Source organism: Microchirus variegatus, assembly GCF_963457635.1.
Source record: "Microchirus variegatus genome assembly, chromosome: 22".
NCBI classification, from domain to species: Eukaryota; Metazoa; Chordata; class Actinopteri; order Pleuronectiformes; family Soleidae; genus Microchirus; species Microchirus variegatus.
This window is the reverse complement of record NC_139823.1, coordinates 6,685,438-6,735,938: the sequence shown is the minus strand read 5'-3', so window position 1 is coordinate 6,735,938 and position 50,501 is coordinate 6,685,438. Positions and strand designations below refer to the sequence as shown.

Genomic DNA, 50,501 nt, shown 5'->3' with positions numbered 1-50,501 from the left:
CCCTCTATCTCTCCTCTATACATGTTTTTTACATTTAACCCTGTCTTTTTTTTCTCTCTCTCTTTCTCCCATTCTTCACAAGAGCGATGACAAATTAAGACACGCAGTTAAGATGTGAACACTTCTCTGCGCGACTGATGCTGGCTTTCAACACGCTTGCACACTTGCATGTACACATTCAGTGTGGGGGCACCTTTCTCACACACACACACATACACACACACAGAGTGTGTGAGCAATGCAGTATAATAAGCAGCGTGGCAGAGATGTGGTCAGCTTTGCCCCATGTGCAATCGTTGAGAAGCCACATCAAGGCTCCTGGGTATTAAAGGACAAGCCTTGGTTGGCTGGGAGGGAATCTGTCATGCAACAAGAAAACTGTGTTTTTCACCCTATTTTCCCTCTTTCATTTCTTCTCCATCTTTTTTTTTTTTTTTACTCCTCTTCCCAACTTCTGTCTTTCACCAGATTCTCTCTCTCTCTCTCACTCTGCCCATTTTTCCTCCTACTTCATTTCTTTCATTCTGTGGCATATTAGTTTCAGTTGTAATACTCTCCAGCTTAAAATGCTCTGACCACAGGAATGTTCCGTCAAAGAGGTGGGCGGACTGCAGGGGGGGGGCGGGACAGACCAACATAACCAATTAAGGAGGAGATTGAGGTAAGACAGACAGCTTCTAAATGGTGTAATAACAACCTACTAAAATGTAATTACAATGCAATAGCAATAGACACTTCTAATGACAGGATGTATATGCCAATGTGATTTTCTAATTATGACCTTAGCATAATGGGCAACTGTTAACATGGCGTGGAGATTATAGAGAGGTGTCTGAATGCAGAATGCCAACCACAGGGACATAATGGTCACTTGGGAGTCCTGCCAGGTATTGATCACTAATCCAGAAGTTTGTGTGCTTGCGTTCGTGTTACAGTTGAACTGTGCAATTAGATATAGGGTTATTTGTTAATCTTTCTCTCCATACAGTCTTCTTTTATCTAACAAGACTGCTTCTGGCTGTTGGCAGGTTTTTCTTTTTGTTTGACCAACTCTCTTACTGGTCAGATTTCATTTTTACATTGACATTTGTCCAGCCACTGTCCATCTGTCCTTCAGCATGACCAGTCCATAGTACTGCCATCCATCCATCCATCCATCCATCTATCCATCCATCCATGCATCCATCCATCCATCCATCCATCCATCCATCCATCCATCCATTCATGCATCCATCCATCCATCCATCCATCCATCCATCCATCTCTAACAAGAGGAGTGGATGGTGGCGTCCATTATTACAGAGCATCCCAGAATAGAGTCGCGTTTTATTACAAGTCCCTCTGGTCGCCGTGGCTACCCAAATTACAGGCCAGGCTTCTCACACATAAAAAAGGTTGCGCTGCCGAAAACCAGCCACCTCAATAAAGGATGGATTAGAAAATCCTTTGCTTTTTTCCCTTCCTTTCCTTTTTGAAAGGTTTTCTGTACATTTTTTTTTTCCCTCTGGTGTTTTGTTTTATGTTGGGGTGCAGCGGTCTTCTTCAGTGGTTTTGCTCCCCGACCCTGCGGCGGGAAAATACGCTCACTTGTGGGTTTCTGGGAAGGCAGCGGTGGACGAAACATCTGCTGAGAGCAAGATGTCTGTAAGTGTGTGTGTGTGTGTGTGTGTGTGTGTGTGTGTGTGTGTGTGTGTGTGTGTGTGTGTGTGTGTGTGTGTGTGTGTGCTGCCCTGGCATCCTGTTCAAGTTACATATTTGTTTTAGTGATAGGAAAATACTGGGACACAGTGAGAAAAATATCAAAAGTATTTGTTTTGTAGTTCTGAAAGACAAAAATAATACACAAAAGCTATTCAAGTGACAAATATCCCAGAGGCTGCGTATAGTCAACATTTGAAAAAAATAAAAAATAAATAAAGATTGAGCAAGTTGCACACAACTTCGTGAACTAACTCTGGATTCAGATGAGGTTGTTAGCACACCAGTCATTTACAACTTTTAAAACTTTCATCAGTTTATTAAAAGAGGTTAAAATGGGATCTGTTTGTTTGTTCCAACAAATATGATCTATTTTTGTGATTTAAGTGGCAAGATAATGTGGTGATTCGCACAAGTTTCACCTTATTAACAGCACAATAAAAGTCTCTTATTTAATTTTCACATTAGGCCTCAATTGGGATGTTTATGTCTTCTACAGAAAACTGAAAACAATACTCAAGAATATATACTAATACAATGAAATTAGTGTTAGAGATCTGAAGCAGTTTTGAATTATAAAAATCCATAAATAAAATTGTACAGGGTTTAATGAAGTCTTTATTTGGAAAAAAAACATTTTTAAAATATGTATTTTTAATTGCTCATTTGTACTTATCATTTATCAGGATTTTTTGATACAGAATCCATATCAACCTTTGTTGAAAGGGTTAAAAAATATTAATTAGTCTAGTACTATAATATAAACATGCTGGTGAATTTGTCTGTGTTAAAATTCAAACACAGACAATGAGTGCTGCATATCACCATTTTGTGAGTAGGGAAAACAAGCTTGGTTGGTTTCAGGGAAAACGATATGTGAATAAATATTACGAAACCTAAGTAGCTCATAATGTAAAAGTTGCTCACAGAGGAAAGTGCCACATATAATATTGCCTAAGACGTTGCCTGTACAGTATGTTAAAGTTTAGTCTTGTTCTGTGTGACTGTACCTTACTTAGATGCTGTTCACGAAACGACAAATTAAATTCTTTCGCATTTTTGCCCGTCCTGAAGCAGCAATTTAAAATGCATTTTCAACCATCAATGAATGGTGGAGCACAGCAATGGCACTTTGTAGTGCTATAATGACCAATCATGCAGTCATCTCTGTGGCAACTGGTTGTGGTCATAGTGAAAGATTACAGAGGTTTGCGAGAAGAAATTAAAGCTGGAGACTTGAACTGTTTGATACATCAAGGAACGATGGGGGTTGGAGAGATCACCTATAAAAATGGGATGTTTAAAGCCGTTTCTTTCACATCCTCTTCCTTTAAAACCAAAGGGAGAAATATAGCCTGGGACGCAGCCTCATTAAACAATATGAGGACTCTTAATCATGTGGCAACCCACCGGAAGTAGGGCTGTGACCCATCTTGGGTTCCGACCCATCGTTTTAGAAGTCAGGGTTTATGGGAAGTGTGAATGTGGTGTGTGATGAAAGGATGGGATGAGGTGTATGTGTGTGTGGATGTCTGTGTGTGTGTGTGTGTGTGTGTGTGTGTGTGTGTGTGTGTGTGTGTGTGTGTGCGTCTACAGTGCATGCTATTATTATGTTGCTGTGGTTGTAATGATGTAAGACACTCGCAAGGGAGTAAACAAGAGCAGCACGCTATCTGCAAACAACATATGAAAACATGATGTTTCTGTGGGTCTCAGATGATTAAGAACTTTTTTTTTTTAAAGATAGATTTGCAGTAAAATTATTTTGTTTTTGTCTGACACCTCTGTGTCTCATTAGCCTTGTTTAGGGTCAAGGAAATATGGAGCCTCCTGGAAAGAAAAGTCAATCACAGACCCAAAGTCATCCACACCCTCATTTACAGCCACTTTTGAACTTCAGATAAAATGTGTCCTTTAAAGTTTTTTTTCTTTTTTTGGTTTCCAGTTCATTTCCTGGAAATGTTATGTTCCAAGTGATAGTTGGTTAAATTTTCAGATAAAACATATTATGTATCGGTAATTTTGCAGTCTGTGGCAGTTAGGTGAACAAATATACATTTGCTGAATCTGTGAAATTTCATGGCATGGATTATTGGGTTTTAAACATCAAATCAGGACACTTCTAGTGCGGCTGAAAACTATATTAAACATGCAGTTTTGTTTGCTTCGTTGTCTATTGCTGGGGCTCTGTTGCTGACCAATGGCCCTGCATGGGCAAGGTACTGGACTCAAAACTCATGGATGTTTATTTGAGCTACTATGGGCTCGAATAAGCCAGGAAATTCTCCTCTGACCTCTGGTAGCAACAAAGCAGTGTCGCCCCAAGTACTGCTGCTTACAGTCACAAAAAGTGAAAAGTCACTAAAAATCACCTTTTCCCACAGTTCTAATGCTCACTTTTCACTTCAGCAGGTTGTCTTGACCACGTCTGCATGACTAAATACACTGAGTTGCCGTCGTGTCATGAGCTGAAATATTTGTGTTGAACAGATGTAATAATTAAGTGGCCGGTGAGTGTATTTCAACACAGCCTATACGTTCATAAGGCCCTCATGGTTCGAGATGAAGTACAGCACTAACATTTACAGTAATGTATGCAGGAATTGCAGTGAACTGGTAGAATGTCATAGTTTGATCACAGAACACAGTATCGTCTCAACAAGTTCTGTCTCGTCCCAGCAGATTGTCCTGGATTTTAACTATTTTGAGCCGTAACGTGGTGAGGTTGGATGATTACAACTAACTGAATATAGAGCATCGCGTGATTACACGTGCGTATTTTGCACACATTGTGACACATTTCGTGTTGTTCAGGCTGTGCTAGACAACAGCCCGCTGGATTTAAAATTAAACAATAGCAGTGGTTTTAGACTCTGATGTATGACACACATTCACACATCAGAGAAATCAGAAGCTACCATTTTCAAAGCGAATCAAGTGATTCATAACCACCAAAGTAAGTCACACAAGAGTGTTTTCACACAAACAGGAAGGCAGGTAGACAGAAAAACTTGTATATATGTACCGTGTGATATATATGGATTAATTCTACAAGTAATAGGATTGGAAATTAGCATATCGAGGGACAGCTTAGGTCGAACGGTTTGGAGTAAAGTAAAAGAGGCAAGGTTGAGGTGATTTGGTCATGTACAGAAGAAAGACAGTGATTATAATGGACAAAGGATGCTGAAGATGGATCTGCCAGGCAGGAGGAGAGAGGAAGACCATAGTGAAGGATCATGGATGTTGTGATGGAGGACATGAGGACATTTTGGTGGAACAGAAGAGTACACAAGGGATAGGGCAAGATGGTGACCCCTAAAGGGAGAAGCCGAACGAAAAAGAAGATGATTACAAGTACCACAAATGTTCGACGGCTTTAGAAGAAAGTTGAAATTGAAATGAAACTGTGAGACTGCGCTTTATTTCTTCATCCACCCCCCATCAACCACCCCTCTTTCTGCCTTGTCAATCAGTAGAAGGAGGAAAAAGTCATTAAATCTCTCTGTTAGCCATATATGTAATTACAGTCTGCCGGTATGTTGCTAAATACGCCTCGGCGCTAGTCTGGTCTCCCTGGTCATGTTTTTTCCTCCCACCGGCCGTGTTTGAAGGCCTTATAATTGCCAGAGGCAGTGTGTCAGGATTAGAGGCTGCTGGTTTGAAACCCCAACACCCCCCCCTCATGTAGACAACCTTAAGCCTCTACCCCTCTCCTTTCTTCATACAAATTACCATGCTGTTTTTTTTTTTATCACGGAAATACGTTATTTCCCCCACGTTTTTCTACTTTACCTATTTTAGCTTTTTTTTTTAAAGAGTTTTTTTTTTTTTCTATCAATTGCTCTGTTGCACAACATAGTTGAAAAACATCCTCACTTCACACCATGCGTTGCTAGGAAAACCTATCGTGGATCACAGTGTTGGGCAGCCCTTGCTATGGGGTTTTTACAAGTGTTAATTAGAACGGTGTATATTTGACTGGTGCCTGCAGGACGCCTGTGGTAAGTTGTCCACCTCACTCACCTCACACTAGTCTTCTTATTCAAGAAAACTGCTCTCCAAGAAGCCAGCCACTGTAAAAAAAAAAAAAAAAAAAAAAAAAAGGACACATTAGTCTTTCTAACTCTGTTAGAAATATCAAACTCATCGTTTAAGTTTGTGTTTACACCCCAAAACTAAAATGTTTCAGAGCTTTTAAAAGCTTTTAAATCTAGCATAAACCTGGCTTTTTTTTATTTTATTTATTTTTTTGAGTGAGACAGTGCTTTCCCTGTCTCACTGGCAGTAGTAAAATCCTTGTGGGTTAAGACAAATGAAGGTTGTTTGGTCCATCAAAGCGTTCAGAGTTGGAGAAATGATGGAGCTGATGGTCAGTGATGTCAGCGAAGATGTTGACTTTGTCTGAGTCAGAGCAGTCTCTGGTCTGCAGAGAACCCTAATTTCTCGGTCTGTCCGTCGCTGTCTCCCTGTTTGTGTCTCTCTTTCAACCTCCCTCATACTCTCACATCATCTCACTCAGCTCGCTCTCTCTCACACACACACGTGTAAAAAAAAAAGTGTTGCCCTGTCATCTACGGCAGTGTGCTGTTATGAGCTCGGACGCGATGCATTTACAAGTCTAAGATGTGCATTATATAAAAAAATGCATCCATTTAATTGCATGCTCAATTTCCCGTCTAGTCCTATACCTCAGTTATGCTCTTTTTCTTTCATTTTCTTATAGTTGTCATGATTAACTCTTATATCAAACTGAAATTATACATTTTGAGAAGATGTTTCTCAATAATAATTCTTCTTCTTCTCGTTATTATTATTTGTAGTAGTACACAGGGGAGTATATTGATGACTGATTACGAGGCACTACAAGGTGTTACCTTTGTCTTTGACTGCACACAACACAGTCAGTGTTGTTAATGTGTTTAGTCTGATCAGACTGTATGACACATATATGTTCCAAAGTTTTCTTAGAAGTATGCTATATTTCTACATCAGTAAAAAAAATCCCTCACCTTATATATTTGATATTAAACAAGAAAGATGCATCAAATCCAAGACTGATATCTTATTCATGGCGTAATCTTAATGCTAATGTTGAGATGCTGATGGAAATGGAGTGCAGATGTTGTTGCTGGGGGAATGGAGGCTGAACGAGGTATAATTATGGTAAGGTAAAACGAGGCTGTTGATGGTGAATTAAGTCAAATGAAGACGTCGACTGGGGTGTTATTTTCGGTGAGGCCTCTGTATGTTGGGACCACAGACATGTTTTTGAACAGAGGGAGAAGCGGCGGGTACACGTATGAGCGCGGCACCAGCACGAACGCGCGCGTTTCACTCGTCCACACTGAGAAGGAAGACAATTATGTTTGGGCTTGTTTTGATTTTTCATAAAAAGGTCAGGACAAAAAACAAATCTGCGGGACAGGGAATTTGTATTTTTAAGGGGACGGGTGAATATAATATGACTATAACACATGCGACATTTGCTAATACACACATACGCGGGATATGTATGTTCTACTCTACTTTGGTGGTTCACTGTGTAAACATGCAGCACAGTACACAAGTCACCACATCCAGCAACAACTTCCACCATCAGTAATTCATTCATAAGTCAGTTTGCAGTTTTTCTCTGTGACACTAATGAAGACTTTGGTTAAAAAAATGCACCCTTAGCAGAGACATCCTAGTGCCCTTGGTTACTATAGTAACGGGTGAGGTCATGATGAAAAGTAATTTGTCACAGCTTTCAGACTGTATGTTGTGTCTGCATGAGTTCCGATTTGTACTTTCAGTACCGTGCAAATACACAAAGTAATATTAAATATACAGGCCTCATTTTCAGCTCCATGTTAGCCTCGCTAGTGTTTCTCTGTGTCCTTTTCACCCTCTTTTCCATGTTCTAGATGGCACGTAGTCTCCCACTGCTTTGACTGGACTTTATGAAAACCATTGTAACTGTACAAACAATAGTGTGAGTCTGTCAAACGGGCTTCTGAATGGGATTGTCTTCATGCAGTAAACAACCGAACAATAAGACACCGTGTAATTTCAAAGAATGAATATTTCTGTCTTTGTCTTTTTCAGTGGGTGGATAACAATAAAAGCATTTGGCATTTTGTGTTTCTTCATTTTTGCGCGTTTGCAGTCGCAGCAGATATTTTCGCAATATATGTTTGTTTTTTTTATTATCCAATTTGTATTACTAATTCTTCACTTCCATCCTCCTTATTTTCTTTTCCCGACCATGTCTGTTTCCCTCTTGATATTCGCTTTCTTCATCGGATATACATCTCTGTTAAATGCTCGTCTCTCAGACTTTCCACTTGTTCTCTGTCACACTGACTATAACTCCCCTCCACAACCACCACCATCCCCAAAAGCCAACGCCCCCCCCTGCCCCCCCTACCCCCACCCCAGACAGCTGTCTCACCGCAGCACAGGGCTACGATGTGACACCGTGTTATAAATACAAACACACATAGACACACAAACAGATATGCATGCACACTATAAATACCATCCCTGTGTGCAAAACACACTGCTGCAGTATAAATATTTAAGTATAAATGCGTAATGAATTTATTGATATGTTGCCCATGCCAGCAGGCACTGTTTTGAGCCACAGAGTGGTGAACCAGTGTGGTGGGATTGAAGTGGTGCTGAGGGATTGTGGGAACGCATGTTCCGAGTTAGGCTGCTGACCAATCGGTGGGCTGGAAGCTGGAAGCCGCATCACAGAAAGAGCTACTGATCAGTACCAGTCTTCATAGCCATCCATCTTGCTCTTTTGCTCTTTCTCAACCTCTTTCTTTTTTTACTCTCTTGCTTTCTTTATCTCTATTTTCTTTCTTTTTCACATTTGCATGAACTCTTTTCACGACTATCTCCTTCCTACGTCTTACATTTCATAGCCTTTTTTTATTTCCATATTTGTGTTTATGAGTCTTCACCTCATACTTCCAGCTGATAGTGGGACATTACTAACTCTGAGGACGTTTTTTGGAAAACACATTTTTTCGCAGTTTCACATAAACTTCTGCAAATAACCTGGTTCTCCACAAACAGCGAGAACTAACCTAACTGGGTCTATTTTGTGTGTTTCCATGAGCGACAGTTTATGACTCTGCCTCATTGGTACTGGCTGTTGACTACGTTCATGTGGATCTGTCAACTGGATGAACACACATGACAAAGGAGCTGTCTCACGGTTGAACAGCTGGTTTTAATCCACAGACTGGAAATGTTCAGCTCTACTCGACAGACAATATTTGAGCCTGTACATCTATCTCCAAGTAAATCACATACATTTCATTTTTGTTTTATACAGAGCTGAATGTATTGGAAAAAAAAGATACAAAGAAATATTAAAACCTACTTGCGCACTGAGCCCTGCAGCTATTGTGGCCTTGGTTTTATTGGGAGTAGCCTGTATTTCTTCCTTTTGATAACAATCTCAATTAACCCTGCTGTTTGTTTGACAAAATATTGTTCCAGTGTCTCGATCTCCTTCCTCAGCGGCAACTGTTCCACTGTGGTAACTTCATTAGCCTCATGGGAAAGTGAATATGACGAGGATTTCTATAAATACCATTCTGCATGAAGCCTGTGCACCCCTAAACAGATTTCAATGAACTTGGTTTGTATCAAGCCCTGGAAAAAAGTGTTTTCCCCTCCAGAATTACTAGATGTTCACAATATTTTCCCTAAACTTTGCAGGATTAATATCTTGTTTGCACGACCTCCACCTGCTACAAAGGATGTAAGGACACAGACTATGAGGTAAAGGAGCTTCTGCAGTCCATGAGTCGCTGACAAGTGATTGGTTCCTCTGAGGGAAGACATGAGGAGTGGTAATTAAAAGCCTCGCGGTGACAGAGGTACCACCCTTTTCTCTGTCCTTGTATGTCTGCATTTGGTATAATTACTAGATCATCCTCGACACACTGTTGAGCGCATGAATGTCCAGGATAATCTGTTCTTTAGCTCATGGATCACAACCTATACTAAGTGACATCACTCACTGTTAAGGGTTGTATCTGTCTATGAGGACGCTAGGTTGTGTAGGTCAAGGTTAGGTCAAATGTTTTTTCGAAAGCTAGTTCCTCTGGCTTTGTGCTGCCTCCTATCATCCTTCATGTGTTTTGTTCTGGCACAATCCTACATCTTGTCGTCCAAGTCAACAATCATAGTGTATACTGTAGGCTGTTTGTCCCAATACCTATGACCCATAAGAGTGTACCAGTCACAGGCATAGTGGACTTTTGTCATTGAATGTACAATTAGAAGCTAAAGGGACATTCCAGGATTGGGATTGGGATCCATGGACGATATCCTGAATCGTCACATTTAAGAATTGCCTCTCAAGTCTCGTGAGAATCCACAGCGAGTGTGAGGTGAGTGACACTTGTGCCACAGTAAAGTTGTCAGACTCTTAAAATAACTTGAAATAATATAAGCCATTTATTCCTCCATAGGATTGTGGAGTAACGATTGCCAGCATGACCAATTCTATGAGGTTTTTTGTAAGTACAATTCACATAGACAGCAACAGTTTTCCTTTAAGGATGTACAATTGTCCTGGATAAAAGAAACAATTGGTTTCATTTTCACACAGTAAACTACCATAGTCAACAATCCATCCACCAAAGCCTCCTCTAAATGTGGACAACAACATCCCTTCCTTTGTTCCTATCATAATGGCTTTGAAGGACACTTTTGGGTCTTCAGATGCAGGGATGCTCTCACTGAGACACACGTCCATGACCAATGTCATTACAATACCGATGTAAACTATAACACCAACGTGTCTGGGACAATAACACAGCAGAATTCAACAGCAGCATCAGTAGTCTGATCTTCATTAACCTCTGCAAATCCCTGCTCATCCTGAGCCACATCCTCAGTCTCACCTCAGAAAAAACATCATCACAGGTGAAAGCTGTTCTGTTTATCCCAGCTGCATATTAATGTTATTTTTTTCTCCCTATAAATAAGCAAATAAATATTGACATTTACCAGAAATTGAATCATTACGGACTTATTTGTCACTCAGTGACCCTGAGCTGCTCCTGTTGTTGCTGTTGACAGAATGGAGACAATCACCCAACGTTCACCCTGTGCCCTTAACTTCATACACTCGTGTGTGTGTGCTCTTTACATCCTCCCACTGTGTGTTCACTCCTCTTGCTCTGCTCGTCCGAATCCTCTCGTCATCTCACTCGCAACCTCCTCTCACATCCTCTGTGAACTCTCCAGCCACCTCATCTCTCGTCTCGCATTTCCTTCCCATCATTAGAGGTCACTAAAAAAACTTAAATTCAGTTAGACATCTGTGTAAATGCAGCATATGTGTGTGTGTGTGTGTGTGTGTGTGCACGTGAGTGCAACATTAACTTGACTCAACACAGTTTTCATTTCCCTCTATTTCTATACTCCATTACTGTGTTTACCTTTGAGCACCCTTGGTAATCATATTGTCATGGGCTATTACCACTCAATCCTCTCTCTATCCACCTCACTAGCGCTTTTCCACTCCTCTCTGCAAGACATTCTTCTTCCCTTCCTGTCTTCACCTGCCTTTCTTTACCCTCTTCTATGTTTTCGCTTGTTGTTTGGTTCTGTGTTTTTCCCCCAGCTGTGATTTTCCTCCCCCTTCTCGCTCTCTTTCTCTCTCTCTTTTCCTTCCTTTACTTGCCCTCCTCCCCTTTGGGTCTCTCTCCCTCTTTCTACCCAAAGTTCTGCAGTGCAGCTGGCATGGTTTTCTAGTGGTGTAGTAAAATATAAATATAATAAGGACGTTTTTGAGCTGGTGAATCCATTCTGAGCAGAGAAACATCACCACAGAGGCCGCAGATGTGGCACGCACTCAAGGAGAGAGAGGGGGGATGGCAAGAGGGAGGAGAAAAAAAAAACCTCATTTGACATGGAGAGGGTACAGCAGAAGCACTGACAGCATTATTGTTGGCATTACCCAACTTCTGGACTTGTTATTAGGACACTTCATACAAATTTGCCTCATCTTTGTCAACAGTCTTTAAGCAAGCCTCCAATCTTTTGAACATGAGTCTCGCTCAGAACCTCAAGTCTTAATTTAAGAGTAGTCTTTTTAAGGAACTTGAAAAAAAAAAAACACAACATATGTAATTAATAAATATGAAGTTCAACTGCAAGTATCATTACACACACAGAGGCGGAAATATGATTTGCAGATCAGCTTTAGACTTTTACATCAATCATATCATGGTTAGAAAACTGAGTTTCTCTTCTCTAGTAGGAATTTTCATTTTCACATGCTGCATGTGTACGGTGTTTCCCTGTGTGTATGTTTTACGATCTATGGGATAGGGGCAAGACTGTATTTGTGTGCATATGTGAATTGTGTATGAGCATGTACATAAGCTCCCATGCATGCTGCTATGCCTGTATGTGTTCAGTGTCAGAGCGCAGCGCACTTCAGTTGCCTGGCCAGGTCTTTGTTTGCTTAAGCCATGCAGTGGCTAGCCTAGCCCACTAACTCCAAGACACATTTAGCCTGTGCTCCACTTTTATATCATCCTGCTTTTATTTTCCTTCTGTCTGCTCTCTGACCAAATACGCTGCACTAAACTGGCCTTCGGCACAACTAGTATTGGTGCGGCTCTGAACCATTGATAGACAGATTTGGTCAGTGTGGTTTTCACTGGCTGCCATGTTAGTTCCGGCTCAGCCCTAAACTATTTGTCACTGGCAAGTGGCACTCACTTCCAAAAATGTATGGGCGAAACGTGTGAAGGCTACTGCAAAGCGGAGGAAGTTTTATCCTCTCGTCTTGGACGAAGGCTTACAAGGTTTAGAACCACTATGACACTTAGAAGCCTTATGTATAGGGACGTAGTGTTAGGTGTTTATTGTGGTCTGGGGTTGGATGCTAGAGTGTGTGTGTGGAGGGAGAGACGGAGGAGAAGGAGGAGGAGGAAGAAGAGGGATGGTGGTTTTAGCCACTAGCTGTTGTTACCTTGAGCATAACGTACTTTAACCCCCATTACAGCAATCCACCACAAGCCACAAACACGCTAGCTTCCACTGAGTGCAAAACAACCCAAAAACTCACTTGTTTACCAGCTAATGTGCCATGCCATCCAGTCCAGTCTCAAACACATTGACTTCTTCTCCCCTTCTCCTCTTTCTTTCATCGACTTCTCAATTCACATGTTGCTCCCTTATTTCCCCCGATATCCTCAATCACTGTGCGATGTTTTTCCTCCTCTCTCATTATCTCTCTGTGTCATTCTTTTTGACATTCTCCCCATCTCTTTCTACATCTTGGGCTTGGCATTTCCTTTCATCTGTGTCTCCTTTTTGCCCCACTCGGAGCCTTTGTTGGTTAGGGCCCCGGGTATGCGTGGGTAACCCCGGTGCCCATGTGAAGGCCCTGTGCTGTGGACTCATTGAGCCCCAGTGTAAGCAGATGAAAGCATGAGGCAGATTCTGGAGCTGGCACCCATCTCCCCATGTCCTGCCACCATGGCCTCTTATTTCACAGAGAAAATTAATAACTTTAACAAACATCAATGAGCGAGGGCCTGATTCTTGGTCGGCCTGGTGTATGTGTGTGTGTGTGTGTGTGTGTGTGTGTGTGTGTGTGTGTGTGTGTATCTGTGAACATATGAGCTTCTACTTTGCACACATGCATGGATGTGTGTGTCTCTGTTTGTGAGCCTCCAATGAGCTCATTCCTTGCAGTGTGTGAAACATGTCAATCGGTGCCAAAAGCTGCTGACAGCATCAGTGTCAGACAGAGAGATTTACAGGTTAACGGAGAGTAGTAAGGGAAAGACCGTTTCGCACACGGCGAGAGGCTCCATTTTGGTTTGATCCGATCAAATCGTTGCCATGTTGAGAGGCCAGAGTGTCCTCTCTCGAGTCAAAGAGGAACAGAGAGATGGATGGATGAAGGGAGGGATGGATGGATGGGAGAATGTGACCACTTCTGAGGCATTGTCGACGGCCACGCTGAATAGGCAGCGGGCCTGCCAGGAGCCACGCCTGTATTTATGATCTTCAAAGGAAGGATGATACGCGCGCACACACGCTCTCTCACATACGCTCGGCCACAAAATGTTGATAGTTACAGGAAAACATATGCCTGTGCAAATGCGGGCACACACAAATTTGCATAAAGTTTTCTGCACATGATAAATACAGAACGCAAAAGAGGCACACACACACACACACGTAAATGGAAAACCACTTGTAACGCTGATTAATGGTAAAAGACCATGAACCAGAAAATTGATGCCACTGATTTCTCTCCAGTAAAGCCATGCAGCTGCTGCTCGGCTTAGCTTTTGCCTTAATGGTCAACGTTTTCACTTGTTATGTTGCATCCTGGTGAAGTTACAAGCTTTGCAAGGGAGTTCTTTAGCTGATGGATTTTACACAAGTTGCCAATTGACCATACCCTCAACCTACTGTATATTTACCCAATTTCCTCCTGGGTATTAATAAAATATTCAGATTTAGTTATCAAGCAGCTGAAAGGAGACTTCTGTAAAAATCATAAGAAAAGTTTCCCTGCTACAGTATGATGATGTGACATATCGGAGGCTTTACAAAGCCGGAGTGAAACTCAGCACAACACTGACACCATTATGATGAATACTGATTTCTTTTAATGGGCTTGTACTGTATGTTCCACACCGGGTAAGTTCTAATGAATTTGCACAAGTGTCGGTTGATGTTCTATTTCAGCTAAAAGGTAAACATCGCTATAGATGGCTGTTTACCGTGTGTGAATCTCGCTCTTTGCCTTCCTGTGTTCCAGCGAGGGACATGAAAAGCAGCGGTGCAGCAGAAAATACTTTATGATGTTTGCGCGCACAAATAATAAAACATAAATTGTGGAAACCCTCAGTCTTATACAGTTCAGTTCATTCAAAGGAGCCTGCACTGGGGAACAGGGGGTGAGACCACTGATTTTCTGCGGGCAAATATTTGAAGAGCTAATTTGGAGGGGCTGCATTTGCTGCTGTTTAACTCTCTCTCTCGCCGTGCGTGTGTGTGTGTGCGTGTGTGTGCACGTGCATTAGCCACCACACACACAGCTTGCAGAGAAGGACCCAGACAGCTTGTGTTCATAAATTAAAGATGTAATTTGTCCGTAGGAGGAAATTTAAGAAATTTGAATATGTAGTTAATCTTGTCAATTAATTAGGCAACTTTATAGACCAACTGGAGAGAGTTGTAATTCAGCCAGTCATTTAGCCAGTCAGTAAGTTGGCCACTCTGCAGGGCAAACATGCTATTTGAAAGACAGTCACTCCATCAGTCGGTCAGTCAGTCAGTCAGTTCTCCAGTACAACATCCAGGCTATCCGTCTGTCTTACAGGTAGTAAATGACCCCATTACCCAGTGAGCCAACAAAAGACTGTAGCTAGCCAGTCAATCACTGACCTTTGATCTTATTTGATAATGGAATGCAGCCGGAGGGGAGGATACCACTTTATCCTCCACATGAGGGTCACAGGGGGCGCTGCATGGTGCCAATCCCAGCTGACATAGCTGGGGCGAAAGGTGGGCGGGGTACACTCTGGACATCCAGTCCATCACTGGGCCACAAACAACCACCCGCTCTCACACTCACACCTATGGTAAATTTAGGGTGTTCAATTTACCTAATCCCCATGTTTTTGGACTGTGGGAGGAAATTGAGGCATTGATTGTGAGTGTCTCTTTTTTTCTTCTACACTTTAGAACATTGGTTCTCAAAGTGCAGCCCGGGGGCCAATGGCGGCCCGCAGAAACATTTCTGGCGGACCGCAATGAATTACAGTTGATAGTTTTAATCCAGGAGGTACTTAGCTTGTTAAAGCTCACATAGAGTGGTCCTGTTGCATATATATGTTAGTTATGGAGGTCTACTTACATACATTAACTTGTTTTTATGGTCAAAAACCTCCTAGTTGCTGTAAACGAGCTGATAGAAATCCTTCTTTTCTGATGCTTTGCTGAGCTGCGATATTTCAGACATAAATCTCACCCCAAGAAGACAGTATTGTGATTGGCCAATACCCGGAAGTGACATATTCAGCACACCCGCTCTCAGAAGCGCAGCTCCCCCGTCTGGAACGTTGGATGTACTGCTCCTCATTATCAAAACATTGTTTTAACTCGTGAAACACCTCCACAACGGACGTTATTCTTCTTCTGCGGTTCAATGTACGCAACCGGATGTACCCGGACTAGTGCTCGGAGCAGGAGGAACTGCTGTTCAGGAGAACCGTTTTTTACGTAACCGGACCGGGTTTTTTCAGAGATCTCGCTGAGCCCGAGATTACAATAAAACACAGCGTTCTCAGCAATGGCTGAACTGTTGGTTTCGTAACTTAATAAACAAGGTAATGATGCAGATACACACTAAAAAACAGCGTTAATTGGAACTTCCGGTCTAGGACCGCTTTAAATGTTTATTGGACATTACTGGATACAGACCAATAAGTGTAAACTCATGTAGAACTGCAATCTGGTCATTAACTATTACAAATGGGATTTCTTTCTGCATTTTTTCCTCCAACGTTGGGTTCATAAATTGACCCTCAGGTATCCAAACTTTGAGAACCCCTGCTTTAGAATAAAAAAGAGGGTCATCAGGAGTTGTCAGGGGCACAGGCAAATATACAGACAATGGCTGGAATGGCAACCCCCGCACACACTGCTTGTGCGTGTGCCTGTGTCTGCCAGAGGAGTGTGGACAGGACACTCCAGTCAGTGCGCCCTGCATGTGCCCAGGAGGGGCGGGGTGGGTGGCAGAGTAAAGGGACAGAGGAGAGAGGAGAGAGAGAGGAGGGCAGGACTGGCAGGGTGCGGTCTGAAGTGGCAACAGATCGTTTTGAATCACTCGTATCCCTTCCATTCAACTGGAAAGCTGCAGCTTGTTGCGTGCCCGGCCGCTCGCTTATGTGGAAGGAGCAGCTTTGGATCCAAGCAGAGAGCGAGAGCGCGCGCGCGAGAGAGAGAGAGAGAGAGAGAGAGAAGGATCAGCAAGCAGAGAGAGAGAGCAGGAGAAAGTGGCTGATGTGACAGTTTCACAGAGAGGAAGAAAAGAGAGGGAGAGAAACCACAACATTGCAAGTTGGATATTAGTGACCGCTCTCTCTCTCTCTCCCTCTCACTCTCCAGCTCTCTCACCCACTAAATCGACTTTGAACCTGTTTGTTTAAATACACCTACTTTACAGCCTGCACACTTACTGTTGATTCTGCAAGGCGGAGGGAGCGAAGTTTATTCTGCATTTGGGTCAATTTTTTTTTTCTCCTTCCTCCTGAGCTAATAAAAACTATTTTTGGGTGTCCTTATGGTGCCCTTCGTCGCCGAGGTGATGCGCTTCTTCTTCGGATTTTCGGACGGGATGTGGCGACAGTCACGGACGATGGAGTCGGGGACGGAACCGGGGAGACGCTGAAGACATCTCTCCCCAGGAGAGCTCTCTCTCCCTCCCTCCCTCCCTCCCCCCCTGAGGCGATGCGGATCCCCTTCCTTCCTCTCACCGCCGCCTCTCTGTGTGCCTCGGTCCTCCTCCTCCTCCTCCTCGCACCTGCCTCGGAGGGCTGCGGGCCGGGGAGGGGGTACGGCAAGAGGCGGCTCCCGAAGAAGCTCACGCCGCTCGCCTACAAGCAGTTCAGCCCCAACGTGGCCGAGAAGACGCTGGGAGCCAGCGGGAGACCCGAGGGCAAGATAACGCGCAACTCCGAGCGCTTTAAAGAGCTGACGCCGAACTACAACACAGATATTATCTTCAAGGATGAGGAGGACACGGGCGCAGACAGACTCATGACCCAGGTGAGGAGCACAGATCGATGGCTGCAGGAATGGGAATGGGACAAAACATTGATGTGAACCTTTGACCCTGAGAGCTGCTGCTGCTTTACGTCACAAGGCTGCTTAGTTTTCAACATCACATTCATGTCTGTGAAGATTCTCAGTGGTTCAGGTCATTGTGTCTTCACCCAAGAGTTGTGAAGTTCTTCAGAAGAATGGAAGAAGTGACTAAAAGCCAAGTTGTCTACATCTGCATTCTTGAATCGGTCATTTCTTAATTCATTCATTGGTTTTGCATCCATAAAATGCAGATATTTAAACCACAGAGGAAATAAATCAGTCAGAAATGCCTTGATTGTTAAGGAGCCAAATCTCAATAACATTGCAAATGTGTAAAATCACCTTTATGGGGTGAAAACATGTACGACAAGGTTTATCTTCATCCTCTCAATGTTGGTACAGCCCAAAATAACATACCTACCTATCTACTAGGCTTTTTTAGGGGTCTACACTTGTAGAGGACACAAAGTCTATCTTCCTTCATAAGTTGGTACAGCCCAAAATAATATATCTACATTCTGTCAGTCAGCCAGTCAGCTACGGACAAAATAATCCAGTGCTCTAGACAATGGCCTTAACTGTGATTCATTAGAGTTGGCCAAGTACAGATTGCTACTCTTTCTGGAGCATCTTGACCTAAAAAGTTTGTGTAAAAGATTGCGAAACTGCGAAAATCCTCTGTAGCATGTGCACATGGAGGGTTTGTGTAGAGAATGACCATTCACCTGAGAAAGTTTGCCCTCATTATGCCCTCATCATCTCGTCCTTAGTATCCTCTTGGTTGTTTGTCGTTTTGTTCCTCACCCCCATTTCCTGTCCGTCTTCCCCTCAGCGTTGTAAAGACAAGTTAAACTCTCTGGCCATCTCCGTGATGAACATGTGGCCCGGCGTGAAGCTGAGAGTGACCGAGGGCTGGGACGAGGACGGTCATCACTCTGAGGACTCGCTGCACTACGAGGGACGTGCTGTCGACATCACCACATCAGACAGGTGAGCACATACCGCACAGCTGCTTATGTGGTGTGAAGCAGCCAGACAGAAGTCAATCGGCTTATCAGTCATGTGATGAGTCAACTATGTAGTGAAGAATTTAGTTTTTTGCTGATATTGAATATTGCGAATTGAATTGGCCAAATCCAGGGTACTCACAAAATAAACACTTTCCACAGGGATATAATGCTGCTGTACATTTCTGAAGAAGTACTCTATGTTGTGCTATGATTTCACTGTAAAGAAAAGGTAATAACAATGCTGCTGAATCCCTTTTCTCAGGGACAGAAATAAATATGCCATGTTGGCACGCTTGGCAGTAGAAGCTGGATTCGACTGGGTCTACTACGAGTCCAAAGCCCACATTCACTGCAGCGTCAAGTCAGGTAAGACCTGGATCTATGTGTTCGTATGTTTTTGTGGCCACCTGTCATTACCACTAATGAGGTCGATGTCAGACCCCCTCGCTGGTGATTCTTATCTTTATGTGTGTGCATTATCAGCCTGTGCGCATGTTTTTGTGTGTGGCCTATAGGGAGCCAATCAAAGCTGAAGGTGCACCTGTGCTCTTTGCACCTGTGCTTTTTTCAAGCACCAGTTCTCGGTCAGATGTTAGACTACAGTACATGTTCACATGACCAGGCTGAAGTCACTCGTAGCCTTTTTCTGTTGACTCACATTTCAGATTATGTGTGGACAGAGACATCAGATAATTTCACCTCAGTATGTGGTCTTAGTACAGATATACGACACATGACCATACGACATAGCTTTTTGCAGAGAGCGTCAGGTCAGTGCAGGTCTGAGACGAAAGCTACACGACGGTAAATGGTGTGTGTTTGTATATTTTCGGTGTTTTATGGCAGTTGCTCTCTGTAATGTTGTTCTTCTTCATCCTCTTTGCACAGACCCCCTTCTTCTTTTTCTTTCTCGTCTACTTCTTCTTCTACTATGGTGTTTTATGGCAGTTGGAATCCGTAATGTTGCAGTACTGCCTCCCCTCTCCCTTACTCCTGACATATCCCTTTAAATGAGAGTTTTGGGTGTGCACATTAAATGCTGGAATAGTTACAAAAAAACTATTAAAGGCACCATATGTAATAATGTATGAGGCGCTGATTGTAAAGTTGCGCATGCTAAAATAGACAGCAACTTTTTGCCACATTTAGCAAAAAAACATCAGCCTCAATGTTTAATCTGAATAAAAAATCTAAATCTAAATGTTAAATATTAAATATTAATGTTAAATGTGAACATGATTTTTGTTGTTTTAGGTAGTTATTATCAGGGTAGTATGTTCAAGTTTATTTCACCCACTAGGGTGGTTTTAATTCGTTAAACATAAAAAAATAAAAAAAATGTATATATGTTTTTTAGCTAAATGTGGCAAAAAGTTGCTGTTTATTTTAGCATGCGCAACTTTACAATAAGATTGTGGCCAAAAACGGTAACTACATTCAAATTCAAAATACCAAGGTCTTTTAGGCTTCGTTTTCTAACTGGCAACACATGGTTGCTCGGCAGCTGAGACTCTACCGACTGCAATGATTGGTAGATGGCGGTAGGTGGCGCCACATGCCGAAACGTGATTTCAAAACATAAACATGATTTGCAGTCTGCAAAGATGTTTTTTTTAATGTAAATATTTTGTCTGTACTGTTGTTGTTGGTGAGTTCAGGTTGTTATATGAACATTAGGAGGATGTTATGGCCAGTTGCTTTAGATTTATTACATAATGCATCTTTAAACCAGAAAGATCCACTAGATAAATTATAAAATCTGAGTCTGAACATTTGTTTTGATTGAGAGTTTAATTTAAAAAGACACAGTGAGTGAAACACAAATCAGATCAGAGTGTTCGCCCAAAAATACCTTGACCACATTCCACCTCAGGGTATTCAAACTCTTGCGGAGTCATTTTGCCGTGTCTGTCTGGTACCACCAGTTATTTGATGCCAAACTTTATTTGAGCAAGCCTGTTGAGGTTAGTGAGCTGTGAGATGATTAACTCTCCCTTTGTTTTGCCGTTGCTTTTCCCCTCAGTAAGTTTCTCTCAGATGTCTTATCTGAGTCTTATCACCTCGTGCTCACGGTCCTCCTTCTCTGCAGTCGTCAAGCTCACAGACACACACACACACACACACACCTTGAACAAATATTTGGCTGCCTTAAGACTGCTCTAAGACTGCTGCCCCGCAAACACACGCACACACTCACACACGAGTGATGCATTTCAATCTTATTCTTGCCACGGGAGTCTTGTAAAGACTATTTATATTGTGTTATAATCTCCGGTGTTATTGTCTTGTTTCTTTAAGGCCGATCCACTTTTTAAAAAATTAACAGAAAACAATATTCAAGCTCATTACAGTGTGTCAGTGCTCTCTGCTCCTGTGGACCCATTAATAATCCATGCGACTCAGTTTAAAACTCAAACTTTGCTGTAATCCAAACAATATCTCGACCCAGGTCTGAGTCTGTGTACTTTCCTGTCTCTCTGACCCCAGGCCATGCTCCGACTGTGGTGATACAATCAGCTGGTTATCCATTAGCTCTTACTGAATACCTCTTCTTGCCACTTTGTCTCACAGTGTCTTAAAGGGACACCTTATTCACATATGCTAAAACAAGTTCCATACAGGCACAAATGTTTATAATAATAATTAGGGTGAGAAATATAGCACTATTATTTACAGCATTTCATGTTTATAGACTGATCGTTTCTCCGGAGTGAAATTTGTGAATTGTGGTTCTCAACTCTTCATGGGCAGAAAATGACAAACTCTGTACAACAAAAACATTGCACAATTGTAAGGTTGTTTGACTGTGACACTGACAACATGCATTGGCAGTTTATCCATATGTTTTAAACTTGCTATACGAAGAAAATAGGCAACAACCATCCATCTTCTACCGCACTATCCTCCACATGAGGGTGGCAGGGAGACGCTGGTGCCAATCCCAGCTGACATAGGGCGAAAGGCGGGGTCACACCCTGGACAAATCGCCAGTCCATCACAGGGACACATAGAGACAAACAACTATCCACTCTCACACTCAAGGTCAATTAGTGCCCAATTCGCCAAATCCCTCAAATCTATCTTTTTGGACTGTGGAAGGAAGGCAACAACCATTGCTATTATTGCCAAATCCTAGCACAGCTTGTGGTCTAAATGAATGACAATAACAGAACATTTGTCACTCATGTCATAAAATGAAGAAAAAGTAAGTTTGTCAGTTCACTAAGCTTCTGATCAGTTTCAGGAAAACCTGAACATAAAAACTCACTTTTAAATTTGATAGATTTTGATTGAGATATTACTGAATGTAGAGAGGGCCAACGCAAACTTAGTTAATTTGTTTTTTAAAATACAAGAATTTTGTATTTACTGATAGAGTGAAGAGGCACATGTATGCTTTAAAGGTGCATTATGTAATAAATCTAAAGCAACCGACCATAAAATCCTCCTAATATGTCACAGAGACTCAGGAATAATGTTCATATAACAAACTGAACTCACCAACAACAACAGTACAGACAAAATATTTGCATTAAAAAAAATATTTTGCAGACTGCAAATCATGTTAATGTATACCAATCATTGCAGTCAGTAGAGTCTCAGCTGCTGAGCAACCACGGGTTGCCAGTTACGTCAGAAAACAAAACCTAAAAGACCTCTGTATATTTTTAATTTGACTGTAGTAACCGTTTTTGGCCACATTCTTACATATGGCACCTTTAACAATATACCACTGATCCACTGAGATAAAATTGCCCTTGTGTCAATGTCCTCCCTGCTTTGTAGATCACTCTGATTTACTTTGTCAATGTGCTTTGTCTCAAACCTTTGTTTGTCTGTTTTTCATCTCTCCATAGAACATTCTGTGGCAGCCAAAACTGGTGGTTGTTTCCCTGGCGAAGCTCAGGTCGTTCTTGAGGGTGGCGCTACCAAACACATGCGTGATCTGCACCCTGGTGACCGTGTCTTGGCTTCCTCAACGGCGGACAGCCACGGTCCTCTTCTCTACAGCACGGTCATATCCTTTCTGGACCACCAGCCCAATGCCACAAAGACCTTCTACGTCATTGGCACCGACACAGGACTTAATATCACACTCACAGCCGCTCACCTGATCTTCGTCGCTGACTGCACTGGTGGGCAGGGTGAGTCGGGCCGGGATGAGACGGCGACAGAGCCAAAGTTGGACTCTACAGCGAGGGCCGGTATTGGCTCTGAAGCTCATCTGAAGTCAGTTTTTGCCAGCGAGGTCCGTCCAGGACAGTGTGTACTTGCTCCACGAGAAAAGGTGGGTTTACAGGCAGCGTTTTCCACTGTTACCTTTGTGGAGGAGCAGACGAGCACCGGCCTGTATGCTCCGCTCACCCAGCACGGGTCTATAGTCGTGAATGGTGTGCTGGCATCCTGCTACGCTGCTGTGGACAATCACCACTTGGCTCACTGGGCCCTGGCCCCACTTAGATTCTTCTACAGCCTCACAGGGCCTTCAGAACTGCAGACTGACGGGCTTCACTGGTATCCTTGGCTCCTACAGAAGTTGGGGCAAATGCTGCTGAACGCTGGACACTTCCACCCGTGGGGGATCGAGCAAGGACATAGTTAGAGACGGAGACACGTTTCACACTGATTACTTTGTTCTTTTAGCTGCTTACACGAGCAGCAAAGCACAACTGTCTTTTGAAACAAGGAAGCTATTAAGGGAACACCAAGGACAATTGATGTTATAGTCTCAATACAATTTCACTTTAGTCTTTTTATAGCTTCAAGAACTAGAGGTGTGTTAGAGTTATAATATACCAACACCATTAGAGATATGGGCGTAAATATCACTCCTTTTCAATCCCTTCACCGGAGAGATCAAAACTAAAGACTGTGACTTAACACAATGGCTTTCATTAAATTTAAAAAAAAAAAAGTAGGTGAAGTACGTTTTCCTCATTCCTTTGTACTGTACTTACTGTAACTTGTTATAATTTTTGCATTTGACATCAAGCTAGGTCATATTGTTACAGGTGGAATAAATTAATATATGAGGGAAAAGGTGAAGTGTCATGAAAAAAAAGAAGAACACATTTGTAGACTGAACATTTGTAGTTGTGTTTGTACATAGGTATTTATACAGTCAAGTCGTGTTAAGAAAAGAAAGACTACTGTTGAAATAATAATTACAGTGACTCCACTGATTCTTTAGTCTTTAGAGCCTATACTGTATATTTGAATTAACTGAGAAACCATTATTTTACTGGAAAACCTCTGAAGCGTCAGTCACGTTCTGTACAATTACTGAATGCAGTGTATCAATATGCTGGTGTTGCACTGTAGTTTCATATCTGAAAATGGCCTAGTTGGAAAATATCTGACGGACAGGGAATGGCGATAGACACGACAATTGTTTTGCAGTGTTTTTGGTTCAACTTTGAAAGAAATTGTGAAGTATTAATGTTGAAAAAAATGTGCTGTGGTGTGGTCACCTTGCTCTTTCAAGTGTGACATCTGCTTTCATTCCACTTGATGATTGTCTCAGATGGATTCATATGGTTCATTTATACGTCTTTTTTTTTTTTTTTTTTACTGTTAATCGGGTATTTTGTGACATGTTTATCATTGTTTCAGGTTTTCAGGTAGTTAAGGCATACACAATACTCAGGCTGTATTCAACTACTGTATTAAGCAACATCTATGCATCTAGATAAATAACGATAATCTTCAATATTGAATAGTAAGTTAGTTTGATAGCTTACCTTTATATTATTCCTTTTCTTATTTTCCATCCCCCAAAACGTAAACTGGAAGAAAAAAGAAAAATCAGATTTTGAACATTATTAGAACAAATCTTGTGACACAAAAAAATATGTAGCGTATATTGTCCCACATGTCCCAGCAGAAAACACTTGTGCAACAATGCAAACATTTAGGAACTCCAAGGATTTCTTCTACTACTTCTGCTCAAAGATTTGTTAAATATGTATATTAAGCGGTTGTTGGAGAGACTATTTAAAGATATATTTTTTAGAAAATAACGTAAACTTCTATTTTTTTCTCTCTCTCTGTGCATACAAGTTGTATTTGAATTGAAATATAAAGTTGTTGTTTATAAAACAAAAGTACCAGGTGCATTATTTGCCATATTACTAACCACTAAACTGATAAGACACGACTAAAATAAGGTTTTTCTGATGCCTCAGCATTTGAAAATGATAATCACCTGTTCCATGCTGATGTGTTAACAGCCATTCTTCTGTACAAACGTGACTCGTGACTGGAGCTGGAACATAATGAATCAAACAAGGATAGTTGTGGTTACAGGGTGGGCTGACGGTTGGTTTCAGTACCACGGACAGCAGCACACAGCAAACGCTCCTCTTTCCTCCTCCTGATCGCTCAAAGTGTTTTCTTTTTTCTCCAGGATGGAGAGAGTTAGTCCTTGAAAACAGCACACCCTGCTGGAAGCACCAGTATTTGCAGAGAAGAAACATATCCACACAGGACATACTGTATATTCTCAGCCTTTTCCTTACTGCTACTTACTTTTCTTTGTAGGAGCTGGAATACAAAGAACATAGAACAAGTGCCTCTGAGCAGTAAGGAGATTGTATTGTATTTATTATTTTCGGTCAGTTCCGTACAGGAAAAAAAACATTTTTGTTATATCCCGTATCTCACTGTAGGAGACTGATCTATAAAGACAGATAGAGAACCAGACCCAGGTAAAATACTCATCAAGTTATCTCATAAAATATAATAATAATAAAAGAAAAAAGGTGTGCCAGGTGACTGATTTTTCTGCAGGTGATGTTCTACCACGTGAGGATTTTTGGGTACACAAAAAGAATCATGCACATCTCAAAAAAAATTTAAAATAAAAGAATAAATAAAATAAAACTGTCCTCCTGAGTCTGGGGGTTTGTAGTTTCTCTCTATGTGTCTTGTCTCCATATAATCATGTTTATCTCTGTTTGGACCACGACACCCCAGCAACATTTTGAGGCACGGCTGATGGACGACAAGCAATTATAATCAGGACTAATATTCGAGGAGGTGGAGGTAAAATAAAACCCTCCTTGCTAGGATTAAGAAAATAATATGAATAAATAAAAAATAGAAATTGCCTGTTTCAACTGCCTCAAAGGTGACCGAAGTGTCATCGTCTTAAATTAAGGGTGTTCACACAACACATGGGAAGTCAGCATGCTCACAGTAACTCACATACAGATATGAATGTCTCTATAGAATATGTATATCTGTCAACACAGCTTGGCAAAAATTACACATATACACAACGAATGCACAATAACACCTGGAACCATAATACCAGCAAGTGGAAAAAGACCCAAATACATTTGAGTTGTCTTCATCCGGGTTTCCTGACGGCCTCATCCTCTGGTAGGTGGTGGTGGAATTGTCCAATAATAGTAGCCTATAGATAAAGAATTTGTGTTCCCAATTCAGTCATAAACACACGCACGTAGGATCACACACACACACACGCACACACACACACACTTCCTCACACACTTACTACATGTTAATAACATCGTGAGGAATGTAAATCTCGTTTAAGTCAGCGGCCGAAACGTGAGAATAGTGTTAACTACCTACGGTGTGTGGCTATGTTGAGAGCAGTAAACCTGACAAGTACAAAACACTCCATAACATCCTTAGTTGGCAATTATGTTGACATAGTTACATTAGTTTATAAGTAATCATTGCTCTGCAGCATACAAAAATAAATGAAGTTGCTCTGGTGCATATTTGGAGTCATCTGCATTGGAGCGAAGTAGTCTCGATGCAAACAGAAGGAAATGTTGTCGGCACATTTTTAAACCAATGAGGCTGGCTCAGTTATATATTGATTACTATTAGGCTGTAACTGTAAATGTATCTGCCTGACTATTGCACAACTAGTAGCAGCTTCCCATGCTTCTCAATGGTGACTGATGCATATTTGGAGTCGCCCTGTGAAAAGATGACTGTTGAAAACAAACATCAACAGTCATTTTTTTTGTTTAGGTTCTATAGGGTTTAAATGTTTTACTTTCATTTCCATACTGACATTGTGCAGTCACCTTAACTGGACTGGTGTTTGATATTGGTATTTAAGAGGATTTTTAACAACAGCTTTACTCTACTCGAACCACCAAAAAACTCTAAACTAACAAGTAACAACCAAGGGCTCATGATTCACAAGTCAATAATTAAATTTGGGGTAAAGGATTGGCTGGATGTGTCAAAAAGGCATTGTGCCAGGAGTGTGATCTCCGGTGCGAGAACATCGGGACTAATTAAATATGTGCGTTGAGTTGATTAGACTTTGGCAGCTTGTGTGCTCAAAGTTCTTATAACTGAGATCAAGTTGGCAGCTAGGGATTTCTAAACATAGTGGAGACGACTCAGCGTGTGCCTGGTTTTAGAAATGACTCCCCTCAAACCTTGTGAAACAGATTGTATATATATATGTGTGTGTGTAAGTGTAAAAGGGATATGTTGCTACACTTGGCATTGTCTTAATAATTGCACACTGTTTGCAATCTCTCTCTATCAGATGAGCAAAAACAAACCTCAAAAGACATTTTTCTCTGCTATAGTGGCGGACAATGCCTTGGGGAGTTCATGAAAAGACATGAATACACATTAAACATTAATGAAATTACAGCAGTAGCCGTTGCAGAGGCACCCCATCCCTGTATCGATCCTCTGGTATCGAGGAGCAACACAGTCGCTGGCACCAGTAACACGACATACACGTTTGTAATTCAGAAATGCTGGCAAAAAAAAATCCACAGAAATGTTAAGATCTGCTTTTAGCACAGTGTAACAGACCTTAGAAATGCATGATTTCAGCAAGAGCTGTGACAGCTCTGCTTCTATGGCCAAAGTCCTGGTAAAGATACAGTATAAGGGCAAAAGAGAGGATATGAAGGGTAGAGGTAAGAGGAAGGGAGACACAGAGAAAGAAGCTGGGATGATGTTGTATCCTTCACATTCACAGCCTCTGGGTGAAGTTTTCAGGAAATACTCCTTTAGCGGCATCTTCTTTCTTCTGCTGCCACTCGTCCTGCTTTACTCCCATCAGCCAGCCGTCATCCTAAATACAGATACATGGGACATCGACCCAGTTTCAGTGCATCACTGTGACGTCACAGAGCATACCTGTGTGTGTGTGTGTGTGTGTGTACCTGTTCATCGGGGTTGTCAAAGTGGAGTACAAGCACGACATCTCCGACCTTCATCTCCAGTTCGTCTGTGTCGTTGGCAGCGTAATCATGCATCACTTCAACCTGTAATCATCAATTGTCACAATACACACATGATAAACTGGAGGGAAATGTTTGAATTGGTTTTTTTTTTATACGTTTTGTACGGCATATTCACCTTGAACAAGAAGCCGGGCGGCATTTCTGCAGGTTCTGCAGGCTCTGCAGGCTTCACAGGCTCTGCAGGCTCTGCAGGCTTCACAGGCTCTGCAGACTCTGCAGGCTCTGCAGGCTTTGCAGACTCTGCAGACTCTGCAGACTCTGCAGGCTCTGCAGGCTCTAGAGGCTCTGCAGGCTCTTCAGGCTCTGGAGCTGCTTCTGGTGATTCGGCTGCTACTGCAGGTGTCTAGACAGTCAACAATCATGACTTGTATCATGTGTAAAATCCTTAACCTTAAACTGATTGAGTTTTTTTGCATTAGCTCTGGCACCTACCTCTTCTACCGCTGTTTCTTCTGCCGTTGCTGCTTCAGCAGCTGCTTCAGACTCACCCTGCTAAACAAAGAGACATTAGAGGAGTAACAGCAAAGGGTTAGATAATGAGACACATTAAGGTCCCAAATAATGCAGTGGTAAAATGGCAGAGACCGGACGGACAAACAGCATGCATGCACGTTGAACAGACAGCATAATTAGATTCTACTGCACGTCTGCCATAAATATAAAGCTTTTGCACAGACTATTATTATACTGCAATTAACAGTGATTAACTATGTCCACTGAGAAGCAGATGTATCTATTCGTTTCTTTCCCTCATCAATTAATATCCTTTTCGCCCCCCTGGGCCACAGTTGATGCTTCCTAGATACATCCTAAATATTTTTCCTTCCCATGCTCAAAACTCCTTCTCAAGAGGCGATGCATCCATCATTTTCGTCCAGATGCATCTCTCCATTTCTCTCTCTCTCTCTCTCTCTCTCTCTCCTTGGTTACCTGACCCTCTTCATTATCCAACGTGGCAGCAGCTGGGGCAACCTCTTCCTCAACGGTGTCACCTGGAGATTCAGCCGGAGGTGTTTCATCTGTGGTGGCTGGCACCTCTGTGACTGGCTGGCTCTCATCATCACCCCAGTCCTCCTGGGCTTCAGCCACAGGGTCGTAATGAACCGGCTGGCTCCCATCATCCCCCCATTCTTCCTGAGCCTCAGTCACAGGGTCATCGCGAACAGGTTGGTTTCCATCATCTCCCCAGCCCTCTGAGGCCACTGCTATGGGGTCATAGCGGACAGGCTGTGAGCTTTCATCCCCCCAGGCCTCTGCAGCAGCAGTCACAGGGTCATAGTGCTTCTGGGGCTCCTTTTCCTCGATATTCCTGTCCTCAGACTGAGGGGCAAGGGTCAGGATTTAGGGAATCAAAGGTCATAAGAGATATTTAATCTTATTGGTCTTATATGGTTTTGTTATGTTAGAGAATTGTATTGGGATGAATTAAAGTAAAGGGAGAACTAATTGATGTGGACACTAAAAGGGCACAAAGGGGATGTATAAGAATACTATCAGAATGATGGGTAAGTAGTTCCAACATTAAAGGACCATACAAGTGATTTTTTTTAATGCTTTAGCCGAGGAAATAATTATTACATTATACAAATATAATGTTGTATGATTACATTAAGTTGCCATTGCAAAGGTAATTATCATTATCGGGTCACAAAATTAAATTCCCATGAGCCTTAACTGTGGTTTGTGCTACTTGGCAAATGCTAAACCAAGACACCGGTGAACATGGTGAACATTATGTTAGCAAACTAAACATAATCGCATAGGCTGTACATAAAAACAAGTGTAGCCTTACAGTTTGTGAACTGAAGACTAGGAAGTAGAACGGTTAGCCACCAGGGGGCGACTCCGCCAAAAAAAACAACTTAAATTGAATGGAAGTGTCTAATGTCTCACTTGATTTATAATGTCAGAAAACGTTTATCTGAGGAGTTAATGGTCTCAAAACACTAGTTTCAGGTCTTCTCCAATAGAACATGATGTTGATTTTGTAAATTAACATCATGCTATTATAATAGATAATAGATGATATATAATGGCACATATGAGGGTCTGTGAACAGTCAACATGCAAACACTACTTCCAGTTTTTATATACAGTCTATGATTTCACTTCTGTCATTGCTGTGCTTAAGTTTTACAGCCATTAAACAAGGTTGAGAGGGACGTGAAAGACGCAAGGGCTAAAAGCTAAAAAAAAAATCCATTAGAATGGCCTTTTAATGAGTTTGAACATGAATGAGGATTTGAGGAGTTAGCATCAAGCATTGATTTAGATTTAGAAAGATATCAGTGATCATTAAGCTGCAGACATGAGGAACAGGAGACCATGAAAGATGCCATGGTAATTGATGAGAGGAGGTCTGTAGCAGGTGTCAGTGGTTCCTCATCATCATCATCACCATCATCATCATCATCATCATCATCATAAGAGGTTTGGTGGTGAAGGTTAAAAACCCTCAAAGAGAAGTTTAAATAAAAGGAAAATCAAGAAGGAAGGAAAGGTGGTAGTAGAAGGCAAGAAAGAAAACAAATAATCAGCCTTTTCCCATCAGAAGATAGATGTTGGATCTTCTTTGTGCAGTTAGCAAGCATGGTTTATATTCCCACGGCTATGTTCGGATGGAGAAAGAGGAAGGGGATGTTTATAAGAGTGGACGTGTCGTTCCTTTCAGAGCCATCGCTGCTTTGCCTCGAGCTCTTACACAGCAGAGAGGTATGATCGTTGAGACACATCGCTCTTACAGTCAACAAAAAAGGGTTAATACTTAATAATCAAAAAATGCCAAGTTGCGAGAAAGATTTTGTGAAGTTGCCCACTGACTCTTCAGTGTCACAACCCACTTCAGTCACGGGCAGCTTCACTCAACTATCGGCGCACAACGGTTTCCCTGTGTGTCACATGGAAGATGTACTGTGACATGTGCACATACAGGGATACAAGGGGTAAACGGAAGAAAATAGACCAATTCAGTTCAAAAATGTACACATCTCAGAATTTTAATGTACATTTTGACTTAATTTTGTGTCGATGTGGTGTCCTTTAATCAATCTACAGTAATGCGTATATCACTTCCTATCTTTATATCTATCTATCATATTATTTTATTGAATGCAATTGTGCGATATGTACATTTGGAACTGAATTGATTTAAAATCCCAAGTTCTATTTGTGTTGTACAACAATCTATCTTCAGTGTTTAGTGTCATCACATCAAGCACTGCAGACACAAGGACAAGACACAAACAGATTTGGGACGGATTTATGAAATGAAATGAAAATGGCTCATTCGGGTAAAAAATATTGTATATATATGATATATACTGTATATGTATATATACTGAAATATACCTCCAGTATGTGTGTAGCAGTAGGGTGTTGTATTAGCGGCTACACACATAAAGTAGTCAATGCAAACAATGACAAATGAACAGGCGGTAACTACGGACACAAATAATAGTATGCTGATAAAGATGATGATCATAATGGTCATTATTTATTCGTATCATCACACAGTATATGGAAACGTTTTGTTCAAGATGAGGATGAAAAGCTCACCCATGAGTCCCAGTTCGCTGGCTGTGGTTAAACAGAAAAGCAACAGGATGAGAAGACGAAGAGAATAAATCACTGAACAAAGTATTTGCTCATGTTTGTCACATTCACATTTCCAGTGCAGGTCTCATGCTCTCAACCTTCAAGCCCAGGGCAGGAGATCTGAAGTGCAACTAACTGAAATTAAAAAAAGTAGTATAGATTCAGTCCAATGCTTATCCCTACCTCTGGAAGATATAGTATGTGGAATATTTATTATAAAAAAGCTAATCTCATTCAAAATCAGAGTCATTCCTAACAGCATTAAATAAAAATATATTAAAATATATTTAAATTTGCATTGCATCAATTTTGACTTATTACAACTACCTATCCTTTATGTTTTGTGACTCTCACATTATTGTATACCATAATATAACATAATATTTCTACAAAGTGAATATAATTTCTTCCCACCATCACTCAATACAACATAACTGACAGTATGACATGGTGTTTTGGAATCACTATGATTTATTTTAATTTAAATATTGCTACTTTCCCAGGCATCATGGCTGCTTTTTGAAAGTCTTTGTGCACAATAGCTGCAGTTCAAATGAAACTGGTGTAAACTCAACTGCATATGTGTACGTACATGATCAGGTAAGTCCAAGATTAACATTAAAACACAAAAGCATTAAGCTGTGTCATATTAAGGTCAGTGTCTTATATTTAATTGTACAACTGTAGCTCCTGTTCAGCGATACCAGAACCAGATGTCCCTGTTTATCTTCAAGAAGCTCCTGAAAACACACCCTGCACTTGGATCCACCTCAACACTCTCACCCTCTATCAGTCCTTCCAAGACTACTTCTATGTAGCTTGTTCCTCTTTTGTAAGTCACTTAAAAGCGTCTGCAAAATGCTTAAATGTAAATGTACAATAGTCTACATTCCATTCTTCTGTGGATGATACTAGGATAACACTACACTGAGGCTTAATAGCAGACATAAATCGAGCAGCTGAAATAATTCAAAAGAAACTGATAAAACTGTTCCATTCATCTCTCCTTCAGTGTAAGTAAGGGTTAGTGTTAAGGGCGTGTTCAAATTATTTTCTGCAGAATTTAGGAAGAAAAAAAAGTCAGAGCACAGCAGTATTATTGGTTATCAGTTCATGCCATGAGTGATCTGTGGATAACTGCTGAAGCAGGAGGAAGGTGGTCACTCGAGGCTGTTTTCTACAGATCATCATGCTGCCATCCACCTTTTGTTCAGGAAAATTAGAAAAGAAGCAGAACGAGCAACTCCTGAGACGATGCCAAACTTGTCAAGTGATTTCATTTTGTATCCAGAATAATTGTTTCACTGTATTTAAAATCAAACAACTGGCAACTAATACTAAAACTTTGTTTTAGGTATTAAACTCTGTTTAATGCTGTTTAACCTGGACATACAGTGTCATACTGCAGTTCATCTGCACTTAAATACCAATATTACTTCAATATTATCTGAATAGAATGGAAAAATCTCTTGTGAAGCTTGGCATTTCTTGCTGCGAAGTGTCTCTCTGACTAGGTTCATGCCATAACTCATCCACCTGTGAGACCGCGGAGGCTTTGGTTGCTGCACTGAAAGAGTCCAGGTCCATGTCCAGTAGGCTGCTCACTGCAGGACTGTCAAACTGACAACAACAGGAATAAGAGGACTCATTGTCTAACTGGGTGATGTGGAGGGCACCTCATGGTGGATAGGATAGAATAGAATAGAATAGAATAGAATGTGTGAAGTCGTGTGAAGAACAGGCCAGAAGACGGATAATTGAACGGTTCTGACCCGCACAGAAGAGGATAAAGTTAAAGGGCTATCGTCCAACGGCGTGTCACTCACCTCTGTGGGGGAGGTGACGCTGATGTCAGGAGCAGCTGCAGCATCAAACAAGTTGATGATGTTCTCTGTTTTCATCTCTTTAGACGGGGTCACCTTAGGTGGAGGAGGCACTGCTGGCTTAAGCTAGAAAACAGAGAAAGAACTGTGGTCATGAGGTCGTTCCACAGGCAAGACGTGAACAACGATTTCAGTGCCCTGAATCTTAATTGTCGGTTTTTGCACAATTAATTGGGAGGAGCCTTCGGATGCCATGTGCCACGCCATGTGACTCTATTGCACGGCTTGTGCATGTGTGCGAGAGAACGTGCGCGTGTTATCCTTATTTCTGGAAGAACATTATTCAAGAATCCACGTTTTTCCCCATTACATTGATAACATCCAAAGCTTCCGACACTTTTACAGGGTCAGCAGGATTTTTTGGCACATGTTTTTTATGCTCAAAACTCCAAACTTCCAATAAGTTTCTCTTCCAGTTAGAAAATGCTCTCCTCTCAAGTTTGGCTCCTTGATTTATTCACCGATTTTAATCCTTTTAATATATATATATTTATAGAATAGAATAGAATGCTTTTATTGTCATTGCATTAGATACAACGAAATTGGAGCGCTGCTCCAGCAAAGTGCTTAAGCCATACATTCATAGATAAAAACAACTGCAGTAAAAAGCATAAACATAAACATGTCACTCACTCAATTAAACACACATGATATAAATAAATAGTGGCAATGGTGAGAAGATAAATAACCAATAATAAAATAATAAAAGTGCAGTGCCTTTGATTAGCGTTTGAGTCTAACTAATAATTCAGTACAAAACCAGTGTGTGTGTGCATGGATCTACCTTGGATGGAGATTTGGGGATTGGTGGAGGTCCTCCTGGCCTGAGAGTGTGGTTAGATGGTTCTTTGTCACTGAGTGAATGAGAGAGTGAGAGAGGGAGGTGCAAAACAAGAACAAAGGCAGATTACAGGGAAAGTAACACGGAGTAACACAAATGAGACGAGAAACAGGAGGAGCAGCAAACAGTTAAAGTGAGCGGCTAAGAGCTAAAAACACGACAGGAGAGAAGTTACAAGGCATGCTCGACAAGAGTTCAAGAGGAAGTCGTCATCCCAAGTGCTGTCATGCACGAAAAGGTTAACCCGCCATCATCATCTCACACACCCCCCTCCCATTCCATGCAAGCAGGCTTAGTTTGTGCCTCCTGTAAATCCTCACAAATGAACAGTGATATGAGGCATTCGCTGTTACACGGGGCATGTGCTGAAGCTGACAAAGCAGCCACAGATTTGCAGATATGTAAAGAGCTTGGAACACACACCTGCCACTTACTGCTGCACGAGACAGTCGTGCACACCGGTGGCTTCGAACGACAGTGTTACAAAGCGAAAAGGAACAGCATTGAGACCGTATTACTAATCAAGCTAATTGGACAAATACGCTGGGGTCCAAGAACCCCAGGCATCATAAAATGGATGTGTTCCTACGGGTCGTAAAAGTGAATTACCCCGCAATTGAATTAAAACATTGACACAGCGCACTGTTGTGGTACACGCTGATTTATGAGAAAATCTGCACGAAAGATGAGACTCAGAAGACACTTCTTGCATTTGTGGGTATGAGGGGCGGGGTGCATTATGGGATTACTTTTTAATTTCTTATTTAAGGAGTGAACAAGCCTCGGGGTATTGGCTACATCGTCTTATCCGGTGCTGCATTAAAGGTGCATTATGTAATAAATCTAAAGCAACTGGCCATAAAATCCTCCTAATATGTCACAGAGACTCAGGAATAATGTTCATATAACAAACTGAACTCACCAACAACAACAGTACAGACAAAATATTTGCATTAAAAAATATATTTTGCAGACTGCAAATCATGTTTTGGCATGTGGCGCCACCTACAGCCGTCTACCAACCATTGCAGTCAGTAGAGTCTCAGCTGCTGAGCAACCACGGGTTGCCAGTTACGTCAGAAATCGAAACCTAAAAGACCTCGGCATTTTGAATTTCAATGTAGTAACCGTTTTTGGCCACATTCTTACATATGGCACCTTTAAAGACAGTTTTGTTCCGCTCTTGCATATCTGCAGCTCTGTGAGCACAACACTCTGAACAGACAGAAAACATGGATCCGTGAGAAACCTCCCAAAACTGCCGACTGACTGACATAAAGACAGCTGGACAGACATTTCAGTTGGACAGACAGTTGAATGAGTTGTGTTCACAGTTGCTTCAGGTTACCTCCTATTTGCTCCTGATGTTGAGGCGCCACGGTTACCTGTCTTTCTGCAAGGGGGGGGGGAGTTCAGGGGTGACTCCAGGTTAATGCATGTCATTTTGTGTGTCTGTTCATGTGTTTGTGATATGTAGTGTTTAAATCCTCACGTCTCATTACCATAGTGGAAGAAAAACATTGGGTTTTTTTTGCTGGTTTTGTTTGTTTACTTCTAAGCTTAAGAGAAAACACACAGGAAAAAAATGGGAAAATAAATGTGTTCACTGGAAACAAGCTGCCAAATTACTGCTATTCCATCTTCTGATGCAGACTCATAAATGAATATAGCATGTTAATTTATGTCTCTCAGGAGAGCTGGATATTTGCAAACAGTTCAGGAAAGATGATTTACTGTTGAGGAGTAAAAAACGGCATAGACATCTATGTATTTATTTATTTTTTTTTTTCCCTGTCAAAGGGATTAATTAACGAGCAGCACTCTAAAACGATTTCCAGGATTTACACAATGCATCAAAGTGCACTCTGCGATAGACAGTCTTGCTATGAGTGTGTTTAAGTGATAAACATTCGCTCACTAACCTGGTTGTGTCTACTTGCTCCAGCTTCTCTAAGACATCATACAAATCCTGATCCAACTGCAAGGGAAGGCAAAGAGAGGGTGTAAGGTTTCACCGACCATGCTCAAGGGCAACAAGCTCCTACTAATATAGTCAGCCTGGCATTGTAAACAATTTAACTGTTATCTGATATTGTGTGCCCGTCAGTTTGTTTTGTCTGGTCTTTGTGGAGGTGTCTCACCCGGCTCATTTCTTTGTGAAACTTCTCCTCGAAACCGGCCAAACTCTGGAAGGTGCTGACGTAAAACCCAACACGACTAAGAGACAAAGAGAGACAATATTGACCGCATTATTAGCTGGACAGTAGTTCTGTATCCTGTTTAGGGTAAATGTAGCACAGCATGTAAGTGAAATGAAATGACGCCGTCTATCCATCAAGGGGAGGAAAATCAGATACACACCTGTTCCAGAGAGATGGCAGCTCTTCTTGCAAGTCAATATTAATTTCCTCAAACACCTTCTGGGCTCTCTCCAACTCCTCCTCAGCCTGAAACACACACACACACACACACGCATGACTTGAGAAGGCATCAGACTGAGCCACAATCATTATCTGGCTAATAACGGATATTTGTCTTCCCTCTGAACCTTTAACTTGATTTATTCCCGTCTCTACATGGAAACATGCTTGATAATTCATAATGTGACTGACTGTAAAGGTTCCCAGTCATCCAGGTCATTGTATCGTGTAATGCAACATTGGCAACTCGACTCGAGCGAATCCATTGGCCACCATTGCTTTGCTATTGTCGTTCTCAATGTGTAAAACGGAAGCCAGACGGAACAAAACCACCAATCCATCTATTTAGACCACATGTGTATCAAACTCAAGGCCCGGGGGCCAGATGTGGCCCGTCAAGTCATTTTATGTGGCCCGCGAGTGATTAATTGGTCTCAAAAATCTGTGTTAAAATAGGTCTATGCTGCTTTAAGGCGTGCGTTGACCATAAACTACATTTCCCACAATGCATGGCGATTGCGTTACATCGTAACGTATCAACATCATTGCATCCCGCCACTAGATCGCAGTGTATCATTGTATGCGCATCATGCGACGAGTGAAATTGAGATTGAGACTGCGATCGCAGCAGAATGTGTTCACAAAAGCCACAACCTAAAACAATGCTGCAGTGAAAGCTAGCTTTATTGTGGCTGAAGAAAAGGGCTTTCCCCCGACCAGAGATAGACATTTAAAACTGTTAGTTTGTCAAGAAACACCATCGCGGACCGGGCTACATCTATAAACGCATCATATTTGTAACTTGAATAAGTAATAAATACAGAAAGTTATTTTGCAATATGTTACGGAGTAGTTACCTTTAGTTTACATTATATTTGGTTACATTTAGTTATATTTATTCTGTATGACAGTTACATCTGGCCCTTTGAGGGTAACCATTACGCTGATGTGGCCCTCAGTGAAAATGAGTTTGACACCCCTGATCAAGACTATAGTTAGAATAGCAAAAAAAATTGCCTATTTCTCTTTTGATCAGACAGGCTGTAGAGCTGCTGTTATTTTTTACATTACATAACATAACTAAAAAACTTTCTATACACTCAACTCCATGCAAACACTCCATGTGTCTGCTAGGTCTTACAAATGTTTCACAATAAAAGCCTTGTAGAAAAACATCAATTGATTTAGGGAACTGAGAAGCTTGAGTGCATTTACTTTTTGTGACATATTTGACAGATAATGACATTGAAACTGTGGTGAAAGATAATCTTTGCTGTCTACGTAGAGCTCATGTGAGCAGTGTGGTTACTCTTTAATGAAAAGCAAGTGTGCAAATGTGCCGCTCATGCATCCAGTGTGACCCTGGTCCTACGACAGTGTGATCGTGTACCTGGCTCCTGGAAAGACTGCTCTGGGCGACGCTGTGCGCGGACAGGATCCCCTGAGCCCAACCTGGAGCGGCCCTCTCCAACAAAGACGACGGCTTGAAGAGAGAGAATCGTTGAATTGTTGATCAAATTAACAAAATATCATTTGTTGTTGAATTTGATATACACGGCATAGCAGCTATGGTGCATTTCAATTTACCTTGGTAATTTTAATGCCCCCGTCTTTTTTCTTGGCCTTGTGTGTGGCAGAGTAGTTGTGCCGTGCACTGTCGAAATCAACCAGCTTCCTGTCCCTCTTAGCAATGCGTGCCTGAAAAGTAGAAAACAAGAGTTCGTAAATATGAAGAAAGTTGTTATTATGCCTCGATATATAGTGTCTTTCTAGGCCGTCATTATGTTTGTCACATCGAATTGGGCATAATTCAGTAAAACTTATCAGCGTCTGTACACAACAATAGAGGGAAAAACACGTTGCTGCTGCTACGGCATATGGACGCTTTGTTAATGTTGACATGGCCACACAGCTTACCTTAATATCAGGGAACTGGCCCAGGTAAGTATCCATGGAGATGAGAGCATGATCGACCAACTTCTGGTGGTAATCCGTCCAAAGCACATCAGAGTCCTGCAGCATGGATTAACAAAATAGAGCTATAAAGTGTCTCTCTCCATCTCTTACCTGGAGTTATTGCCAGTTGCTCGACTGCTATGTTTTGGCTAATGGTCTTGTGGCTACATTAAGAATAAACTGAAACCCTTTTAACTGTACTGTCAGACAAAGAACCATTAATCCAAAACCAATTTTAAAAACAAACCTAATGAAGTCGGAGGATAATTACTTAGCTTTTCTCACGAGCCAAAGCCAACTTTTAAAACTTTAAGCCCATTCTTCTAATCGTGCACAATCGCAAAAAAAAACAACAACGAGCTATTGGGATTCATGAGCTAATTTAGGCTCCATACACACCGACACATAACACACACAGACCTGTTAATCATCTCCTCTTACACACAGACAAACTCTGTCTTTCTAACCCATTTTTGAAAGTGATTCTGACCTCCAGTACGGAATCCACTTCGTTCTTGCCGTACCATTCTGGCTCGTACATGTCACCGAGGCATTCTTGCAGGTTCTTGGAGGACTCGTGCATCGCTGAGAGAAAAAGCAAACAGGCTGATTATAACTGGACATTTACATCTTAAAGCAAAGCAAGTATATATATATATATATATATATATGTATGTATGTATGTATGTATGTATGTATGTATGTATGTATATGTATGTATGTATGTATGTATGTATGTATGTATGTATGTATGTATATATATATATATATATATATATACATATATATATATATATATACACACATACATATTACACCATTCGTACACAAGGCATTTCAAAGTGCTTTACAGAGGCAGAAAACACATTCCAGAGACATTAGAATTGGAACATTACATTGTAATTAAAATACAATAGAAACGATGTGATTTGAAAACAACAAAAAAAAAGCAGGCAAATTATCCAGGGATGAAAACATTGGCCTTTGAATTGAATTAAAGGAAAAGTATACGATTTAAAAACAATAAAAGCAAGCAGGCAAAGCTGCAGTAAACACCAATGCAAAAATAGGTTATTGTGATTGTAGATGCAGATTGTTGTCACCTTTCACTGCCTCCAAGTATACCCTAAGGTCCCTCTGCAGTTTGCTGCCTTCAGTCTGTGGGTGAAACATCGAGCATGAGGCAATAAGTGGCAAGTACGGATGGAGATAAGAGTATGTTGTTGTGCTATAGAGAACGCTTTTAATCCGTTGCGCAACATGTGTCGCTGGACTGTACTCACATATTGTTTGTTGAAGTTGATGACTCCTTCCTCAAAGGCGGTATCTTTGGTCTCGTCGGCTTTTCCGAGCTTCTGGAGAACCTGTCCGCCAAAACATACAGCAGCATATTAGACAGAGTGACGATGACATGAGTGTAGCAACACATGATTCTGCTCAGTTTTCAGTGTAATACACCACATGGCACTATAGGCCCTGTGATGGACTGGTGACCTGACCCCTTCCTTTTTGCCCTATGTCAGCTGGGATTGGCACCAGCAGCCTCATGTGGAGGATAAAGTAGTAGAAGATGAATGAATGAATGAACATATCAAAATAAGTCAGCATTTTTAGATTAGTTTATGTTGGTCTCTCTCTCTATTCTTTCCCATAATACTAAGTTCAAATATACTTCTCACACAAAACAAACACACTTGTATCTCTATAATAGTGGGGACACTCACAGACATAACAGACATAATGTATTCCCTAAGCCCTCACTCCATCCATGACCATATAAATCAATTCCAATCCTTATCTTGACCCTTAATTCGAACCCTCAACCTAAAACCACACAGTGCAACAAATCAAATATAAGCCATACATTATCTCGTGTTTATTCCCAGCACATTATTGACTCTACAGGAAACACGATCTGTTTTCTCTGCCTTCAGCCCAACAGTATTCTGATGGACAAGTAGCGCCCCCTGACATTTATTCAGCGCACAAGTCGCAAGTGCGTGAACGCATAAGCCTTTACTCATACACATTATATCGTAGGCGAGGATGTTTTGTATTTATTATAACAAACATATATAATACAAGAAAAAATACACGGGAGTGAGCCGCATTATAATGTATGTGTGTGTGAAAACTCTCATTTGCAGCATTGCCGGAGACACATCAGCCAAATAAAGAGTAAAGGCCTTTACTTTACAGTGGCCTGTGTTTTTACTTCATCATGAACGTGTCCGCTGCATGACATTGAGTGAAGGAAGCGTGCACGTGAATCACACACCCCCTCCCCCCTACCCCCCACCCTCCCCAAACACAGCATCCACCTGCTCTGCTCTGATCTTATTATAACAAACGACGTGATGCGACACTGCGCCTTTGCTGGAGAGGATGCAGCACCGACCACTGCTGCTCTGCTTCACAGCCCTTCCTTCGTGCGGGGCCCGGAACGTGATGTTGAAAGTGTGCAAATAAATACAGCTGAGCTCTTACCTTCTCCTGAGCTCTGGTTAGTTTTTTCTGCACGTTACTGGCCACTTTCCCTGCAGTCAGCCCCTTCCCCAAATTCAACTCAGCCATCTTGAAGCGTTGATCAGTCTTTGGATGATGCAGGAAGGAAATAAAAAAAACAAAAAAAAAAACACTATAACGATCGGATGGACCGCTACGGCGACGGATGAAGCAAATGCATCAATGTCTAGTGGAGCAACGACGGCGATATCATGTAATAATGTGAGACTACAATGTGTCTATAGAATGACTGTAATGTGAGCGCAGAAGGCTAAGCTCTATTTCTCTAATATTGAGCCGATGTGTGCGCGTCCGTGACAGAAGAGGAGGAGGATGCTGCTGCGAGGGATGCTCTTAAAGGCACAGATGCTGCTGCTGCTGCTGCTGCTGCTCTATCATATAAAGGACATGATGATCTGTGAAATGTACTTTAAAGGAACATAAAACCTTAGATATGTCCTTCATGAAGTCAGAAGATAATTAGATTACTGCTTTTCCCAATCCACGACTGACCAAACACTCAAACCACACATACTTATGGACGTGAAGCCCCCAAGCATGCGCTGTTTTAATGCCTCTAACTCACATAAGGTTATGTAACACTGAAACACAATCCTATGCATGCAGAAACAACACAAACAGTTGCTATATACAGACACCACTGCATTAAATATTAAGCATGTTAATGTTCATATTGTCTGCAGTGTGGGTTATTACACCTATATATGACAGATAAGAAGTACTATATTCATGTTGTTGTTGTTTGTGTGGTGAGTTTTGAAATAAAAGCCCTAAAGTAAACGACCATTTAGACGTAAAAGCCTTTAAATAACCTGAACCCAACCTTATGATTAACAGTAAGGTCTGTAAACAGACATATTATTATATATTATTATTATTATTATTATTATTATTATTCAATGGTTCCCTTCTTGGATGATTATTGCACTCAAGGATACACTGAACCTAATTCACCAACATTAGACTATACAGCAGGATTGATCTGGTTATTGAAACGTGTGAATGGTTCACTCTGCTTCACAGGAAGCTTATTATGCTCCGACAGATGGCGCTGTTGGCTTATATCACACCTGTATACTGTTATTATGCACAGCAGGCCTATACAGAGCTTTGAGTCTTCCACTTTTTTTAAAGCTGAGTGTTTTTTTGCTCGAAGGCTGCAGCAGCCTGGCGATGGATTAAGGCTGATGCAGATCATAGTGTTCTCATGAAAGTGTCCCGTGCAACACTCATTATATTCTCAGACGCTATTTAGCTGTCATGTGTTAGTTGTGAAATCAAGAATATTCTATAAATGCATATTATTATTAGTAGTAGTTTTTTTTATATTGATTATCTAATTATTGGCATTGATCTTGATTGATTGGTATAGTTTAAACATTACCTCCAAACGTGTTTTGAATACAACTATTATTATTGTATTATTAGTTGGGCTGAAGAGAAATAAGGGAACGCACGTCATTATGAAAAAAAAATATCAATAACCATACACTCATGCAGATGTTTAACATGCCCTTTCAGCAAGTTTCTACAAAATGACTCTCTCAGAAAGTAAAGTATACAAATTACACACGACGCTATGGGCCATACCAAGAAATTGAATATGAAATAGATTTTTGTTGTTGTTGTTGTTCAAAGGGGCAGGTGCTGCTGCTGCCTGTGTGTGCACATTAATGTCATGAATGAACAAACACAGCTGAGTTATGATAATACACACAGAGCAGCTCTTTATTGTCTCAGGTGGTTGAGTCTGACTGGGAGCTCTCCGAGGTCCTGAACTAATACAGTGCTGACAGGCAGCAGAACAAAAGGCTCACAAAAGGCCACTTTCTCCTCTTCCTCGCCATTACTCGCCACGTAATTATATCTCTGTTGCATAATCTAGCACGAGAGCGAGCTGAGGGAGAACATCCTGCTTGCATGCGAGAAGAAAAATTGTTTAGTGTTGAGTAGTTTGGGTTATGCTGTAAATGGAGACTCAGGAAATTAGAGTGTTTTAAGTGTCATTTTTGTTGAATTTCAATAGATCCTGATCACACTGAGTAGCCAGTTTTGTATTATAAATTACAAAAAACGAATCCTCCACTTGCTCACTGCATCCCCCTCCTCACTTTCACATCCTTCTCCCCTCTCCTCTTTTCATCCTCCAGCTTCTTTATCCCCGACAATAACAACATTTGGCCACGAGTCACCAAGCCCATTCGTTCCCGGGTAATCACATGGACAGCTCCGATCTCCACTCGCCCCTCCCGTGCTGCGGGAATGGTTTAACCCGTTCAGTGAGGGGAGACACAAAGGAAGCGCGTTCTCTGCTCTGAACGGAGGAGGTGGGGGAATACAATTGGGTGCATGGTGTAAACATGGAATAAAAAACCCACAACGTTGCGTTTCCATTTTCCGTCGCGCTGTGTCCATTATCAGCCGTTAATATTACATGAGGTGCTGACTAACAGCAGCGCGTCTGTCTGGACGACAAAGGGGCGAGAGGCATAAAGTGTGGAATTGAAGCCAAAAGCGGAGGAGGAGGAGGAGGAGGAGGAGGAGGAGAGGAGTTGAGCATTGTTTCATCCTCGCTTCAAAGGTTTCTGGAGTTGTTCTCTGGTTTTTGGACCGAATCCGCTTCACCCAGGCGCGATGTTGGGTTCTTCAAGCTGACCAACTCGACTGGTTTGCGGATTTTCCTGTCTTCATCTCATCTGGGGTTTTTTTTGTTTGTTTGTTTGTTTTCTTTGATTTTGTATTTGGACTCGAGTATGAAGAAGGGACACACACGCTAATATGTTGCATCTCTGAGGTGAGTGAGTTTTCTTTTGTTCAGCACCGTGCGTTTTGTATTTAATCATACAGGGTCTGGCGCTTTCCCCCCCAACACAGACTAACATCTGCATCCTGTACAATATATATCCAGAAGAACAGTTTACATCTCCTCGTGTTAAAATGGTTCCTAAAAACCAATGATGCTGCCCCACAGCCTTATGCTCAGCATCACCGTGAACGATTGTCTCAGGACATCAGGCACATGGAGGACTGACTGTACCTCGGCACCCTCTGCTATTGTTTTCCTGCTCTTTTGTTTTCAAACCGTTGCTTAACGGAACATTTGGTGCTTTTTTCATCAACAACAACACACACAAAAAAAAAACAAGACACGCGCTTGGAGACATTTGAGCGGCAGCAGCAGATCAGTGACACTTAGTGAAATCCTTCATGATGTGTGGGAATTAATAATTTAAGGGACTAAACTGTGAATTTGATACTCGAGTACAAGACTGAATTGGACAGCGTGTAAACACTGGGGGTGAAATTGCACTTGCACAGCATCACATGCTATCTATCTATCTATCTATCTATCTATCTATCTATCTATCTATCTATCTATCTATCTATCTATCTATCTAAAATGTCAGGAGTTTGTAAATAAGTAAGTCAATAAATAACAGAAGGAAAGAAAGAATTTCTCACATACGGTATTTTCCTCTCCCTCACTCTTCCTCGATAGATTGTGCAGTAATAGCACATGAAACATCTTCATAATTAGTAGTTTGCCAGAGCGAGGAGGAAGTAATTATAGACAGCAAGCCTGCTGAGCTTTAGTGTGCAGGCATTTCTTCTTTTATTTCCTTTGTTCAACATGCACATGTTTGTCTTGCTACCACAGACCCTTCTGTGTTCTTATAGGAAATGGCAACTTGTGTAAGTGTGTGACCTCTTTTCCACGTCTGCAGTTTGAGATAAAAAAAAAAAGTGATTCATACATTGAAGAATCAAGAAAAACTTGTCTGTGTGTGTGTGTGTGAGAGCGTGTGCACACTGTCTATGTCTTGCAAGGAAGAAGTCTCTTGAAAGAAAATACTTGCAGACATTTACATACCATGCCTTCTGCTGCAGAGAAGATAAAGACGTATAAAAACTGTAATGCACTGGGAGAGGCAAGACACATAACATGCACAGACTGTGCTTACACCGTTATCTGTTGTGAGCTCTGCAATCTTCTCTCAAACAGCAGATCGGCCTCCTCTAAGCATGAAAATCACCATATGCATAAAACGTCTAATTAGATTCATGACCTGCAGAGCCCCTGAGATATAATAATAGGTTTGAGGGATGCACGGTTTTTGAATAGAGGATGCAGAGGAGGAAAGATACCGTGAGTGGATGATGGAATGTTGTAAAAGCTCTGCTCTGCTTGTGTGCTTTCGTTCATCTGATGAATTTGAGAGTGTTTTTGGTGTCAATCCACAAGCTTCCCGAGCCATTTAATAAGACTCATCTTGTGGCTAATGCATGTTGTTTTTTTGCAGGGGCATCTCTTTGTTTTACACTTTGCAGTGTTTACAGTCAAGTAAAGCTCAGCATGCACTAATCTGCCAACTGTGACGCTTCCACCCAACAGGAGACACTGTTACACGAGTTATTGCGCAAAACACGAGTTCAAAAGGGTATAGAGGTAATGACGTGACAGGAAGAGAGCGCGGTTGTAGAAATGTGTCACACGTGACGGGATTTAATCCTGCACCTTTGAAAACTCCATCACAAACTTGAATTAGACTCCATATGCTGCTTTTCTTGGCTTTGCCTTTGTCTGGCCAGACGTCAAATAATCATGTCTCCTTTTTTTTGCAGCCAACAGATGTAAGAAAGACCTGATAAACAATAATGTTATTGTTAGACTAAGCCTCTTCAAATATAGAATCTGTAGTGCCTAAAATCAGCACCCTCGTGGGATTTTTTGGTACAGAGAAAGTTTGCATTCTTAAAAACATCGTTTCAGCCCAAAATGTTGACCTCATCCTGCAGATTTGTGGGTGAAAATTGAGCACCAGAGAGACAATTATTCAGACGGTGCAGTTCATGGAGTGTCTGTGTTGCAATGCTCTCTCTGTGCAGTGCTTTGACGACGGGTTATGTAAGTGCAGTGAACATAAGCCAAAAAGACTCCACACAAAGCACAAAACATCTACAAGGGCTTCTTTGTCTGATGGAAATCGTCCGCAACAGGCCTCAGTGTTTTTTTTTTTGTTTGTTATGTATTTAAGAGGAAGACGGACGATGTGTTGAAGAGGCCAGAGCAGGGAAGACTGCCAGTGGAAACGTTTTATGAGAGGAATAAATAGAAAGAGTGAAAACTGTAAAAAGGAGACGCAGCAAAATAAAAGCACAAAAACAAACAATAATGTCACCATGAAATTAGGGGGGGGGGGGGGTAGACTGTAAGATACAGAGAATAATCAAGGTGAAGAAAAAGGTAGGAGGGTTAACTGTGAGTGGAAGAGAAGAGGGGAGAGAAAGGATAAAGTCGATTCTAATCCCATTAATACACACCCGTGCTGTCCTTCCCTCTGGCTTTTTTCTCATGCACACACACACACACATTTCAAAGTAGCGTTCAGATATAGTGCTGGTTTGTTATTCCATTCAGCTCAGTGATATATATATTCTGTCTGGATGCCCCCTTTAATGATGTGGGTGACTCTATACACTAAATGCATATTAGTCCGTGCGCCATTAGGGTGATGAGAACAGTGTTGGGTTGAGAGCCTCGAGTTCACCTCGAGCTGACTCACAGCATGTCAGAGCCTTGTGGCATTTTTTGAATGTGTGTGTGTGTGTGTGTGTGTGCTTGGCTGTCATTGTGGTTTGTAGCCGAGTCTCTCCATATACTGTGGCACATCTGCTGCGTGTGCATATTGTAGAGTAGCATGTATGTGTTTTTTTTTTACGTGTTGCCCTGCGAGCTTCCCCAAGAATTTCAGCTGATGTCTAACGTAAATCTGATCAGGGGTGTCTGTGGGGTCAATTTGCGTTCTCATGCATAATGCATAGTAATACTGTTTGTACGCGGATGTGTGCTAACAGGGTAAATACAAACAAATGGCGGAAGGGATGAGGCGAGCAAGCGGAGAACAGAGCGACAATTGAATCCAGTAATTCAGTAATTCAGGACGAGTCTACAGAGACAGAGCTGTGTGCAGCGTGGCTAATAGAAAGAGTGAGGAGACAGGAGGCAAAGCTTTAAACTGAGCAAATCTGTGTGTGTGTGTGTGTGTTGCAGTATTTGCCACAGTCTCAAGTTGTATGTTCACACAATCACATCTGTGAGGTTTCCCCCCAGTGGAAATGAAACTATTTCATCTGCACCCAATTTCTAGAGCCAAGTGCATTTTGCAGGTACCTGAATTTCATTATTTCATTCATTCACAGCTATAGTTATTGCCCTACTTAGTTACTTTGTATGTTGTGACATTAAAAAAACATGTAGGAGCATATTTAGTATAAGGAACTTGTTATTTAGAATGAGCTCCATCACTACCAGATATAATATTATCCAATAATACATGATAATAATGTGTGAGTCTTATATTTATAGTACATTTACACCTATTTGTGGACATTGCATATATTAAAAGGTGCCATATGTAAGAATGTGGCCAAAAACAGTTACTACATTCAAATTCAAAACACAGAGGTCTTTTAGGTTTCGTTTTATGACGTAACTGGCAACCCGTGGTTGCTCGGCAGCTGAGACTCTACTGACTGCAATGATTGGTAGACGGCGGTAGGTGGCGCCACATGCCAAATCAAGATTTCAAAACATAAATATAATTTGCAGTGTGCAAAATATTTTTTTTAATGCAAATATTTTGTCTGTACTGTTGTTGTTGGTGAGTTCAGTTTGTTATATGAACATTATTCCTGAGTCTCTGTGACATATTAGGAGGATTTTAAGGCCAGTTGTTTTAGATTTATTACATAATGCACCTTTAATTAGTGATATAAATGACTTATATATTGTTGAATGGCTGCATTTACTGTAGGGAATGCTCAAAATCTTTACATTACCGCCATGCACTAGAACCTGAATTATTATTATTTTTATAATCATATTACCAAGTACATTTTAAACATATGATTAATTTGTATTGGTGCATAACAAACTATGTAACAAGAACATAAGATTTACCAGGATTAATAAACATTTAGTTCAATTACCAGAGCTAAGACTATAAACCAGTCATGAAATATTACAAACAAATTTTAATTATACTGCTTGCTGGAAGTGAAAAAAAAAACAAAAACAAATGAGCAAAAATAATAATTATAGGAAATTGAAGCTTAATGGCTTTTTAAACAAAGTCTTATCTTTTAGAAACAACAGATGGAAGCAACAGTTAGCAGAAGTCGTGGAAGAGAAAAGAACATACGGCTGGGCCTATGAAAAGACACTGCACTGAAAGATTTTTTAATTTCATGCATTCTGAATGTTCACTTGGACGCGCAGTCATGCAGCCCTGAACAGCCATTCCAGGCTCATAGGGGGCATTAGAAAAAAGAGAAGTGGCGCCGCGGGGGGATTGGAGATAAACTTTTACACTGTGGCTCGACGACGGCCAAGTGTTTCAGCAGAGAGAGGAAGAGCGAGGAAGAGCGAAGTGGCTGAAAGCAGCAGTGAGATAAATGATGCTGGAACAGAAAGGCGGCGAAAGACAAGAGAACGAGCTGTAATCTGATGAAAGCCTCTTTACGGTTACCTCACCTTCAGGCCACGAGCAATGACCCAGGCTTAGAGGTGGATCAATGCTGAGGCGGCCAACATACGCACACACACGCACACACACATTACACACTCTTGAGATCACTGTTGCAACACCTGAAGATACAATGGAGATCACTACATGAGGCAAAGTAGTGTTTTTCTCATTTATATTGTTATTTTCATTGTGGTAAAGTAAGCAAAAAGGATGGATTAGAAGAGTAGAAATAGCTAGTATTCAGAATTTTATGTTGGTGTGTGTGTCTCAGATCTTACTCATGTTGTGGGGACCTAAATGTGTTTACAGTTACATTATGGGGACTTGTCTTCCTCAATGGGGGGAAAAAAGCAATGTAAATTATTACATTTCAAGGCGTAGACATGTTGTCTGGTTAGGATGAGGTTAGAGTTAGGTCATGGCGCAGGTTAGGCTGCTGGTAGTTACGGTTAAGGTTAGAGTAAATCTCCAGGAAATGAATGTTAGTCGATCGAATGTCCTCTGAAGTCATGGAAACCAGCCTATCTCTGTGTGTGTGTGTGTGTGTTTGTGTTTCGTCGGCTGTGGGGACCATTATTGTCAAGCAAATCTTTGTGAGGACATTTTTGGTTGTTCCACACAAGGGCTTTTTGAGAATTAGGACCTGGTTTTAGGGTTAGGGTTGCAATTATGGTTAGGGTTGGGCATGGTTAGGATTTAGGGTAAGGAGGTCTGGAATGCATTGCGTCCACACAAAGGATGCAAAACCGGCATGTGTGTGTGTGTGTGTGTGTGTGTGTGTGTGTGTGTGTGTGTGGGTCTGCAGGTCACTCTGACATCTCAATAGAAATGTAGCTCAATGGAGAAGAGAGTGAAAGTGAGAGTGAGGAGAAAAAGTTCCTCAGCTCCCATACAAATCACCCTCCTCCTGTTTCTAAACTCAGCGCCCCAATAATGACCCGACCAGGCTTGTTTTATTGTGTGTGTCCTCTACTGGGGTTTTATTTATTTATTAAGGTACAAGAGAAAAGCCAAAGTAATGCATGTATGCATGATGGAGGGTGTTGTGCTTTTTTTTTTCCAAGTACAGATAAGGAAATGACGAATAGTGAAAGGAATTGTTGTGACCAAACATGTTTTGGTCAAAGGCTTCCTTTTCTAGCTTTAAAACACCGATTGTTCACATGAAACTTAAGACTTATTGTGTTACTTCGAGAAGGCACTTTAACATAGATTTAAGGAATGTAAATGTTGCCTGTTCTTAACTGATTCTTACTGTATTTCTAAGCTTGTGAAATAATTGAATTTGCATGATTTATTATTGATCAAGTGCAACAAATTACATGATTTGAATGAAGTTATAAGGACACTTGTGGCTGTGTTGTGGTGTAAAGACAGATTTAACTTAGTTGGCAAACCACTTCTAATTAATTAAAGCTCATTGGATGTGTTTCCAATAAAACAGGACTTAGCTGTACTTTCCCAGTTACTGTGTGACCAGGAAGCCAGTTCAGTGTTTAACGGTAAATGCAATTAAATACAAATGTGCTTGCACGTTCGCTGTCAAAAGGTTTGTCATTAGTCGGATGATTAAATCAGAAAATAGTGATTCATCACAAGCCCTCACTGCTGAAATTGCTTTCGGTCCAGCGAAACCATCCAAAGCACAAATACAGTACATTCACGTGTGAAATACCTTTTTATTTCTTGAGCGATTATCTTTCTTGTTGTGTATTTTCTTTATATCCACTGTCGGGATATAGTGGTACAATGCACAAATGACTCATATCATATTTCACATTAAGGAGCTCTCTCCTGTGTGTAACAAAGACAACCAGCATGAGCAGTTCTTCATAAAGCGCTGCACTATGTGTAGGAGTTAGTGGTTGATTTAGTGAGACTGCAACAACTGAATACCATTCCCCTTGACCCCCTCTTTTCAAGAAG

At 41.4% G+C, this 50,501-nt stretch overlaps 2 protein-coding genes across 2 annotated transcripts; one reads left to right on the top strand and one right to left on the bottom strand.

The window, feature by feature from the left end:
* Positions 1-17,202: 17,202 nt before the first annotated feature.
* Positions 17,203-23,172, top strand: LOC310942964 (indian hedgehog B protein-like; the record flags this gene model as incomplete). The annotated part of the gene is made up of 4 exons (XM_083908438.1): positions 17,203-17,520; positions 18,392-18,549; positions 18,832-18,935; positions 22,427-23,172. The coding sequence occupies 4 exons, from the start codon at positions 17,203-17,205 to the stop codon at positions 23,170-23,172; spliced, it is 1,326 nt and encodes a 441-aa protein (XP_083764564.1).
* Positions 23,173-27,552: 4,380 nt separating this feature from the next.
* On the bottom strand, positions 27,553-41,094 carry bin1a (bridging integrator 1a; the record flags this gene model as incomplete). The annotated part of the gene is made up of 20 exons (XM_083908645.1): positions 27,553-27,654; positions 27,746-27,847; positions 27,942-28,048; positions 28,255-28,315; positions 28,757-29,146; positions 31,382-31,402; positions 32,957-33,040; positions 33,247-33,369; positions 34,088-34,157; positions 35,493-35,537; positions 36,067-36,122; positions 36,286-36,361; positions 36,506-36,591; positions 37,955-38,047; positions 38,152-38,262; positions 38,482-38,577; positions 39,011-39,105; positions 39,624-39,678; positions 39,804-39,884; positions 41,008-41,094. 20 exons carry the CDS (start codon positions 41,092-41,094, stop codon positions 27,553-27,555), a joined length of 1,941 nt encoding a protein of 646 aa, XP_083764771.1.
* Positions 41,095-50,501: the final 9,407 nt, after the last annotated feature.